This window comes from Nuphar pumila, chromosome 3 (assembly GCF_984573655.1).
Source record: "Nuphar pumila chromosome 3, dmNupPumi1.hap1.1, whole genome shotgun sequence".
Taxonomy (NCBI): Eukaryota; Viridiplantae; Streptophyta; class Magnoliopsida; order Nymphaeales; family Nymphaeaceae; genus Nuphar; species Nuphar pumila.
The window spans coordinates 133,175,825-133,234,817 of record NC_143251.1 but is presented as its reverse complement, the minus strand read 5'-3'; the positions used below and the strand labels follow the sequence as shown (position 1 = coordinate 133,234,817).

General features: G+C 38.1%; 2 protein-coding genes across 2 annotated transcripts; one reads left to right on the top strand and one right to left on the bottom strand.

The window, feature by feature from the left end:
* The first annotated feature begins 31,681 nt into the window (after positions 1–31,681).
* LOC149843910 (rhomboid-like protein 20) lies at positions 31,682–53,648 on the top strand. The gene is made up of 8 exons (XM_090000157.1): positions 31,682–31,819; positions 31,952–32,052; positions 46,425–46,565; positions 48,765–48,831; positions 49,915–50,066; positions 50,160–50,261; positions 52,036–52,164; positions 53,135–53,648. The coding sequence occupies exons 1-8, from the start codon at positions 31,795–31,797 to the stop codon at positions 53,306–53,308; spliced, it is 891 nt and encodes a 296-aa protein (XP_089856283.1). The 5' UTR covers positions 31,682–31,794; the 3' UTR covers positions 53,309–53,648.
* Positions 53,649–54,154: 506 nt separating this feature from the next.
* LOC149843909 (uncharacterized) lies at positions 54,155–58,619 on the bottom strand. Its single transcript, XM_090000156.1, has 6 exons — positions 57,867–58,619; positions 56,768–56,820; positions 56,233–56,297; positions 56,071–56,149; positions 55,115–55,414; positions 54,155–54,595 (listed from the first exon to the last, which is right to left on the bottom strand). The coding sequence occupies exons 1-6, from the start codon at positions 58,268–58,270 to the stop codon at positions 54,441–54,443; spliced, it is 1,056 nt and encodes a 351-aa protein (XP_089856282.1). The 5' UTR covers positions 58,271–58,619; the 3' UTR covers positions 54,155–54,440.
* Positions 58,620–58,993: the final 374 nt, after the last annotated feature.

Here is a 58,993-nt window from a genome sequence, read left to right as displayed (position 1 = left end):
CTGAGGGTTCTTGTACCGGAACCGTGGAATGTTGCGTAAGTTTAGTTGTGATGATTTGAAATAATTTGCTTTTTTTTCATTCACAGATAGGAGTGTTGCTAGTTGGTGCTCGTGATTCTAAGTTCGTTATTGAGAAACGAAAATGTCTTTTTAGATGATGATTGTAAAAGGACGTGCTTATCTTGGATTATTTGAGTCTCCTTGGTGATCTTCTTCTATCGTTCGGTTCTCTTACGGCTTTAAACGTGATCACCATCCTTAGTTTGAGTATATCAGTCTGCTGTAGTTAAATTAGGTTTTACCTATGATTGATCACAAATTATGTTAATACTTTGCACTTTCGTGTTCATCTATTGTATGTTGAGCACATGATTATTACGAGAGTGATGTTGATGCCTCCTGTTGAAGTGCCTGCACATTTCTCTGACAGAACTGGAGTTTACTTTTATGACCTTCAATTCTACTGATACAGACTGTAAAACCTTTTTCTGTTTCTTTGCTGCAATACTGTGACTCTCGTTTTTCTTTGTCGGCAATGATATCTGTCATGAGAACACTGGGCATTTTGAGATGGCATCATCTGCTTATACTACTGTTCATCTAAATTTAGTTCACCAGGTCCATCACTGGGTTGCATGTTACTGTTTCAATCCTCCTTGACAAATATCCTTTAATTATACAGGGGAGTGTTGATAGGTATCGTGTTTCTTCTTTTGCTTGACATGCATGCTTGCAATTATTTTGTGTTGAAGGGTATTTAAGCCTTTTATCACAAGTGGATTATATGTTTATATTTATTGATCATTTCTTCATTTAGTTGCATGCAATGAAGTGTATTGCTTTCCTTGTATGGCCACTCGTATGTTTTGCCCGCTTTGCCATTTTACAAGTGTCAAAGGGTGCGGTTGACATGAAACCTTGAAATTAATAAAATAACAGAGTTGGCTACAACTACCCATTCCCAATAAGCAAGGGGACATGATTGCTTGTTTGTTTATTAAATTTTTGTCAGTAGATAGGCAATTTACAAGATTTGAACATGCTATCCTTTGTTTCCTTTTGAATTTGGGATTTCCTATGTATCTTCTATACTTTTTGTCTTTTTGTTGTTGCTTTGGTTGTTTTTATCCCCTCCTTTTTATTTATTTATTTTGGTTTTTCAATTTTTTTTTGATTTTATTGTTAAATCACACATAATCTACATAATGATGGTGTATAACAAACACATTTAAGCATTCTGCACCGGAGGGATGGAGGGTGGCCATGATAGGTCATATGCTGACCATGATGAGTTGTTTTGGACTAGTTATAACACTGTGATTTGGGTTTCATAGGGTTGAACTGCTCCATGCTACATGGTAAACATTGTTTTTGTTCTAATATTCTCAAATTGAAGAGCTTATCTTCAAATTGTGAGGGAGTTCAGTGATCATTGTATACAATAAATAGTCAGGATAATGATGCCATACCTGGTCACTAACAATGAAACTTATTTTTGTTTTTTTTTTTGCAAAGCATCCAGTCTGCCTTAAAAACACTGTTATTTCTTCTTTGTGTATATTTCTGGTGCATAAATGGATTTCTAGACTTCTTAACCTAAGCTTTACTTTGAAGTTTAGTGCTATTGCCTTTGAGGCTGATTTTTTTATTGAACTGCCTCGTGGCCTACTCAAACTGATGCTAATAGAGCTATGTTGACAGCTATGTGGAACCTAGTATACGATTGAATGATAGCCATTATGGGGATAATAAAAATAGGCTTCAACGTCACACTTAATTTCAGGTCTGGTCCTCACATAACATTTTTTGTGTTTATGTTTAGGTGATTTTTCATTGTCATTCCTACATTCTTTTGTTTTTTATTTGGGCTAATTCCAGGTTATATTCAAGCCAGACCAAGGAAATTCTCAGGGACTTTATACTCAAATCCTCCCAACACTTGGTGAGGGTGAAAGCCATGTGCTATGCATTTTATGACCAATTTCATTACCTAATGTTGCCTGTATTGGTCCTGAATTATGGATTATATGTTTTCTTATGCATTAGTTTCTAACATACATGTCATTATATGTGGTCCAAAAAAAATCTACAAGTGACCTAACCAGGAAACTCATCTATGAGGTCATCTTCTACATTGAGGGCCCTTACAGAGCTTGGCCTCTTGCCATGGGAGACAATTGAATTGGCACACTTTTTTTTTTGAGGAAAATCTTTCAACTATTCTTGGAAGATTGTAGTTCATATAATAGGGGTCAATACACATGTTTCTTGGGAAACTTCTATTCCAAAATGTTACTCTGTTTGGTTTGAGTGAGAATGCTAATCATAATATTATCATTTACTTTTCTATCAGCAAAGAAAACGATCAAATCGAAAGGAAGTTAACATTGGAGATGTACACCCAACTTGTATTTCTTATGTTTTGGGTGATAAACTCTAAAAAAAGTGAACTTTGTTATATATATATATATATATATATATATATATATATATATATATATATATATATATATATATATATATATGTTGGCTACTAATGAAGGTACATAACTAATGAGTAGAAATCACTTTTTTCATGAAAAAATTCTCATTTTTTGTTGATCAAATGTTATGAATGTGCGATCTACATCGTTTGTTTAGTAGGAAACTTGTTTTGAATCATGTGATTATGACAAGTAACTAGGTTTTTAAAGGGGTCCAAAAATCAACTGCACACAATGTGTCAAAATTTCATAAATCAAAATTTCACATTTTTACATCAGACAAGCATGATCCAAGACTTGATCCTTAGCAAACAAACCATGTTGAACACATCTGTCTGGTTAGATTGAGTCAATACAACTTGCACCTTTGATTTATATCTCATTAGTTCCGTACCTTCATTAGTAGCCAATATTTACCCTATACATGTATATGAATGTATGTTGTACGTATGTATGCGCTACTATCTTTATTATCTTTTTTGTATTTTGCCTGGATGCTGACCTCAGGAGTTTTGACCATCTAAGATTGAAATATGGGTTTCTAAATTCTGGTTCTTATCTTGATCATTAGAGAAAATTAAACCATTCACACTGTTTGGATGAGGTTTTTTAGTCACAGTCTTTTTGACCAATTTACGTGGAAGTTCTAGGTGGCTTTGGGCTATATATATATATATATATATATATATATATATATATATATATATATATTCACAAGGAATTGCTATCATGTGAAAATAATTTCTAACAAATGCATTTCTTACACTCGTTGGCAGTTCCAGTAATGTTCCATTTTGAAAATAATGCTACGTACTGATACAAAATTTCCAGGGAACAAGCAATCCTTATGCAGTCATACAATATGACATTTAGGTTATGAATAGCATGACGAAATGGGCATAAGTTTTACACTATTCCTTACCAGCACTAGTGGGTATGTCTGTAGAACTCAGATTAGTTTCCTTCTTGAATCAGAATTTTCTGGGTTCTGCAGAACTGCTTATTCACGTGCATGTTGTTGGAAACAATTTATTCTATGATTCTATTTGTGTTTATCATTATTTATTGGGTAGCTTATAGCTTATCGTTGCCTTGCAACCATAACCTTGATCTTCTTAAAACGGAAAGCTTATCAGTTTTATTTTCTGAAAGTTTTGGTCCTTGGAGATCCAATTCTCTACCTAGGGTTTGGGGCATCATTGTCTAACTTAATTTTATTTTGGCGCACTTTCAGGAAATCTGAGATTGGTGTGGCCATTCAGAGGGTGTTAAGGTAGGGAAATAAGGACAGTGAATGAGTTTAGACCTGTTTCAGCCCATCCAAATGGTTTCTCCCCATAGGTGGGCCCGTATTTCGCGTTCATGAAGAGTTTTCAAGTGATATAGGTCTGGTGGCAGACCTGTGTGAGGTTCAGCTCATGAGTAGAGGTTTGTGTTGCTGGTTTGATCTTTTCATTCTCTCTAAAAAGTACATTTAGGAAACAGGGGATTGTTAGAGACTATTTGTTTCATTTTCCTGTTGCAATAACATGATGGTCTTTATCTTTTGTGTTATCAATATGATGATCATTTATATTCTTATGTGAGTCCCATGAATGAACAATATATTGGTTGAGAAACATTTCACATTTTGTGGTTTAACTGAGTTTATTTGGTCGTCTTTTTTATTTCATATGGAAGACCCCACTACAATTGTGTGTAATGGCATAGTTTGGTTACACAGTCAATTTTGCATGTTATGCCTCTAATTATATGTTAGGCTGAAATCTACAACTTGAATGTATATGAAATTTATGCTTAATCTAGGTTTGTTTTTTTGAATTTGTTTTCAGGCCTTGGTAAATTGGATATGTAAACACTAATTCAAACAACAGAACCACCAAAATGGTATCATTGAGATGGTGAATAAGAGCATGAGATTTTGTTGATTTTATTGTTAAATCACATATAATCTACATAATGATGGTGTATAACAAACACATTTAATCATTCTGCACCGAAGGGATGGAGGGTGGCCATGATATTGCATGCTGACCATGATGAGTTGTTTTGGACTTGGAATAACACTGTGATTTAGTATTCATAGGGCGGAACTGACACTAGTAGGTATGCCAGTAAAACTCAAATTACTTTCCTTCTTGAATCAGATTTTTCTGGGTTCTGCGGAATTGCTTATTCACGAGCATGCTATTGGAAACAATTTATTCTATCTATGTTTATCATGATTTATTGGGAAACAATTTATTCTATCTATGTTTATCATGATTTATTGGGTTGCTTATAGCTTACCCTTGCCTTATAATCTTAACCATGATGTTCTAAAAATGAAAAACTCATCAATTTCATTTTCTGCAAAATTTTGGTCATTGGAGATCAGATTCGCTACCTAGGGTTTGGGGCATCATTGTCTAACTTCATTTTATTTTGGTGCATTTTCTGAAAATCTGAGATTTGTGTGTCTACTCAGAGTGTGTTAAGGTGGGGAAATAAGGTCAGTTAATGGGTTTAGACCTGTTTAACCCATCCAAATTGTTCCCCCCAAATGGTGGGCCTGCATTTGGCGTTGATGAAGAGTTTTCAAGTGATATAGGGTTGGTGGCAGACCTGTGTGAGGTTCAGCTCGTGAGTAGAGGTTTGTGTTGCTGGCTTGATCCTTTCACTATGAGTTTTCAAGTGATATAGGGCTGGTGGCAGACCCCTGCCGCCTCGTTGCTTTCAGCAGGGGCAAGCCCCTGCCGCCTCGATGCTATCGGCAGGGGTTGGTCCCCTGCCGCCTCGTTGCTGTCGGCAGGGGCTCGACCCTGCCGCCTCGCATGCTGTCGACAGGGGCGGCCCCCTTGCCGCCTCGGTGCTGTTGGCAGGGGCTCGTTATAAGAAAACAGGTGAGATAGGTTTCTTCACGCCTCACCTGCACAGGAAACAAAAAGAAAGAGAGAAGCAAAAAAGGCTGGGGCGGCAGAACTAGCACGACCTCCAAGCCCTAATTCTTATATAAACATAAGTAAGAATACAATGGGAGGATATTACAATATTGCCATTAATGAAACATTAAGCTGCATGTTTTATTTAACGTGCGTATGGATCTGGATCCAGATCCATACACATACTATATTTTAACACCCGCCCTCAAGTTGTACGTGGTTTTGAAGCATGTACAACTTGCTCTTCAATAGCCAAAATTGGCGTCCTGTTAACCCTTTGGTAAACAAGTCTGCCACTTGATCTTCTGTTCGAACATGACGTAGTTCTATCTCCTTCATCTCGACTTTCTGCCGTATAAAATGTTGATCAATCTCAATATGCCTCGTTCTGCTATGTTGAACAGAATTACACGCAATGTTTATTGCGCTTTGATTATCACATAAAAGAAATGATCGAATAAGTGTCTCCCCAAGGTCACTCAATAAGTGTCTAATCCATGTAGCTTCTGTCGTGCCTGCAACCATTGACCTGTATTCAGCTTCTGTACTTGATCATGCCACTGCCTTTTGTTTTCTGCTGCTCCAGGACACTAAATTGTGTCCAATATATACACAATATCCAGAGACAGACCGTCTCTCATCTAGATCTCCTGCCCAATCTGCGTCTGTATAAGTGATGAGTTCATGCCCTTTATGTAGGTTATTGTTCTTGCGATAAACAAGTCAGTCTCCTATAGTTCCTTTTAAATAGCATAGAATGCGCTTCACAACTTCCATATGACCTTCCGTTGGAGCATGCATAAACTGGGATACCTGATTAACAACATAAACTATATCAGGTCTGGTAAAGGTCAAATACTGCAGCATCCCCATGAGGCTTTTATACGTTGTAGGGTTGGCACAAAGATGGCCATTTTCAGAGCTCAGCCTTTGATGTAATACACTAGGAGTGCTGACTGGTTTGCAATTCGTCATCCCAGCTCTTTCCAGAAGATCAAGAGTATATTTTTGTTGCATGAGTGTCAATGTGTCCTGTTGTCTGTCAACTTCCACACCAAGGAAGTACCTCAACTCCCCTAAATCTTTCATCTTGAAAGTTTTCATTAAAAATTGCTTCACGTCTTGCACATGGTTATCTGAACTCCTAGTGATCACAATGTCATCAACATATATAAGAAGTATAACGATGTCTGTCTTTTGATAAATAAAGAGCGAGTGATCCAGAGAGCATCTTCTAAAACCATAGCCTTGGATTTGCATAGAGAAACTTTCAAACCAAGAACGAGACGCCTGCTTCAACCCATACAGAGATTTCCTTAGTTTGCACACCCAAGCAGTAGGATCCTTCTCGGCATATCCAGGTGGTTTCTCCATATATACTTCCTCCTTTAAAGTTCCATGCAAGAATGCATTTTTAACATCCATCTGGCTAAGCCTCCATCCTCGATCGACTGCTAGGGATATGATGACACGAATTGTACCCATTTTGACTACTGGACTAAAGGTCTCATCGTAATCTTCACCATATTGTTGTGTGAACCCTCAAGCAACAAGTCACGCCTTATATCAGTCAATACTACCTTCGGGTTTATACTTTGTTTTATAAACCCATTTTGAGCCAACAACATTCTTTCCTTCCGGTCGAGGTACTATTTCCCAAGTCGGGCACTCATGAAGTGCTTCCATTTCTTCATTCATAGCTTCAGTCCAATGACGGGATTGAAGTGCTTGATTAAAACAAGTGGGTTCCTCCTGTTTTGTGAGTTGAGACATAAACAACTGGAAGTCAAGCAAAAAGGTCTCATAACTCACCCATCGTTGAATAGGATGCCTAATGTGTGATAACCTTTGAGCCAGATCATTGGCGATGCTTTCCACATTCCTCGGCCCTGTATTTTTGTTCCTCCTGGTATATATCTGTCTAGAAAAACGTTCTACTGGAGGTGGCTCAACTGGAGATGGTTCAACATGCATCTGTGAGTCATCCAACTCTCTACTCAAGCCAAAGGAAGGACAATTCGCCTGACATGATTCTCCTGTATTAGCAACAAGATTTGTGCTCATCCATGGATCATATACCTCTAATTCTCGAGGTGGCAACTCATCAGAGTCATTGATCTTAAAATTTTGTTCATCAAAAACAACATTCCTGGAGGTCCTAATACGTTTTGTAGTAGGGTCATAACATCGATAGCCTTTGTATTCATCCGCATACCCAACAAATCTGCACTTAGCGGCCTTATCCAGAAACTTATTTCGCAGTGATGAATCAATATGTACGTAACATACACAACAAAAAACACGCAACTCATCATAAGAGGGATGTTTCCCAAATAAAGTATAATAGGGAGATTTCCGATCCAGAAGTGCCATAGGAAGACGATTTATGACATGAACAGATGTGTGAAAAACTTTTGTCCAGAGACTAACAGGCACATTGCTATCATGTAACATGCTCATCGCACTCTCGACAATATGCCTGTGTTTCCTCTCCGCAACCCCATTTTGTTGAGGGGTATGAGGGCAAGAAACCTGTCGACTTATTCCTTTATCCCGAAGAAAGGCAATAAACTCGTTCGATGAATATTCTCCTCCATCATCACATTGTAAATGCACAATATCACAGGAAAAGTTGGTTTTGACCATCGAATGAAATTCCCGAAATATTTGGAAAACTTCATGCTTATGTTTCAAGAAATATATCCAAGTATAACGGGAATAAGAATCAACAAAGATAACATAGTAACGACTGCCAGAAAGAGAAGGAATAGGTGCAGGTCCCCAAACATCGGAACAAATAATCTCAAATGGCCTTGAAGCTCTTTTGTTAATGATATGAAACGGAAGAACATGACTTTTGCAGAGTTCACATGAGGAACATTATTACTTTCTAAAAATGAAGATAAACTAGACTCTGGAAGAAGACCATCAGATACAAGATTTTCAACAAAGCCCCGACTACAATGTCTCAAGCGACTGTGCCAAATGTTTGTCTTATTACAATGATATGATGAATTAAAAACTTTTAATGAAGGAAAAAACAAAGGCTCTGAAGGCGAAGACACTGAAGAATGCTTGGATGACTTCAACTGGAGAACTGGGACTGAAGACGAAGACACTGAGTGAATTTCCTTGAAGACATACATATTTCCTTGACGCTCCCCTTAGCGAACGTCTCCTTCGTTTGTAGATCCTTAACATAAACAGAAGGAGTAAATTCGACGGAAGAATTCATATCATCAACAAGTTTAGCCACAGAAACAATGTTCTTTTTAATATTAGGGGCAAGGAGGACATCAGACAAATGAAGTGAGGACTTTGACATAGGGATATGTGCACTGCCAGTATGACTAATGGAGTGATAAGTTCCATCTCCCGTAACTATACTACCTTTTTCAAAATAAGGCAATAAGTGAGATAACTTACCTGCATTATCCGTGACATAAGTGGCAACACCAGAATCAACGTACCACTCGCCTTTCTCATTTTGCTTGATCGTTATCTGTGACAATGCTGATAACAAAAGTTGTTGCACATCTGTAGATGGTGCTTTCATGTCCACAGTATAAGTTTTATTTTCAATTTTTTTTATTTTTCCTCTATTCTGTAGGTTAAACCAACAATCAGCTTTCACATGTCCTCTTTTGTTACATAAGAAACAAGTGGGCACTCTCCTCTGATTCCCTGCATTAGAGACACCCAAAATATTAGGTGTAGGTAAGATACCACATCCTCCCTGTCCAAAGCAGCCTCAGCCTCTGCCCCCTTGATGCCCTGCATTCCCTCGTCCAAAACCTATAGAAGTCTACATAGCCAAAACTGAATGAGAACGAGTTGATTCATTTCCTTCTGCCCTACCAGCCACCCATTAAACAATATCTAAAAAAAAAGGCAGTCGTGAAGACTCCTTCATCCGTGAAGAAGACTCCTTCATCCTGTTCTTTGGTTGTGTCTCTTCCTTCTTTCTTAAGACTCGTGAAGACGCCTTCAGTCATGAAGAAGACTCCTTCATCCTGTTCTTCAGCTGCGTCTTTTCCTTCTTTCTTCAACATTGTCTGTCAAGTCTTCTTTAACGTCAGCTGCATCTCCTTCTTCTTCTTCAACGTCATCATCTGACTGTATCTCCTTCTTCGATATCACTTCTTTTATCCCCAACTGCACTTACTGTGTTCTATTTAACGTGCGTTAGTATTTTTCTAAGTATATGCTGGCATCAACTTCTTCTAAAATCTTCAACTTCACCATATGACTGTATCTCCTTCTTCCATATCAATTCTTTTATCCCCAACTGCACTTACTGTGTTCTATTTAACGTGCGTTAATATTTTCCTAAGTCTATGCTGTCAATACTCCTTGATTCATACTATTTTGTTTATTTCTCGTTGCCATAGTTTAGCATTCAACATCGTAGCAGATTTTCTTATTTTGATGTTTTCCATCATTTTCAATCAGCAGTGAAATCAGAGTTTTCTGTGCAACGCCTATAGGCAGACTGTAACATATTACATTCTCGTTCTAAAAAAAAAAAGGAATTCCCTTTCAAGGTATTGGTTGCACAAGTACATATTCTTATTGCAGCTCTGCTGATTGATTAAGTGATCCCAACTTAGTTTGCTGTCTTCAATCCTTTTTGTTTGCCTATTCATTGTTGCCATTGATATGGATTCATACTCGTCATCCAGTCCCTCTGCAAGTTTCTTAAATCAGCTTGTTATAGAAAAACTTACTCATTCTAATTTTTTAACATGGAAGAGACAAATACTTCCGTTTATACGGAGTCAGGATCTCGATGAACATCTGGATGGTTCCATTCCTGCACCACCACGGCTTATTTTGCAGGAAACCAAGGCTGAAAGGGGTGATGCATTTACCAAATCTATTAAGAATCCGGAGTATACCACTTGGAGAAAACAAGATCAATCTTTGGTTGTGTATATTACGTCAACACTCTCTCAAGAAGTGTTGGCTACTCTTTCAGATGATTGCACTGCAGCAGATTTATGGAGTAAGCTCTCTCAGACATACTCTCAGATATCAGAAGCCTGAGTTATGTATTTAAAGAATGAGTTTCAAAGTTTAAAGAAAGGCTCCATGACAGTTATGGAATACATAGGCCGCTTGAAGAGTATTACTGACCAATTGGCTGTTATTGGGAGTGCTATTTCAGATAAAGACAAAGTACAAAAACTCCTTAATGGATTGGGCTCTGATTTTGACATGTTTACCACAGCTTTGATACCATATAAGAAAACAAGTGAGATAGGTTTCTTCACGCCTCACCTGAATGATTGATGGATTCTCAGAAAAAACTTGAACTTTTAGGAAAATCGATTTTTGAGATTTGTAATTACTTTTTTGAGGAAATGGATTTGAGAATCTTGAGAAAGTCAAGAAGTTCATTGGAAAATGACTTTTGAGTGGAAAATGGATTCTTAGGAAAATTAGATCTTTGAGAAAATCGATTTATGAAAACTTGAGATTTTGAAATTTGAGAATGTTAAAACATTGGTAAATCTTGATTTGAACTTGGGAAATGCTTTGAAATGTCATTTGAAAACTTAGAATTTTGAGAAAATCAAATCCTGAGAAAGACTTGGTAAATCCTTGAGAAAATTGTTTTTTTCTGAAATTAAAATTGGAAAATGAATTTGAAAACAATGCAATTTGAATAATATGAATGAATGAATATGAATTTAAAAGGGAATTTCATTGATGAATTAGAAAATCCTTTTGAAACTTTGAGCAATGCAGTGCATTTTTGAAGTTAGCCTAAGAGTGTAGGCTAAATGTGGCTAATACGAAGATCATAAATCTTGGTTTTTTTTGTATTTTGATTATAACCATAAATACGAATCTCACCGAGTTTATAAACTCCATAAGAGCTTGTGCACGTGCCATTCGTGTCAACCATAGTGAATTTGAAATAAATATGCATGAATCATACATCAAATATTGAAATTTGCAGAAATTAAACTATATGCAATGCAGTCTTGTTCTAAGCAGAAAAGTAACTCTTATTCCAAATTATTACATTGATGTTACATTGAATTGAAATAAAATAAAGAAATAAAATAACTAAGTCTTCTTTTTGAAGGTTCCTGCAAAACTAGAAAACAGTGTTAGCACAAAAATGTAGGTTTTTCTGAATTTATCCAAAAATATGAGAAATTATCGGATATTATTAAGATATAAACTCAAATTCATACCCCCTATGATATAAACATGATAAATGATGAATAAATTTCTAAAATAAACTTTAAAATTCGAAATTAGGGTCAAAATGACCAAAAGGCCCCTGATGACATTGAAATCAGGGTTTTCTGAAAGAAATTTTATAAATTTTGGAATTTTGAAAATTAAATGAAATAAATCCAATACAATATGATAAAATAGGATGATATGCATGAAAATTTATGAAATTAAAGATTGAAATTTCGAAATTTAGGTCAAAATGACCAAAATACCCTTGATAACAAGACTATGGCCTTGAAACCAGGGTTTTCTGAAATAATTTTTGCAAAAATGGAAAATAGAAAATAGAAAATGTAAATGAGATTGAAATTAACCCTAATATGATTCTATATGATTATTTACATGAATAAAACCCTAAAATGGTGAAAATATCATAAAATATCAAATTTAACTTTATTTTCGTCTGATTTTCGCTTCTGAATTTAAAGATAAACTAACATATAAAGCAAATGAACTTGGAATTGAGCCAAATTTGGAATGGACACCTAGACTAACCCTAAAAACAGAATGGAGCTCGAAAATCTAATTTTTTTGTATTTTTAAATATGAAAATTCAAATAAAAACCCTAAATTTTGTGATTTTTGCCTAAAATGTTTATTCTAAATGGGATTTAGGATGTCAAACTTCCATAAAAATTTTCTAAATTTTATGGGGTGACAGAGGACAATTAGGCAAAGATTTTTTTTTTACACTTTCTAGTTTTGACCTATGGTCCGAGCTGTAGCACTCCGGCAAGTCGGATCAGAATCCGGCGACTCTAGGATTTAGGGGAAACAGATAGGTTTCGATAGAAAATGTGGGAAAAATAACAAACAGATGGGAAAAAGGCTAAAATGTCATCAGAGTTAGGGGAATTGGGATTACCATAAATTATCCTAGGTGGTAACTCTCAGGTACTTCTGCAGAAGTTGGATGCATCCATGGGCCACAAATGCCTTTGGGGATTTACTCTCTTGGTCACTGATCGTCCCCTTAGGATCGGACTCAGTCAGCCATCCGGGTTAATAAGAAAAACACTTGACATAATGGACCCCCGGATCGGTCTCAGCTGTTTCTACGTTTTGCGTCTGTGCGTACCCACAGGCTAGTTACATATCCGAACTTAATTAATATCCTGCTCATCATAGTTGTAGATTTACATTAGTTGTTGTTTCTGCCTATTATGTGTGCCCTGTGTAGTATAGTGATAATCATGATGAATTGCTATATTTGACTTAAGTCTCTTAATTTCTAGTTACACCTGTTGTTACTGCCATTTTCCTTAATGAAATATTGCTTATCTTATGCATATCCTGCTATATTCTACATTGTTTACTTGTGCACCTTACTGGTTGGTTATGAAATTGACCCATTTCATGGGCAGGTGATGAGTAGGACTTGATAAGTGGCTGATGGCGTGGTGCAACATGACTCAAGATTTCTCTTCTTTCTGCTGGCATCTTGGCTATGAGTTTTGGAGTTTTTCTTTAGATTATTGAACTTTGAGAAAATGTTTATTTTGTAATAAACTGCAGATTTTTAATCTATTGCCTTATTTCCTCAATTCCTTTAAGTTGTTGTTCATGTGAATGATAATTTTTTCAGCTAACGTACCCAGGATTGTTGACTTGTGCTCCTTTCTAAATGTCTTCCGCTGTCGCTTTTAAAAATGAAAACTTAAAATCTTTGAAAGGTTTTTCGATAATGTTTTGGAAATCACAAGTTAAAATTTTGGGGCGTTACAATAGAGTAAAAAGTTCCAAGTAATCAACAAGGCTCATTAGATAAAAATCATACCATATTCTACATTAAAATAATCATGGACTAAAATCTCAAAAAAATCTCAACATCTAAGTATGATGCTATAATCCTTATGGAATTCAACATTGAGATATATGTGTATAAAATTAATATGAATATTGAAGTTGAGATAAGATAAATCAAGTGCTTCTCCAAAAAGTGATTGGCAGGAGCTATTAAGCAAAAGTATAAGCTGCAAATGAAACTGCCATTATTACTTTTCTGGCTTCACCAAGGGCTTTCAAAATGCATATGGTTGATTTCAAATAGTTTGTTCATGATCATGAAGTAGAAGAATATGATAAAAAGAAGTCCACTGCTTTCATCATGAGCAACAGAAATATAGAGATACTGTACTTATTTGACAAGCAAGCCACGATCCATCATTCATCAGTCCATCTTAAACTGAATTTTGAGACTATACGATATAAAAAGAATCGTGCCCTAGGCACGATTCCTGTTTAACACCCTTTAAAAACCGAACTCGGGTCCGGGTTTGAGCCCGCGACCCGCGGCTCCAAATCCAGTTTACAACTGGATCCGGGTCGCCAAGAGCTAGCGGATCCTCAGTTGGATCCTTGTGGGTCCAACCCCTTGTACCAGATTTGTTTATTTATTTATTTTTCTTGTAAATACTATTAATTATTTATTTAATTAAAAATTAATATTATAAGTATAATTTAACACCCCATTGTGGGTTATTTACGGATTCTTTTATGGATCCGATAACGGTAACGAACTCAAGGCCCAAATCCTCTAAAATTCATTGATTCTCTTTTCCGGATATCGGGTCCAAACTCTGCTACTCGGGATCCAAATCCCAATTTGGATTTGGACTGGTTATAAGAGTGGATCCAGCTAAAACTATTGACTGCATTCTTTATTTTATTATGATTATATATATATCAAAATATATATATGAGTATATGGATCTGAAAGGTAGATCCCAGACCCATCTACGCACCATCGTAAATAGTTATCCTTCGAATTATTTAATTAATTAAAATTATTGCACTTATATATACATATAAGATTATACGAGGTAAATTTATTCATGAAAATCCCTTTATGGGTCCTGGATCCAAAATTTGGATCCCAGGCCCAAATCACATAGAATCACTTAAATTTTTCTGGTATTACACCAGGGGCTTATATTTCCAAACACTATGCTCCCCTGGCTGCTTGGTAAAATACATAAGTGAACAAACAGACATACAATGAAGCCAATAACATGAATCATCATTTAAAGGTAATAATTGAAAACAAACCTGTGAGACAGTGTTGTATGATAGTTCCTTCGTAAACATTAAATGAAAGTAGTGTCAACAACATATTCCCTCAAAGTTGAAATGTATAATGTCCGAAATGAGTTGAATCTTCCTTGGCTGTAGTTCTTAGGTTCAAGAAAAAGAAGGTGAAGAAGAAAGGAAAGGTGAGGAAGATGGCGAGAAGAAAAAAGAAGGGGAAGAAGAAAAAGAAGGTGAGGAAGATGGGAAGAGGAGGGGCATCGACGATGGCCGACGTTCGGACGAAAGGTAAAGAGAAGAAGGTGAGGAGAGGGGCCAGCTGGTGAGGAAGGTGCTGCTCCGACGATGCGAGGCCACAGACAGAGAAAGGAAAAAGAGAAGAGGGAGGAGGTGGCACCGCAGACGAGGCTCACGACAATGGCACAGGGCGATGACAAAGATGGAGTGAGGGAAGAAGGAAAGAAGGAAGGAGGGAGAGATGGCGGCGGCCAACGGTGGTCGGCGATGACCCGGCTTCAGCGAAAATGCAAATGGGGAAGGAAAAGAGGCGACAACTCCAAATGATAAAAAAGGGTTAAGGTTTGTAATTGTAAGAGATAAAATATAAAGGGGCGGGGCGGGGGCGGGGGAAAGTGTCAATCCATCTCCGCATAGGGATGAATTTTAACCTTCATCCCCGTTTCATGCCCTCCATCCCCGGTCCAAACGGGGCGAGGCGGGGTGGGGCCCCGCTTTCCCCCGGTCCACTGCCATCCCTACTCCCAATTCCCTGTTGTTCTCAAGGGCACCAACTCAGCTTATATCATCCAAGGGAGTCTGGACCAGGTGCATTCCAGTAATCTAAATGTTCAGGACCCGAACCAGGTATTTCTCCTTACCCGGTTTTATTTTTTGGATCGTGTGGACCCGCAGGTAGGGTTCAACCCGCCCAACACTTTGGATATGGACTGGGTTATCCAAAAACCATGACCAATACCTGTTTCACAGATCTGTATCGATCGGGGTGGTGGTGGGGGTGGAGTGTACTCAGACAGCACGGCCCTGTGTAGGGTTCGATAATGGGACCTTAGTCCCGCAGCCCACAGAGGAGAGTGTAGTCATTTCAGAGGTTTTTGAGGATGACCCCACGTTAATGGAGGTCTTGGCAACCATTAAATTATCTCTTCCTCCTTCGTTTCGCTCTAGGATAACGAGGGAAATAATCTGAAAGCTCAGAAGGGATTGCGCTAGGTAATGGAGAGAGTTTGGTTTTAAAATTCAGTTTATAATGAAGATACTAATGTCCAACAATTGGTGTGTTGACGATGCTTTCAATGCAATTTTAAGAATTGAAGACTTTAATACATTTCAGCTATACTCAAAGAACATGCTGAATTTTGCCTCATTTTTAGATTATGGGAGTCTATCGAAATTGCCTATGCAAGAAACCAAATTTACGTGGTCCAACAAGAGAACACCACCAATGTTACACAAGCTTCATAGGTTTTTTATTTCCTCTACTTTGTTATAGTAACATCACGACATGATTAGTGCCCTATGTTGATTTGATCATGATCTCGGACCATGCACCGATTTGGATTTCATGGTTTGAACCTGGAGGGCCAAAAAAGAACTGTTTCAAAATAGAGTTATGGTGGTTTAGGGTCCCGGGTTTGTTGGGCCTAATAAGGCAATGGTGGATTGAATCACCATCAAATGGGAAGATGGGCAACTCTACGTGTTTTATCCAAGCTCTCTTATGTACAAAAAAATCCCATTGCTTGGAACAAAGCTAACAATGAGGCCAAGTTTAAGAATCTCCATGAATGGGAAGAACAACTAGATGTGTTACAAGACCAAGAATCATAGAAAAGTAATGGAGGTATGGGCTTTGGGGATGAGGAGAAGGCGAGGCGGGAAGAGTTATTAAAAAGCATAGGTGAATGGAGGGTGAGAGAGAGAGAGAGAGTACAAGATGGAAGCAACGTGCTAAGACATATTGCTTTTAATCGGAGGAACTTAATATCAATTTTTTTCATTTATGTGCATCTTCTAGACAAAGAAAGAATCACATCTTGTCATTAATTATCAATGGCCAGCAATATGATGGATTTGAGATTCTCCCCAAGGCATCCGAATACTTCAAAAACCGGTATGGTGAGGTGGAGGTTATTTCTTATGAATGGTTGGACCTCGGTTTCAAGAAATTACATAGTGTAGGTCGGAGCATATTAGAAGAAAAAATCAACTTGGAAGAACTTAAGGGTGTTTTTTGGGCACTACCTAATGGAAAACCATCAGACTTGGATGGGTTTCCAATTGAATTTTTCATATGAATTGGGATTGTGTGACAGGCAAGTTGCTTTTTATGATTTAAGAGTTCCACTCTAATGAGAAAGTGTCTGGCCTCATGAGAAGATCAGCTCTTACTCTCATTCTCAAGGAGTCACAAGCGAAAGAAATCGGTAGGTTTTGCACCATTTCATTGGTAGGAACTTACTTCAAGATCATCTCCAAATTATTGGCTTCGAGATTGAAGAAGGTTATCCATTCTCTTGTTTCTTATACTCAAAGTACATTCATCCCGAATAGGATGCTCCATATAAGACTTGTGTGTTGGCGCATGAGGCTCTTCACTCAATCAAGAGTTTGGGTAAACCCTATTTTATTTTAAAGATCGATCTAAACAAGACTTTTGACTCTGTATATTGGTGTGTTTTGATTGGTTGTCTAAAAAAATATGGCCTTTGGAGATAGATGGATTTCATGGATCGATGGTTTGTTACAAGCCACCTGGATAGTGGTTTTCTTGAATGGTGAAAGTGGGGGCCCCTTCAAGATTAAGCAGAGCCTCTAGCAAGGAGACCCTCTCTCTCCCTATCTATTTATTTTGGCTATGAAAGTGTTTTGGTCATGATTTTTTTAGTTGAAGGTGCTAATATTTTTTGTGGTCGTTGGCTCTCTATTAGTATTAGCATTTCACATTATTGTTTGTGGATGACCTTTTGTTGTTTGGTGAGGCTACGGAGGAAAATATGCGGATTTTATGGACAATTCTATGATGTTTTGGGAAGATCTCGGGGCTTCGTATAAATGGCGCAAATAATTGAGTTCTTGTTCTAAATGATGCCTTGGGTATTCTACAATCAAGGGCATCCAATATTTTTGAATGTGGTGTTGGATCCCTCTCGTTTATGTATTTGGGCATACCACTTCACTTGGGGGGGCTCTTGCGAGTTGCATTGGGGTACAATGAATGACTATATCAGGGCTATGATCCAATCTTGTACGGCTCAAGTTTTGTCAAAAAGTAGGTCGTATTCAATTGGTGAGGCATAACCTTGCTATTATGGTCAATCACTTATCATAAATTTTTGCCTTGCCAAAAAAAAAGTGGAAAAGCGGTTTGGGAATATCTTTCAAAACTTCATTTGGAATGTGGGAGGGGAAGGAAATTCAAGACCATTGGTGTGTTGGGAGGTTATGGTTCAATATGTTGATTTGGGGTGTCTCGAGATACACCACCTAGGTCGTTTTAATAGGGCACTATTAGCTAAATGGGTGTGGGATGTGCCAATGAAGGTGTCTTAGCTACCGTGTTCTTTAAAAAGTATGGGCTTCATGGTTGGCCTTGAAATTTGTCGGAATCTTATAACATGGAAGGGGGGTTTTGGGTTATGGAAGTGATGGATGATGGTTATCAAAAGATTTATGTTGCTTCTCCAAGTGTGTGGTGGAAGATGGGCGACCACTCTATTCTGGCATGACGTGTGGTTGGATAATCAGCCTCTCCTCTCAAACTTGTTTGTCCTGACCTCTATAGACTTGTTAGAAGGAAGTATTGTTGTGTCAAATAATGCTGGTTGGAGGGATTAAATGAATGGAAAATTATCTTGATAAGAGACCTGGAGGAGGGTGCACTCCAACAATGGTCTCTTCTTATGGTTGATTTGGAGAGCTTTTCTTTGTCATAGGTTGCAGATTGAGTTGGACATTAACTTCTAATAGTGTCTATTCATCTGCCTCCTTGTATAGAGCTCTTTCAGTTCCTTCTATGCAATGACTTTTGTTCCAAGCACTTTGGGGCGTTTCATTGAAATTGAGAGGGTCCTTATTAGCATGTCATGCATGGAAAAATTAGAACGTAATGCAGGCTCAAGAAATTGGGAATCTAGCTTTGTAGTAGATGTTCTTTATGTTGCCATCATAAGGAAACATGCCACCATTTGTTTTGGGAGTGTGAGTTCTTCATATTTTTGCTGCTGGAGGCTTGGGGTGATTTTGGATTCATTTGGGACAGTATTGACTTCCCTCGGCAGATTCTCATTGCTAGAAACCTTCAGGCCAAGGGTTAGAAATGGAAGTTCTTATGACAAGTGTGGATTTTGAAGGCTTGGACTTTGGTTTGGTAGGAGCGCAACAACTGCATCTTTTGCGATCAATGCAGGGGGGGCGATCATTTGCTAAATCTATTATGTTGGGAGTTTACTTATGTAGCTCACAAAAAAATGGTGGGATGATTCCATATCATAGCGGGCAATAAGCGGGTTTTCTGTTAAGATGTGGGATGAAGCAGGGGTGATGACTTTCATCTTATAATTTCTGCTTATCTCTATGGATTGTGTGAGTGTGTAGGGGGTGTGCGTGTGTGTGTGTGTGTGGAGGGGTATGGCTTCGAGGGGCTGTGCTTGTAGGGTTAATCTTTTTGCTCTACTCGGTTTCAAGATTCTTAACCAAACAAAGCTATGCTTTATGCTGGTGAGCTTCTGTCTGATTACAGGATTTTGTTGGCTTCTCTTTGTGCGCACATCATATCAATGGTTGCAGAATCTCAGTCACTCTTCTATTGATCCTATTGCTGAACTAGGGCCATCAAAATACATGCACTTAGGATCTAATATGTTTCAGATTATCAGGAGGTTCTGCTCGTACGGGGACAGGAGTATTAGAGGTTTCTCTGTTGTCGCCTATTCCCCTGTTGTCGCTTATTTTTCTATTGTTGCTTTCCTTATTGGTATGACTGCTACATACGATCTCCTAGTGCAGCGGGGGCATTTAGAGGTAGTCGGAGGTCAATAGGGGCGATCACCGCTCAAATCTCACAGGAGTTCAAAGTATCATCCTTGCCTGACTCGGTGGTTCCAGATTATGTTTATTACAACTTTTCTTTTCTGTATTTCACTTCTTTTCTTTTGCAGCAATTTATATCTCATCACTTGCTGTAACGTTGTAATGCTTTAATTCTTCCTATTCCTTAATATATTATCTTTCTTTAAAAAAAATGATTGAATAATTAAGAAAGGAACCGATAATCAACATAAAACTCCCTGGCAGTGAAGTGCGTGCTGATATTCTTTTACTAAAAATGTTTTAAAGGCTAATACACCAACAGATGACAAAATAAGAACCTAGTAAACATGATTTATGGTCTTGCTCGATAACCACTACCACTCAGGCAGGTTGCCTGAAGCAACACCCACAATAATTTTGAAGTTTTAAGCATCCAGCTCACTACACCAAAAAGTACCTATATATAGTGACGGATCTAATCCGTCACTTAAACAACAAAAAATGTGACTATAAGTTCCGTCACTAAAAGTAATAGTGATTACTTGGAGCCGTCACCAGTCCCTTGTTTGATCATCACTATAGGTCCACACGAGTGATGTCTTCATGAGTATTGATGACAGCTTCGTCGTCACAATGGTGATGGCGTAAGTCGTTTATTAGGAACTTATAATGATGGGCATAACCATCACTATAAGTCTTATATGAGCATGTTGAAATAAGTAATGATGATGACTTGAGCCGTCACTAATACCTAGTCTTTAAAAAAAAAAGAAAACAACTGGATTACCTATTTTGAGCTTTATTGATGGAATGCATCCAACATTTTGACAGTAGAAATTCTCAATAAATAACTTTGAAAAGAACATAATGATAACAATAACATCATTTTGACAATATTGAATAATGACATAACCATACACTTATTTTTAGTAAGTTACATAAAAAAACAACACCATTATGAATGCAAACATTGTGATGTCTACCATTATCATCATATCCGCCCTTTATTACTTGAAAACAATACCACCACGAGCATACCAATGTGTTTTATTCTGCCACCATCATCATAGTCACACTATACCATTGCCATTACTACGACTCCATCATTAATTTGAAAAATAAAGGTATGCATTCTGTACTTAAGATGTACTTGTGCACATGTTGGATCAATGTCAAAAGAGAGAAAATAAAAAGCATTACACCTACTTAATGCCTATATAATGAGACCAAAGGAGTTGGAAGAAACATCACTATATATGAAAATCAAAATGATTTAATATATCAACAAGTACAACAATCAATTATGTTACTATCACCATCAACATCCATGGTATACCTTAGAAAACACCAATACCACCATCACCATCCACCCATTATTCATAATCACATATATTATCATCATCTTGACTTTCATCGATAACATAATTACCATCATCATCACCAAACAAATTTATCATCATCACACATAGGAAAAAACATATACACGTGCACATAAAAGTTATATGAATAGAGAAAGATATTTTTATAATTTTTAAAAAGTGATTAAGCTAAACCCGATTAGTTTAACATCGTATGTCATAACATTTTTATTTACAGGTCCACAAATTAAATAGTCTTTAGGAAAAGTCAATCCAAATAAACATAGAAACAACTATATTTTTTCAACTAGTCGGGCTAATAAACCTATAAATATCATCAATTCTCAGCAACACCCAACCCCTCCAAACCTGCAAGAAATTATAAGCATTATAGAATGAATAACTTCGTTGTTATCAAACCAAGTTACACTTATTAGAAACTACTAATATAGTATGTTATATACCTAACAAGCATTAAGGTACTTTGTTTTTGTTAGAAAGCACTAGAATCTTATGCTCTCTCTCAACCAATTGTTCATTCGAACGCTGCAATGCTATCATATCTTTTTTTATTTGCACACATTGTTCTTCAACCATTGTAGCTTTTCTTAATGCATCGTCTTTTGGTTGTGTAGCTTGAATAGAGTTTGGTGTTTCTCCAAAACCAACTTTAAAATTGGGACCTACTCCATATGTGCATACACGTCCATGACGATCCGGTCCTACAACTTGAGCTAATATGTTATTATGCCCAACTTTATCTTCTGCACTTTCAAGCAACTAAGATGCCAATTTCCTAATTTTAGCCTACAAGTGATTCGTCTATGTCATTTTACATGTAAATATGAATGAAAATGTTAGTATGGAAAAAGGTTATAATTAATACGATATATAAAATAAATTATCTTGCTTTTGCATTTTCATGTTTCCCATATTGTCTCTCATATGAAACAATGTAAATATATGCTCAAGTAGGTTCCTTATCCCCATTTGATTTTTTATAAAATATTAGTAAAAAAATATAATATATGTCAAAAAACTATTCATACCAATTTCACTCTTACCATTTCATGGCACCAATGCGCATGACTTTTTATTCCACAAGTGTGAGGAACATCTGATTTTGCACGGTTAGATTTGTTTCTATTGCATGTAGCTTAGATTGGTCAATAAACACTTGGGATACATGTAGTGACATTTAAAAACACATATAGCAAGTTAGGACAAACAAATAATTGACAATGAAATACATATTTGGCATTAAGGAGAATTTCACCATTCCACGAGAGCTTCTCATTATTTAGGTATAACTTTATGAGGCACAAAATTGGCATCATAAGTTTCTTCGTTCTCGTCATTATTATCACCAATATTAGGTTTGAAGTATTTTTTTTTTTAAATGTGCTTCCAATGTTTCCACATAATATTCAATTTTGACATAGCCCAAGACTTTATGCATTCATTAAGATCAAACTTCGCCTAAACAAGAGCAAATATTATAATAGGCCAACATTCAATTTTATTAGTGCACAAAAAATAAAGTTTATATACCTTAATTAATGAGACTCCACATATCATCTTTATTTGTTTGTGGTATACTCTTCCAATCAGGATAGTCAAGAGGTGTTTTGCCCATTGTGTCGAAGTACTCATGTAGTTTACTAAAGTTGCTCCATCTTGTCCAAATTCATTGCATTATATTTTGAGATTTTCACAATCTTGCAACTTTACAATTTTTATACATCTCAAAAATTAAAACACAATACCCAACCATACACACACTTAAAGCAATATAACATGAAATATCATCTCATGTATAAATTCATGATCAACAATTCTAGATTGCTACAATTAATTAAAAGCGCAAATAATAAAGTTACAATAAATTTGAAATTTAATATAACTATGGGTGCCATGCCGAAAGATATATTTATGCAATTCAAAAAAATAAGTTTTAAAAACTTTCTCCCTTATACTAAAAGCTTTAGCCTAATTTGAATGAATGACGAATCTATCACATTTTATTCTATGGTTTCCAAGCAAAAAACATGGGATCCTTATTTTTGTTGGTGTCTTGGAACACCCAATTTGAGCTTAAAATCGATTTCTTGGTTAAAAGAAACATATGTCCATTAATATTTCATTGTCAGAGATTTAAGTGAATAGCACATAGAAACTTGATTTTCTTTCATTAATTAATCACTTCACGTAGATAAGGTGAGAAAGAGAAAGGCCACATTAGTGAGGGGGAGGAAGAGATAGTGAAGTGGATATAGAAAGAGAAAATTTTCAGACTTTCTCAATTATTGTTAACCATGAACTTTGACATGGATTAATCAGAAGCCATGGCTTGATTAAGAGAACCCACCAACACAATAGCAAAAGCAAGTCTTCACAGGGAAATTGTCAATGCTTGAAGAATGAATGGATGAGTTGTGGTCAGGGGAGAGATGCCACTCGAACCCAGAGATGTCAATCAAGTCGACCGTTGCCTTACTACCATATCATCCCAAAAAGGTTTTACCATAAAAAGATTTCCTATAATTTGACATGGGCACGAGATTGATTCAACATGAAATTAAATCTAGTCATTGGTTCAATCAAATAGAACAATGTTCCACATTTTTTATTTATATCGATGTACAGTTTGTTTTTATTTTAAAATTTTGGTGTATTATTGGCTATTTAATGGTACATGCTTACTCCGTTAAAATCACTTTTCAATGTTTTTTTTTCAGTCACTTTCTTTCTTTCAGAGCCATATGCACATCATGAACTAAAAAAAAAAAAGGTCAGAGGCATGTAATTTTTATTGAGACGTAGCTAGGCCAATCTAAGAGTCAGGCCTATTGGATTGAACATGATGCAAACCAATCAATGCTATTTAAGAAAAAGCAATGGAAATAAGAAAAAATCAATGCATAAATTCAAGAAAATAGCAATAATTCAATCCATCAACTCTAACTAAGAAACCCCTATAATGAGTATTTATAGGGAAACACGGTAAACCCAAAACCTATTGTGGATCCAAGATGGATCCATTACATTGAAAGATCTAAATTCAAATAAAATCAAAACAAAAATCTAAATTAGAACTAGACCCAAATGGATATCTTGGACCCTGTTTTGCTCCTGCATCATTCTCTCTAGGTTGGAGAGGACTTGCCCTCAAGTCTTGATCTTTTTTACGCGTTCTCCAATTCCACTCTACTTGTAGGAAAAGATAAACTATTACAACTTTTGAGGGATGCAGATCCACAAACACTGATGAGATCAAATCCAATGAATACCCAAGCAAGTGATAAATGATGATCCGATCAACGAGTAGTTGGTACAACGGAAAAACAAACAGATCTTCATATGGGACATGAAACAAATTATGATGATTCAATTAAAGAGAAACTTTGGATCTATTTAGAATCAATTGGACCCAAGTATAACTTAAATGGATCAAAGTAGGCTTCAATGGGTCTTGGGTCAAATGGATATGATAGGTTGTCAATAAAGGATGGTTGTAGGATTTGTTTAGGAGATAAGGTTTGGATAAGTCCAAGCGGTTTAAAAGAATGTTTGGGTAAATGTTGAATCAAACATTTGTAGATTGGAAGAGTTCTGGTTTTGATAGTATTAGGACAAAGAAATGGGGTACCAACCCAACCTGATGGATCTAGATAGTGAACATGATCCACCGAGGTAGGCATTGCCAACCCATGGACCAGAACCAGGCCCAAACTTGACGAAATAGAGGCATGAGCTTATGAATTGGCCCATGACCCAGTTTCTCGGGTGACCCATGTGGAAAATCCACAGGGACACTCCTCACCCGACCGAGTAGGGCAGAGGCCCTCTTCCATGGGTAGCCTCACACCGGAGGGTCAGGCCCACACCAGCTGGCCCCCATCCAACGACCCATCAGTGAGTTGGTGGCTCTCCACCGATGGGGCAGCCAGCGGTTGGGAGCCCTCGGTGTCCACTGAGTGGGTGGGTGACAACCCTTCCCCGCCAACAATGAGAGGGCCTACCCATTGACGAGTTGGGTTGTTGCCGGTCTCTCCCGTTCAATGGTGGGTCATTGGGAGGGGTTGTTTTTGCCAGAAACAACCCAAGAACAAGGGAGAGTGGGGTGGGCAACACCTGCCCTCTGCTGGATCGACAACGGATGTGCGAGAGAACTGTTTACGACCTGCTTCAGGAGGGGTTTGCACTCACTCGTTTTCTCAGTGTATCACAGTGAGTAAGCTCTCTCTTACTTAAATAAGAGATATTAGGTTGGAGATTTACTCCCTCCTGGGTAGCCGATAACCCAGTGTGAAAATGGGCAACCGTTTCACTATCTAAGCTTATCAAGAATGCCGGTTTCACTCATTCATTAAGGAAAGAGTGGACCCACCTCTTTCTTTAATGGGTGAGATCCTCTGTGAAACATGGTAACAATGATCAACTCCCTCCTTCTCCGACAACAAGTGGGTGGTGGGAGTTTTCTATTGGTGGGTGAACCTCTGGCATAAAGTTGGTGATGATGGACAAAAGGAGAAGGACGATGGTGGTGACCATAGACAAAAAGGGGGGCAGTGGTGCAAGAGAATGAAGAGGTGCATCCAGCCGTAACTCGTCACTCTCCAAAAGAACCTACGACAAAAGGGCATTGGACGGTGGTTGGTTCGCCTTTTGATCAGACATCACCAGTGGATGTGAACTATCCGTCTCCAACACTGCATGGTCATCCACTTAACTTAATTTGGGTATCTGTTGCGGCCTGGTGGTGTAAAAACCAAAAATTTTCGCTAATAAATTTTGTTTATATTACGAAATATGCAAAGTTGGGCCTCAGATCCACATTTTGAATCTAGGACCCATAAAGTGGTATTTATCTCCACATTCATACTAAAACTAATAATAAAAATATAAATAATAAATATTTAAAACAAATACATACATATATATATATATACGTATATATAAACTTAATACAAGGATCCACAGTTGGATCCATCCGGATCCAACTTATGGATCCATATATAAGGGGAACCCCACTCGGGGTCGATTACCGGGTCTCGGGTCCGGACCCGAGCCACGCCCTATGTAACAAACACATAAGAATAAAAGTCGGGTTGCCCGATAAATCTGAAGCAAAGAAGAAAGGGGTTAGGGTTTTGAGAGAGAACCCTAACTGAAGTCGCATGAAAGAAAGGGAGGGGGGTTTGAAGCGCAGCCGCTGGAGGAAAGGGGGGGCTCCGATTTTGCTGGGCTTTCCCCTTCAAAAAGGGGGTCCTGAGTTGGTTCTATTTCTCTCTCTCGTCTCTCCCTCTCGTTTTCGTGCACACCGGAAGGGAGTTCTATTGCCAACAAAGCTCTGGCTACCTTTTACCATCGAAGCCCTCCTCGAGCACCCCCTGTCACGGTAGTGAGTGGAGCGACACCAACCGACCCTGCCTTCGCGTCTTCAGCCTTCGATCGTCAGAAAAATCGCCGGATAAGGTACGAGTCTTCTTGGAAATGGGGTGAGGGATCGAATAGGGGTTCGATTCTGTGTGTGTGGGTTACCGTGGGTAGCAAAACAAAATTTTTGTTTTGGGGGTTTTATTTTTATTCCGGCTGAGTGGTTGCTGGAAATCCACAGTGAGGGGAGGATTTGGGGTTTAAGTGCTTGGGAAGCCCTAAACCGTGAACTTTTGACAGTAGGGTGTTTGTGCTTTTGCATAAGTATCGATTTCAAGTATGCCTTGTGTTGCTGTTCGAAATTCCTTTTGGGATTTTCGATTCTAATGTAGGATATGTGGGGATTTCGTAGCCTATCTGTTTAAATAGGTGAAGTCGTTGAGCATGACCCCTAGAGGTGGGTTTAAGTTGTGCAAAAGCGCAGAATCACGATTCTGAGTTTGGGTTGCACACACGGGAAGCCTTTGTTGGTTCCCTGTTTACCATATCAGCAAACAGTGATGGTGCACTCATATATATAGTGGTTAGTTTTGTATTTTGGCTTATACAAAAAAAAAAATTGTGATTCTGTATAAGGTCCAGACCCTATGTCATACCAACTTGCGCTTGTTTTTGGGCATGAGTTCTTTGTGTTAAATTGATCCCTATAAATCAAACTTGAGATCTACTTGTTACATTAGCTGCTATAGGATTTCTATGTAACTTGTACTTTCAGCATGTTGTTATGCTAAAATATCTATCTCTTGGAAATTCTGTATCCAAAAGTTTCTCGGTTAGGCTATTGACCAAAAAGGTTTGCATTATTGAGTTCAATGACAGAAGCCGTTGTCTGCACTCTTGAAGAAAAGTTATGAAAGAAATGTCATTTCTTGAGATTGTTGCATGCAAGCATACTCTACGACTTTCTTTTTTCAAAAATTTCATGAATTGGCCCATTGTGGATTCAAGATGAACGATAGAGCATGCTAGTTGTAGGAGTCAGTAAGTGCACTAGATGAAATGTGTCTGGGATTTTACTGCCCATTCCAGAAAAGTGGCAAGTATATCATATTGTTTCCAGAAAACGTTTTTATCTTGCAATTGTCCTCTTCATTTGTGAAGCATAGTTAGAGGGGAATCTTGGCCATACCTTAGGCTTGTGCAATACAGTATGAACGACAAGTTCCTTGTTGCTTGGTGTATGTTTCACATTTTGTTTTCATTTTATAGCACAAAGAGCTTTAATATATATATATATATACCGAATATAGGCTTAATATGAAAAACATTGAATCTGCACATTTGAACTTCGTACCACCTGTTTATGCAATTACTCAATGGTTTGTTAACTTTTAATACAAAGGAATGACCATCTGTGACCAAATCATGTATAGTGTTAGGTTCAAAATTGAGTAATCATTAGAAGTATACTTGCTAAAATGAATATCGATTAGTGTTAATTGACTACACTATTATGTTCTGAACAATTAGTGTTAATTGAATGTTCTTTTAATGTTAATAGCATGCCTCGCTAAACAGTTTGTGTCAATTGAATACATTGGTATATGCTGAACAATTAATAGAAATTATATACCCTGTGATATTCTGATTATCATACCCTATTATACTAGCGTACCCAACTATCCTCTGATTAGACCTAGTTGAGCTGTATTGCAACAGTATGACCTGCTTTCACCGTATTGATTTTTATTGCACCATTAGGAATTGCTTTCACAACTCTGATTTTCTTAAAATAGTAGGAATTAACTTCACTTGATTGTGAGTATGACTCAGTTAATGTTTCTTCTTGAACATGTATGCCTTATGGATATATGAAACTTGACATGTACTCTCACACACTCAAAGGAAACATGCATTGGTTAATAATGTATATGATATAGTTACCACACAGTGAAAATGCATATGATTGAGTAATTACATGAATATGGTTGGGTTATGTTTGCATGAGTACACATGCTTTTGGCACTATTGGCCTAGTGTTATAAATAAACACTACTTGGTTTTATTATGTGATACATCGATGGCCTAAATGAACCATCATCGGCCTGGAGAGCCGTGGGTTTGTTTTATTTTCACATATAATTTGAATGTATCACTTAAACCACATAAGTTGGTATGACACACTACTACATTGTTCTAGTTGTTCTCACGAGCTCAAGTCCCGTAAAGGTCCCCGCAAGGAAGAATGCGAGTTTTCACTTTATTTTTGCATATGGTGTTGTAAACTTAAAAAACTAACTTTAATAAAAATATAATAAGAACAGTGTAATATACGTTCTAAGATATCTCATCTGGAGTATGAGAATCTTAGAGATCCGGTCTTGGGGAGACTGTGAGGATACAAAAACTCTGTGTACTATAATTTTGTTCTCTGAACCCGATATTGAGGTTCTTTCTCCTGACTACAGTTTTAGAGAGAGTCCGCCACTTTACCCGGGAGTGGTGTGTTTGACACAACTGTTGTTTATGGTACCAAGGAAGTGACACTTGTGGGCGTGAGGTGTCCCTTGTGTTCTCGACATTAGATGTTGAGGTCTAATATTCCGATGGATGATGTTGTTTCCTGATATCGGTTGAGGGCTAAGTTGAAACCCAGTAATAAAATACAAATTGTGTGTTAAGCTACCCTGAGAACCTACTTGACCTCGGAGATTATACCCGTTTGGTGTATCCGCGTGCAACAGTAATTAAAAAGAAAAACTTAAAGTTGCATGCATTTAATAGGGAATGCATATGGAAAGCTGAAACTTAAATGAAGGATAACAAAAGGAATCATGTATTGCACATAATCATGTATTGTTATGTTTTCACTAGATCATGCATAATTGAATTATTCTCTCAATCATGATAGAATGGTGTGTGTATGTTATTTACTTCCTAGAAAGTATGCTGCAAGGTTTGGTTATTTAATTCTTGATATATGGTACTGCATTACTGTTCTCGACTGGTGTGTATATGCAATATATCACATGTATGGGTTGTTAGACACTGCAAATGGTTATATCTACACTCACTCAAATTATTACATGAAATCTTATCCACGTTCTTTGTCTCACCTGATTTTTTTAGAAGTAGTTGTACTCAGAATTTCAGTTCTGACACCCTACTTTGCTGGTTTTTTTCACAGAAAATGGCGAACAGTGAAGTTGGACAGGCATATGGGAATGGATGGAAGTCAAACTTGAGCTTGACAGTTTCAGCAGGGGACAAAGTGACTCTTTCTTTTGTTTTAGTTCTTCTTACTATTTCAGTTGTTGCTTTATCTTCAATCGAATAAAACCTTGTCTCTGAAATTTACTTCTATTCATAAATAAAGGGATTGTTCTGGTTCATATGGATGATGGGTACAAGTTCGTTTGTGGTGTTTGGGCTATCCAATGAAAATTGGAACTGTGAGGACCCCGGATCTCTGAAAAGGTTTCCACATTGATTGAAAAAAAATATTCTGCATTTTCAAATGGTATAATTTGGGGTCGTTATAGGTGGTGCTTGCATATTTTAGTTTATCTGATCATTCAAGCAACACATGAAATCTTAATGACAGAAAAAAATTAATGCATAAATTCAAGAAAATAACAATAATTTAATTCATAAACTCTAACCGAGAAACCCAATATTTATTAGGAAAACACGATAAACACTAAACTTATTTGGGATCTGAGATGAATTCATTACATTGAAAGATCCAGATATAAATAAAACCGATATAAAAACCCTAAATTAGATCTAGACCCAGATGGATATCTTGGACCCGGATTGCACTCTGCTTCAGTCCTCCATAGCATTATTGATTAATGTGCTACACACATTCTCCATTTGATTCCAGTCTTAGTGGATCAGGTTCTAGTCCTTATCCAACTCACTGACCACCATGCAAACTGATTAGAATCTGACCAACTCGGATTCTCGCAAACTCATATGGTCCAATCCATAATTTTACTTTTTACTCCCTTTGGTTTTTCTTTAGCAAGAATTAGGTTAGATGGGGCCTAGTGAATGAAATTGCTTACGGTTACTATTGAACGAAGTCAGATTCTGATTAGGAGGGCAGCTTTGTTTTGGATCCAACCATATATGAATTCAATTAGGCCAGATATGGATCAATTATAGAGGATCACGTGACATTTTCTTGACAAAATTGGACCAAATGAAAACCAACCTAAGTCAGGTCATATATGGACTCTTTAATTGTCTCTTTGGTTATTCGGGTCAGATCCTGCTTTCACCATAGGGCCACTATCTGTTTTGGATCAGGATTGAACTACAATCGGACATCATTTTTGTATATACATTATTCCACTTCTATAGCCACACCAGCCAACTAGAGCGAGGGAAGCAAATGGATTAAAAATGGCTCGGGTCAACATTGACCCAACGCTGGATCTGCAATTTGAAGAAAACATCTAAACTCGGATAAATTTCCAGACCAGATCAGATTATAGTTCAGGATTTGGTTGTGGTGAAGACCATGCGGTACTGGATCCACCGAAGCTGGTAAAATATATAATTCTCAAGTAAAGAATAGAATGGTTTGGGTTAAAACCCATTATGAACTGGATCCGAACATTTTTTTTTGCGAGATCCCAACCTGCACATTCCAAATATATTCTGAATCCGACTCAGATTCAAATATAAACTAGAAGGATTTGACAATGCGGGTCGGAGCTTCAACCAATTTGCATCCTTAACTTTGGAGCAAGGGCGCAAACTGACGGTATATTGCTAGAATTATTTCTGATCCGATTCTGAATCATGCGCAATAAATCCCAATCTGAGTCTATGTGCGAATAAGATTGTTTGAAATAGGGTCGAATCATGTCATATAATAAATATGATAACACCTGATCCAGTAAAAGAATACCATATTGGAAGTTTAAATATATAAGATTTAATTCAAACCCAGACAAAATCAGACTAAAATTATGATTTAAATCTAAAAAAGAAACTGAAAACAATCTGAATAAGCAAATCCAAAATTCAAGCCGAACACACATTTGGATCTTATGTTAAGGACCCGTATCCAGAAATGAGGTTGAGGATACGAATCTAAAAGCCGATCAAACCCGATCCATTTCACACTTTAACCTACCTAGACTAGAGTACCCAAACACGCTACTTTCGAGTCCATCACATCTCTCTCTCTCTCTCTCTCTCTCTCTCTCTCCTTTCCTTTCTTCTCTGAGGGATTTGGTGCAATTGTGAGAACAGGGACGAGGTGGTCGGTCATCTTCTTTCTGCCTACTCCTTCTCCTCTTCCTGTCAAAGATGAACAACGGTCCATCTGGGTTTCGTAAGTACACGCCGATTTCTTACCAGAGAAGAAACTTTGATTTTGGTGCCTCTCTCCCTCTTTTCTCTTTGTGGTGAGTCATCTTTTTGCATGTATTTACTGCAATTTGTTTCGTTTTGATCGATTCTGCAGAAAATGCTCCGGTTACCAGAGCTATCGTCGTCGCTTGCGCCGTCTTCCCCGTCATCGCCGGGATGCGAGGCCGTTCTGCGGCGATGGGCGTGTCCTACCAGGTGGATCGTTTTCGTTCTTGTGGTTTATCGTGTGTTTCCTGCTGCAGTTTTCTTTTTTTCTTTTTTGTTTTCCTTTAGTTTTTGCTTCTATGTATAATTGTTGATCTTGGGTTTTGACGGGTTTCGGCACAATTTGCTTAGTGTGAACTTTGTTCCGGGAATGTGGAACGCGGAGGGATTTTCATGTCCTGTTATCGTTTATACGGAAATTTTAGAATTACCCGTATTAAGATTTAGGAAGATTTTTTCTTTTTGTGTGACCCACATTAAGATTTAGGGTGATTGCTCTGAATTCTGTTTTGTTTTGTGTATCTCCAATGGTGTATCTGTAAAATTCATTAATTTTGGTTATCTGTTAGTAATTTAACAAATCATTGTACTGTTTTTTTTTTTTCATCTTTTTTACAGCGTTTATGGTGAGGTTAGAAAGTTGAGTGGGTATGGTTTTTCATTAATACACCGAGTATGGAGCAACGTTGAATTGTATAAATTGTTTGGCATCACATATATTGACTAAAGATTTATGTTGTGATTTGGATGGTTTAAGAGAAGTTGCTCCGTACGGTATTTTTTTTGTAGCCATAGTTAAAATGGGGAACATGGGAGACAAGGAAAGAATAAAAATAAGATCCAATTTGGTTTCACACATTGTGTTGCTTTTTGTCTCAATCAGTGGGGAAATCAAATATGTGGTGATGTTAATAAATAAATTCGAGTCTTTACCAGCTTCAGTTGTATTAGTTTATTTAAAGAGGTATCCGATCATCTGATTGCTTTTTGCCTCAACCGGTGGGGAAATCAAATAAGTGGTGATGTTGATAAACGAATCAGAATCATTAGGCAAAATTATCATGTCTTATTTGTAAACATGGGAGCAATGGGTTGAATGCTTGTATAATTAGATATCATCTTTCCTTTGACTACAAGATGTTATCCTAAAAAGGGTCATGCATAATGCTCAAAACCGTAGTTGGCAAACTCGTGACTTAGAGGTGGATTGCTTGACCCTTGACTTGTGAGTCGACAGGTTTACTCAGTGTCTTGGGTAAGGATGGCAGTGGACCAAGGAAAAGTGGGGATTCGTCCGAACCCGCCCCATTTGGGGCGGGGATGGAGGTCATGAAATGTGGAATGGATCGGGGATGGAGGTGAAAATTGTTGAGATTAAGAGGTTTTAAGTTTTAAGTTTATTTGATATTGTTGAGAATAGGTGGTTTTAAGTTAAGTCTTTTTATATTAGAGGCTATTTGAAATTATGTTTTCATAATGGGCTTAGATGTAATTATTCTTTTTAGCCTCTCTCTATTTAACATAGAGAGAAGCCCTAATAATAGGGTTAACGTGTTTTATCTGTGCAGCCGTCTCTCCCTCTCTCTCTCTTTCTCTCTCTTCTCTCTCTCTCTTCTCTTTCTCTCTCTCTACCTAGGGTTCGGTGCTTCTTTCTACATGGTATCAAAGCCATCGATCGTGGGAGTGTGATCGAAAAGCTTTTGTTAATAAGGTCAGCTGGTTAGATTTCTGTGTAAGATCTGATGACAGATCTGGAGATCTGTCATCAGATCTAAGGAAGCAGGATGCGTGACCCCCTGCAGTTCTGGTAGCTCCTCTTTTTTTTTGTGATTCCCTGTTGCCGAGTTGTTATCCCTGCCGTGATTTCCTGCCCTGATTTTCTGCTGTGATGCCGTGATTCCTTGCTGTGATTCCCTGCCGTGATTCTTGCTGAGTTGTATCTCTGCCGTGATGCCGTGATTTCCTGCATTGTTTTGTTGCCGAGTTCTTTTATTGTCGTGGTTTCTGTGATTATATGGCTGGGAGTAGCTGTTGTGAAGTTCTATTTTTCTGCGTGCTCAAGTTATCGCTGGTTGTGAAACTGGATGGTGAGTTCATCTCAGATTCTATTTGGTTGTTCGATTTCAGAAGATGAATATCAGCAGCCGTGATTCCCTGCTGTGTCGTGATCTTTTGGCTGGAACGTGTGTGCTGTGAAAGCAGCATGTTAATCTAATTTTTTTTTGTGGAAGCAGCAGGCGTGATCCCCTGCAGTGTGGGAAACTATTGTGTTTATGGGAATTTTGTTTGTCGAGGGATTTTGTGTTGAGTACTGCTACTGGTTGTCGTAGTGGCTGATGCGTGATGGTAACACACACTATTCCCTGTGTCGCTTGAAGCCTGTCCAGATTTTATCTCTGGTGTGGAAAACTGTGTAGTCGTGGAAAATTGATGTGTGATAGTCTGAAAACCAGACACATCGTTATCGTGTTGGATGTATGATCTTGATTTGCAACCTATAGCCATCCGTGGTTGAGGTGGAAGGTTTTGGTCAAGTTTCTTTAAAACTATTTTTAAAGTTTGGATCGGATTAGTCGAAGGTCGTGTTTCTCAGATTTCATTGGTGAAGTCAAAACTTGATACAGTCGGGTTAGTAGTTGATTGTGGGTGTGCGCGTGTGGTTCCTCCTGCATTTTGTCAATCAAGCCAGTTAGTTTATATTATGGCTCAAGTGGTTAAATCAGATGCAGATTCCTCCAATGATTATGTAACTCTTAGCAGGGTTGAATATGACGAGCTCCTTGCTTTACGATCATACACTTCGAAGTCTTCTGTTGCGGAGGTTGTGTGCTCGGCAGGTGATGGCCTATCTGGTCAAGGTGATAGGTGGATCATTGATTATGGAGCCTCTGGTCACTTGTGCAGAAATTCGAGTAATTTTTTGAGTTTAAAACCTGTGACTGGTCAAAAAGGGGTACGTCTTGCTGATGGTAGTTCTTCCCCAATTGTAGGGTAGGGAAACATGTCTATTACCCCTACTCTTCAATTGTCGCATGTTCTTCATGCTCATTCGTTTCCACAGAATTTATTATCCGTCAGTCGAATGACAAAAGATTTGAATTGTAGAGTGATTTTTTATCCTATGGGGTGCATCTTTCAGGACTTGCTGACGGGGAAAAGGATTTGTGGCAGTTATGAGGAAGGTGGTTTGTATTACCTACACCAGCCAGAAGTTTCAGCCTATTCTGCTGTTACATCATCCTCAAGCCTTCTATTGTGGTATCATCGGCTGGGTCACCATCCAGTGACAAAACTTCGTCGTGTCATTCCTCATATACCTCCCTCAGTTTCTTTTCAGTGTGAAACATGTCAATTGGGAAAACATTGTCGAAGCTCTTTCCCCTCTAGTCAGAGTCCGTCAAGTCAAGGATTGTTTGATCTTCTTCATGTCGATGTGTGGGGTTCGAGTAAGATTCCGAATAGGTCTCAGTGTCGTTATTATCTAGTTATTGTTGATGACTTCTCAAGGTTATCGTGGGTGTTCCTGTTAAAAGATCGGTCTCAAGGTCCTGTCATTCTTAAATCTTTAATTACAGAGATAAAAACTCAATTTGATGTATGTGTTAAAATTGTTCGCACTGATAATGCTCTTGAGTTCAAATCCAAAGACTTACTTCAATTCTATTCTGTTAATGGGATTCAACCTCAATTTACATGCCCCCATACCTCCCAACAAAATGGGGTGGCTGAGAGGAAACATAGACAAATACTTAATGTTGCTCGGTGCCTTATGATTCAATCCAATATGCCTGCTTCATACTGGGGCGATGCGGTTTTGACAACCGGTTTTTTTATAAATCGCATGCCGTCAAGCTCTGTAGAAGACCAGATCCCTATTCAAATTCTCCATCCAGAGGCTCCTCTCTTCCCTATCCCCCCTAAAGTTTTTGGATGTGTGTGTTTTGTGCATAAGCTGGGTCCGGATCGAGATAAACTTGCTGCGCAGTCTATTAAATGTGTTTTCCTTGGGTATCCTAAGAACCAAAAAGGATATCGTTGCTACGACCCTATATCTCATAAAGAGTATGTTAGTGCAGACGTTACCTTCTTTGAGTCTATTCCTTACTTTTCAAGTACTACTCCCAGACTACAGGAGAGCCTTGGTGATATCCTTCCTCTGCCGATTCCTCCATTTTCGTTAGAGTCGCTTCCTCCTCAGTCCTTGGTTCCAGCGTTGGGTGTGTCTCGCTTCCGAAACCCTCCCATAGTATACACTCATAGGGTACCTCCTACCTCCATGCCGCCATCAACTCCTTCTCCTCAGGTAAGTATTTCTGAGCAAACTGTTGTCCTTATATCTGATGCTGAACTTCCCATTGCTCTGCGCAAGGGAAAGAGACAGTGCACTATTTATCCCATCTCGCAATTTGTATCAGAAGCTAATCTTGGGGCATCTATGAAGAATTTTATTTCTGCTCTGTCTGCCTCCTCTGTACCGCTTCATCACAGTCAAGCTCTAGTCGACTCCAACTAGATGCAAACTATGCATGATGAGATGGATGCCCTATGGTCTCGAGGCACTTGGGACTTGGTTGATCCTCCCACAGATGCATATATTGTAGATTGCAAATGGGTATATAGCATTAAATATAACTCGGATGGGTCGATTGAGCGGTACAAAGCCCGGTTGGTTGCAAAAGGCTACACTCAGACTTATGGGGTTGACTTTTTTGAAACTTTCTCCCCAGTTGCTCGCCTTGGCACTATTCGTCTCGTTCTTTCTGTTGCTGTGCACCATGGATGGCCCCTGTTTCAGTTGGATGTCAAGAATGCCTTTTTGTATGGGGATTTGCATGAAACTGTCTACATGCAACAACCCCTAGGCTTCGAGGTTCAGGGGGAGTGTCAGAAGGTGTGCAAGTTGAAGAAGGCTATTTATGGCCTGAAGCAGAGTCCGCGGGCATGGTTTCACAAATTATTTGAGGTAATGTCGAGCTTTGGATTTGTAAGGTCAGCTTGAGATCACTCCTTGTTTATCAAGAAAGCCAGTACTGAAATTGTTGTTATGGTGGTATATGTCGATGACATCATATTAACAGGGAGCAATGCCCAAGATATTTCTGCAACAAAAGATCATCTTTAGAAGCACTTTGTTACTAAAGATCTTGGTCACCTTCGATATTTTCTGGGTATCGAGGTTGTAAGAAACAAAGATGGCTTAGTGTTGTCTCAAAGAAAGTATGTGTTGGACTTATTAAAAGAAACTGGAATGCTAGGAGCTAAGCCAGCTAATATTCCAATGGATCCCAAAACTCACATGTTCGATGAGAAGTCTGACTATGTGGATAGTGCCAGGTTTAGATCCTTGGTGGGTAAGTTGCTATATGTGACTGTTACTAGACCTGACATTTCATTAGCCGTGAGTAAAATCAGTCAGTTCATGGACAAACCTACAAAAGTTCACTGGGATGCAGCTATGATGGTTCTTCGGTATTTAAAGTCATCTCCTGGTAAAGGTCTGTTGTTTAAACGAAATTCATCTTTGGACGTTGTTGCTTACACTGACGCAGATTACGCAGGATCTGTTGAAGATAGGAAGTCAACATCTGGATTTTGTGTGTTTGTGGGAGGAAATCTTGTTACCTGGAGGAGTAAGAAACAAACCGTTGTAGCCAGGTCGAGTGCTGAATCTGAATACCGAGCAATGACCCAGACTGCAACTGAGATTATGTGGGTAAAATCAGTCTTGACCGAGCTTCAGGAGAAAGTATCCCTACCTATGTTGATGATGTGTTACAATAGGGTTGCTACTTATATTGCCAACAACCCAGTGTTTCATGAAAGGACTAAACATATTGAAGTTGACTGTCACTATGTTCGTGACTTGGTTCAAGCTGGGTATATCTGCACCGATCATGTATCTTTCGAAGATCAAGTAGCGGATGTTTTTACCAAAGCCCTGGCGAGACCAAATTTCTCAAAATGTTGTGACAAGCTGAGCATGATTGATATCTATGCTCCAGCTTGAGGGGGAGTGTTGAGATTAAGAGGTTTTAAGTTTATTTGATATTGTTGAGAATAGGTGGTTTTAAGTTAAGTCTTTTTATATTAGAGGCTATTTGAAATTATGTTTTCATAATGGGCTTAGATGTAATTATTCTTTTTAGCTTCTCTCTATTTAACATAGAGAGAAGCCCTAATAATAGGGTTAACGTGTTTTATCTGTGCAGCCGTCTCTCCCTCTCTCTCTCTCTCTTAGGGATGGAGGCAGGGATGGACTTACACTTTCCCCCTTCCTGCCTCGCCATGCCTCATCCCCGTTAGTAAAATGATTAAAATACCTTTAGTTATTTAATAAAATTACATATAACTCCTATATATATATATATATATTTCTAATACTAACAGGGATGGGATGGGATGGGATGGGATGGGATGGGATGGAACGGGAACGGGAACGGGAACGGGAACGGGAACGGGAACGGGAACGGGAACGGGAACGGGAACGGGAACGGGAACGGGGGCGGGGGCGGGGGCGGGGGCGGGGGCGGGGGAAGGGGCGGGGATGGTAAACTTGAGACGGGGTGGGGATGGTGACCTTGTTCCCTGCCACGGTCCAGTGCCATCCCTATCTTGGGCAGGTTAGGATTCTATATTTTTTAGTGTTACTAGACAAATAAGATATGAAAATAATCAAACTCAAAGCTGCATAATCTAAATTTAGCATATGATGTCAATAAACTCTATATAATTGTTAACATTTATGATCTAACAATATATAATTTTTTATAAGAATTACCTTTATATGAGCATTGTGAATTAAAACGATGAAATGCATGACACAAAAAGACATAAAGGCCATCTGGATTGGTGATCCTGAATCAATAGCCCTTTGGGGCCCGATGTGGGTCGACTTAGGCGGTTCCTGAGTCAACCCGCTGGGTTTTCCTGCTATGCTAAAAACTGCAGAAATGTAAAAAGTTTCTAGAGGATATTTCATTGGATGATGACTGTTGGATTTTGATATTCAGTCCAGCTTTAGATCATTGTACTAGTGGATTAGGAAGAAGCTTGTCTAGGATTTGGTTTGGGCCTAAGGTACGATGAGAGAGAGAGAGATAGGTAGTTTATTTCTAAAACACTAGAGATCTGAAGTTTTAGAGTCAATTTCCCCAATTAGAAGCAACGGTGCTCCCAAATAGGGATGCACAACGAGCCGAGCTAGCTTGGGCTTGACTCGTTTAAGCTCGGCTCGAGCTCGTTCGAAAAATAAATGAGACGAGCATGAACAAGGGTTTAGGCTCAGTACATGTAAACGAGTCGTGCTTGAATAGGTAGTCCAACTCAGATAGGCTCGATAAACCTGATTAAGCTCAGTTCACATAGTTATATAAAGAAATTAGATTTTATATATGTATAATATTTTTCTTTACATAAACACAAAAAGAATTGTTACCTTAGTGGGTAAGTCTTTGGACTCTTTTGAAAGTGGACTGGGTTCAAATCCCACCACTTTTCTTTCTTCTAAAAATTTCTTTTGACACAAATTTAAAAAAAACTTTGAAATTTTTTATAATCGTGTTCAACTTGAGCCGATCCGAGCTATGCTTGAGCTCGATTCGAGCCGATCCCGGGCATAGGTTGTTGAAGCTCGGCTCGAGTTTTTCTTCTCGAGCCGAGCCGAGACAACCCAAGCTCGGCTTGAACCCGGCTCGTGTGCATCCCTACTCCCAAAGAACACTCAAGATGAGAAACTCTCCAAATGAGTCTATATTCAAGCCATTGAATGAAAATACAACGAGATCACCTCTATTTATAGCCTTGGGTGAGTCTTCTCTCATAAGCTATCATTCTTAATTAGATCCAAGAACTTTACCGAAACGGTCATACCAAGCTTTTGGAGCTTGTCTAAGACCATAAAGAGTTTAATTAAGGTTAAAGAGTTTTTTTTTGTTCTATTTCAAGACCCGACGGAGGATCCATATAGAGTTCTTGACAAAGATCCTCATTTAAAAAGGCATTCTTGATATCTAATTGGTAAATAGGCCGTTGTTTGATAGATGCTAAGGATATTAGAGTTCTTACACTAGTCATCCTAGCAACCGGTGCAAATGTTTCTTCGTAATCAATTTCATATTCTTGTGCGTACCCCTTAGCAACTAACCTAACTTTATATCTTTCTAAAGACCATCACTTTTAGTTTTTACTTTATAAACCCACCTACAACCAATAGCCTTCTTATCCAAAGGGATAGTTACAAATTTCCAAGTGCTAGTTTTGTTGAGTGCTTCTAATTCTAGGTGCATAACATCTACCCAATGTGAATATTGCTTAGCTTCTTTAAAGTTTGAAGGCTCATGACGTGAATGGATCATCGTTAGACAAACTCTATAATTTGGAGAAAAAGAGTCATATGACAAATTTTTTTGAGGAGGTTTAATGTTTCTAGAGGATCGTCGAGGTATGAGTTCCTTAACTTGGTCATTTAAAGGGAGATTTTGTGAATATATGTCAAGTGCATTTTGATGTTCATTTCCCTCATGCAGGGTATACACATGGATATCATTAGGATTCTTATTGGGAGAATCATCATTTTGATGAGAATTGTCATCACAACCATTATCACAAAGAGTGTCATTAGAATCTTTAGACTCATTCCTAGGTAATAAGTCAAAGAGAAAAGAATAATCAATATCTTCCTTGAGTTTTTGAGGTTCAAATCTATTTTGTTCTTCAAAGAAAGTCACATTTCTTGTAACATAAAGTTTGTTATTTTTAACATCATAACACCTATAACCCTTTTTATTTTCACCATAACCAATAAAAGCACATTCAAGAGCTTTTGGTGAAAGATTAACTTATCCTTGAAAAAGAACAAAGCATTTACAACAAAAAATTCTTAATCTTTTGAAATTCAGAGATATTTTGAATAATTTTTTAAAGGGAGAAACATTTAAAAAAAATGAAGATGACATCTTATTTATAAGATAAATTGTAGAAAGAGCGGCTTCGACCCAAAAGTTCTTTGGAACATTTTTAGAAATAAAAAGAGTTCTAGTTGTTTCAATAAGATGCCTATGTTTTCTTTCAGCAAGACCATTTTGTTGGGGAGTTTTAAGACAAAATTTTTTATGAATAATGCTATTTTGTTTAAGGTAGTTTTGAAATTCATTTGACATGTATTCCCCTCTAGAATCAAATCTAAAAATTACTATATTATTTTGAAATTTATTTTGAATAAGGATATGAATTTTTTTAAAAATGAAAAAAACTTTGGATTTGTTTTTAATAAAGTAAGCCTAAGTGTATCTAGTGAAATCATCGATAAAGACAATGTAGTATGCATATCTTCCTTTAGACATAACGGGTGTCGGTTCCCGTACATCCGAATGCACTAATTCAAATGGTCTCTTAGAAATAAAGTTGCTATGTTGATAAAGAAGAAAATGCATTTTTCCAAGAATACAATCATTGCATGTAAATTCTTTTTCATTACAATTTGTTCAAAAAGGAAAAAGATATAACTTAGAGACACTAGGATGACCAAGTCATTTGTGCCAAATGACAACATCTTTAGATTTGACATGATTACAAAATGATTTGGATGGTAGTGACAAAAAAATTCATATAATATAGGTCTCCTCTTTTATAGCTTTGCCCAATCCGCTTCCCGAATCGGAGATCCTGCACATGACAATTGGTAGGTGAAAAAGAGACACTACATGCAAGATCGGTTATTTGAGAAACAGAGAAAAGATTTAAGTTTAAGTTTTAAAATAATTCTAATTTTCGAAACACAAAATTCTTTGTCTTTGCTTAAAAACTTTTCAAGGTTTCTCATTCCTTTAACATCTAAAGATATTCCATCGGCTGTTGAAACAAATGATTTAAAAGGGTTAAGACTTGGTTTGGATAAAAGAGATGCATTTGGAGTCATATGAAAGGAGGCACCCTAATTAAGGATCCAAGAGGACATACCGGGAGTTGATAAGACCGTGGCACCAGAGGTTGAAGGTGTGGAAGAGTTGTTTCTCATGAATTGCTGGAGAGTTTCTGTAAGTTGAGCAATGAAGTCCTTTATGTCTCCATTTCTTCTTAATTCTTCATTTAAATTGCTTGGACTATCTTCAACAGATGCCACCTTCTTTTTAAGCTTAGGACAATCAAGTTTAAGATGTCCCCATTCATTATAATGGTGACAAACAATTCTTATACTTCTACCATTGTTATTTTTTCAAAAGTGAGGAGGTGTGTATGTCCTTATGTTATTTCCCGGTTTCGATAGCGCATAGACCTCATCAATGTCTTTTTTAAGAGTCAAGTGAGTTTTTTTTGGCATAGATCGGCAAGAATTTCACTAAGAGGAGTAGACGCCCTATGAAGAAGGGATCGTCTTAGTTGTTCAAATTCGGGTCGAAGCCCATGAATGAATTGAAAAAATCTTTCTCTCTCTATTTGCTCATCTCATGGCAATAATACTTCCTTCCCATTGCGGTTCAAGGAGAGCAAACTCATCCCATAGAGGAGATAGATTGCTATAATAGTCTCTAATGCTTATATCCCTTTGCTTGACTTCTCTTACTTTTTCTTGTAAGAAAAAATGCCTAGCAAGGTATTTTTGAGTATACATACATTTCATGAAGAATCATGCTTCGTTCGCCTTCTTAAATTTGGCTAGATTAACACAAATTTTGAGCTCCACATTATTCATGAACCATGCCAATATTTTGGCATGTTTACTTTCCCAATCTTCAACTTTTGATTGATATCTTTATAGCTTTGATTTTTTTTTCATCACCCAAAGTTTTTTCTTCATTTTCTTCCTTCTTGGTGAGCTTTAATTGTGGTTTCGAAATGGTGTCACATACATATCCCCAAAGTTTCTTGCCTTTGAGATTGTTTTCCATAGCGGCCACCCACATTATATAGTTGGTCTTATTCAATTTGAATGAGAGGTCAATCTTTTCATCTTTGTCGGCCATTGCGGGAGAGTTGAAGAAGAACAAGAGCGTGAAGCTTAGACACACTCTAATATAAAAGAAAGAAGTCTCGAGAGTGTTCCAATACCTAGGGGGCTCTTATACCATGTAATGAAACACTAGTGCAAATAACATTGTCTACAAGAGATGCACAAGCATACAAACAAACAAGAAACCACTAATGAGAAAAAATACAATAAGCTACAAGGGCTCAAGTGGTAAGCACACACAATATAAGTGGGAGAGGACTCAAAACATATAAAGATTCTTTATTAAAAATGCTTCAAAAAGCATAACAAATAAGTGGGGCAAGAACCCTTTTTTATACAAATAATGGAAGCAAAGGGGCTCCCATAGAGTCGTTGGGAACGCATTTGTGACCGTTGGGAAGGATCCCAACGACTCTTATGAGGGCCCATTCAAATGCTTAATAAAAATAAAACAAAAATAATAAAAACAAGAAAAAGATCCATAATGCATGTGCGTATTTACAAGTGAAAAGACTAATTTGCCCTTAGCGGGCATTACAAAGAACATGAAGAATATATATAGTAACCATATGTTTTAACATGCTGACCCTGGAATCTATGCACCATTCACCTTGGGAGGCATGCTGGTCCATTTCTAACCCTTGTAGAGTGGCTGCTAATGCTTCATTGTTTTGCTGTTCGTGCTGCGCTTTCTGCAGACAACCCTCCTGATTCTGAATGTAATTGACATTGTAATAAATTTTCTTGGCACCGGCAGCAATTTTTTCTTGCATAATTGGCATTGCACTACATTCTGCTGTTGATTATTGTTTTGATCAGCAACACGATTGACTCCTTGCATGGCATTCTCCACATTTTGTGGACAAGGAAGGATGCCTCTTCCACCAGCCCAATTATTCTGACCTGTGTCACAACCTCGTTTTCTGTTATTATGTCAATTTCTCCCATGACCAGCAATTAGGGATGCACAACGAGCCGAGTTAGCTTGGGCTTGAATAATTTGAAAAAATAAATAAGCCGAGCTTGAACAAGGGTTCAGGCTCGGTACACATAAACGAGCTGAGCTTGAACAAGCAGTTCAGCTCGGATAGGCTCGGTAAGCCCTATTAAGCTCGCTTCACATCGTTATATAAATAAATTAGATTTTATATATGTATGTTCCTATGTCACATGGGTGCGGGTGTGGGGGTGCGGCACTTTCAAAAAACTTGGGTGTGGGGGTGCGGCAAAAATATAAAAAATTATATATATATATATAAACTCCAAAAGTTGGACATAAATGACCCTAGGTGCGTTGACTGCACCTAGGGTCAGGTTGACTGCATCGGGTGAGGGTGCGATGCGGGTGCGGCACCTAGTTGGAGAGTCCCTGTGACATAGGTATGTTCTTTTTCTTTACATGGACACAAAAAGAGGTCTTACCTTAATGGGTAGTCCATTGGACTTCTTTGAAAGTGCATGGGTTCAAATCCCATCACTATCCTTTCTTTCAAAAAGGTTTTTGATGCAAATTTTGAAAAACTTTGAAAACATTTTTTATAAAGGTGTTCAGCTCGAGCCAACCCCAGGCATAGGCTGTTCAAGCTCGACTCGAGCTGAGCTTGAACAAGCAGTTCTTCTTCTTGGGCTGACCTGAGCCAGCCCAAGCTCGGCTCAAATCCAGCTCGTGTGCATCCCTACCAGCAATTAAATTCATGTTCAACGCTTCTTGGGCGACATTTCATTGATCATTTTTCACCTTTTACACATGGTTAGCTTCAAAATGCAGGAGAGACACACACAGTTCTTCATAATATATTATTTTTTGTTGAAACTGAAGAGGACTGAAGAGAGACAACTAGCATGGTATATTTCAGCCCTAGACCTGCAAGAATTTGACGAACATGTCCGTCATTGGGTATGGGCCTTCCAATCAATGCCAACTCATAAAAAATCCTCTTCATCGTGTTCATGTATTTCATGATTGAAGAATCCCTCCTTTTTGTATTTAGAAACTCCTCCTTCAACTGCATGGCCTTGGATTCCAATGCCTGAGAGTATGACTATCGAAGCTTGTCCCGTAGTTCTTTGGCTGATAATTCATCGTCGAGACCAATAAGGATTACCCATTATCTTCGCATACAATATGTAAGGTTCCTGCAAAATGTAGACAACAAATATACAACCAACACCTTATGCTGTCTCACCCAGCTACGATATGCCGGGTTCGACGAGGTGACTGCCTTGACACCCTCTCCTTTCCCTTTCGTATCTACAAGAAACTTGGAAGGCATAGGATCAAAATTGTTTAGGTGTCCCTTCAAATCCAATCTCTCAATGAAGGGAGTGATTTGATGCTTCCAGATCAGGAAATTGGAAGTTGTCAGTTTCTTGGAGACTTGCTGAGAGAGAAAAGAAGAATTTATGTGTAAAGGAAATGACAGATTAGCAGACATGAAAGAAAAACACTAATGTAATCGGATCAGAAAGGTGAAACAGAAAGACAAATCAGCAACTGGAACAGGCGCCTTTTTTTTGGGATGACCTGTATGAAGCAGATTAAAGTGATCCCAAACGATAACAGTGCAAATGAATATCAATCAATCACCAAATAATATGTAGGCAATAAAACATATATATCATGACCTTGATAATATCATGTTTCTTCAGATCCAAGACAAATAAGGACTGCAAAACGAGAAGATATTTATTTAAAAGAAGAAACTGAAGTGAACCAGATCTGGAGAAAAAGACATTAGGAAGATAAGAAAAGAAAGAAACTCGCAGGTTTGGGGTGGCTATAGAGATCAAAATCTAGCACGAATCTTGATGCAAGGATACAGATCTGATCTTGGTAAAACTCAATCCAGATCAGATCTGGCCAGAAATACTGTAGATTTGTATCAGTAGCGACAGACTGCAATCAGATCTGTACCTAATCAGATTCAACCCAGGTCAGATCTTATCAGAGACACAATGAGTAGTAGACACAGCGACCCAACAAGAGATAAAAGAACGGGATAGAACAGGAGAAGAAAGAAGAAGAAGGATAATAAAAGAAAGGAGAGGAGGAAAGATCAAAAGCTTGGATCTAATGAAGACTTACCTGGACAGATGCTCTGATACCATAAAAGCTTTATGCCATCCACCAAGACCTGTATATTGTGTGAGAAAGTAAGAGGAAGAGACACAAGAGGGTGCAGCCAAAAACCCACAATTTTCACTAGTGGATTTTACTCTCATTAATCAACATATAAGCAATACTTTAGGGTATGAGAAAGTACAGCTTTACCCTTAATACAGAAGGTTAATGACATGACTATACAAATACAACATCAGACAATTTTACCCTTATACAAATAGATGATATTTCTAACAGTTTTGTCTTGTGAAAGCTTTTATTTACCTTTGATTTTATATCCGTATGTAAATTGGTGTTGAATAGTTCTCTGTAGACACTGCTAAACTGCACCTTGCTGGAGTAGTATGCTAAACTGTGTATCAAGCTCTTAGATAGTGAGCCGACAATCTATAACATCCTATTTTTCTATTTTTTTTTAGTGGCACATTGTTGATGTTTCCTTATGTTATGCATGATGATGATAAGGTAAAAAGCAAAATTATAAGGTTTTACCTGATGATTCCATTTGTGCAGGATGTTTTCAGGAAATTTCACCTTGGGAGGCTAATATCTTCTTCATTTGCTTTCTCATCTACTCCAGAATTGATGTTTGGCCTTTATCTGCTCTATTATTTCAGAGTATTTGAGAGGCAAATTGGCTCCAATAAATATTCTGTAAGCTGCAACTTGTCTACTTCTTTTGCATATGCAACTATTTTTTCTCATTAGAATGTTTAGAACCAGTCCATGAAGGAGGTTCCTTTGCTTGAACAGATCATCATTAAGTCCAAAAGTTCTGTTTATAGCTCCCATTATTTTTTTTTCATTTCCAAAAAATAGCAGTGAACATGAAAAAGGCTGGTTGATATTTGCCTATCCAGCACCATAACCTCTTGTCTTGCTTCAATTTTCTTTTTCACTTTATCGTGTTTGATCACATTCCTTTTGCTCAAAATTTCCATTCATTTGTCCCTTTTGTTTGGCCATATGCAAAACTGCTGTTCAGTTGTTTCACATTTTCATGCTTTTTTCATCTTCTCCATCATTTTAGAGCATGGATGTAATGCATTAATGTTACATACTGATCATTTGATTCCTTAAGATGATTATTATGATGATGACTATCCCTTACAAGTATAGAAAAGGTTGTCCATGATATAAACTGGGAAAAATATGATTATTATGGCAATCAGATTCTAGCTACTGGATGTGGATTCACATGATCTCAAAAGTTAATCGTGCTTAGATGAATTAAAAACTATATGTGACCTGTTAGCAATTCCTCGTGTTGACAGCAACAGGATGGCACTGGGAGAAGATTATGACAACCAGATTGATGATTTTTCACATGAACTCAAAAATTAAGCATGCTTAAATGAAAGAAAGAATGTGATATCTGACCTCTTAACGATTCCTCATCTTGACAACAATAGGATGGCGTTCTCTTTTAAGTTTGAGCACATGCTAAAAAGAGTAGTAATATCCTGAAGATTTTCTTATGTGTTAGAATAATTTAACATACAAAAAAATAAAATAAAAATGATTTTCTTGTGTGTTAGAATAATTTAACATACAAAGAAAAAATAAATATTTCAGTTTTTATGTTTCCCTCTCTACGAGAACTGCTGTTTAGTTTGAGATATGTCCTCACCATACTCAAAGTGCAGGTCCTAAAATCGCAATAATAGCACACTGCAAATGGCCCTGGGGCTATGTCATATGGATACAGTCACAGGTACGCAGATACAGCTATTTTTATCAAGTTTCTAACATGACTAATGTATAAGGGGATATGAAATGAGAGACAACCTGGAGTATCTGTGCGATGTAGCCCTGGGGGGTCTTTGTTTCTGCCCCCACCACTACATGCAAAAGATGGACAAAACCTTGATCACTGTATTCTTCTGTTAGGGGATGCAGAGCCCTCTTAGTTATTATGGTTTGGAACCTGAGCACTAATTCATATCCATTCCTCCACAATTCCTAACTGAATGGTAGTCATATCCCATAATCCACGTTGGTATCCAAGTAACCAAGCAAAAAAAGCTACTGTTAAAATATTTATGTACATAAAGAATATAATTATGTCAATGTGACATGGGTACGCCCATCTAGGCCAGGTACCAGTGTCAACACAGGGGTACAGGACCCAACTTAGACCCGATGCCTAAGCTCCTTTTTTCTTAGGCTAAACCTCTTTTCTAACATCCTCTGTTAGGCATGCTTTTGGTATCTTGCCTTGTTGATTTCTCAAGCATTTTCTTTTAAATTTTTTTTGTTATTTGTGTTAGGTACTTTGTTTTTCATAATTTTGAGTCGATTTATTTATTTTTACTTTCTTTAAATATCTTTAATTTGACACTTTTGGTTTTTCAGAATATGTATGATCAATTACTTTAACTTATATTCATTTTTTCTTTAATTACTATTTATTTTATTTTTTCATTTAATTTTTTTAATGTAGTCTCTGGTGGTGTTTGAAACTAGTAGTTCCCTAGGCTATGTCACATGGATAAGTCTAAAAGGATACTGGAGTCTGGACACATTACTTTCATGCAATTTTCCATTATGACAAGTATATACAAGGACACAACACAGAAGTATGCTGGAAAATCTGTGACATAGTCCCTAGGAGACTTGAGCAATATGACCATTCATCACCTATGCTTGCATATTGCTTCTTGTAACATAGTTGGAATTACGTACTAGGGTGTTAGATGCCATCATCTACAGGAATATCAGGCACAAATCCAGCACTTCATTTTTTAAAACACAGGAAAACATGAATGGATTATTCTTGTATGACATTTTTATTATTCCTCATTTTGTTGCTTCAGGTAAGTTCTTGTCTACTAACCTGGTTTAGTTATGCAGGTTTTCATCTTATTCTCTTTGATAGTCGCGACCTTCTTTGAGATTATTTCCCTTGGACTGCTTAAAGGTATATCTTTTCTCTACCGTTGGATATATTTCTATTTAATATAAATTATATGTAACAGAGTTTATCCTTTTTCCTTACTGTACACATCTTTCTATACTGTTTGGAGGGGAATGCACATAAGAACCACTGATACCTCTGACAAGCTTGTGTCATAGAGTAACCCATGGAAAGCCTGGAGTAATCTTGCCTTACTGTATTCTTTATAACAAAATAACATTGTTGTTGCCATTTATGGACTTCGTTTTCTTGAGCCCATACATTTGTTGATTATCAGTTGTGTACAGCTTCACTGATGTTTTCGGAAAGGTCATCAGATTGCTTGTGAATTTGAGAAATAAATAATCTAACATGCCATTCCCGTATTGTAACATTATCAGGGCAGGTCCTTATTACATCTTTAAACCTATGTCACAGGGATTCGGCTAGCAGGGTGCCGCACCCGCGTCGATGCGAGTGCGGTCAACCCGACCCTGTGTGCGGTCAATGCACCCAGGGTCATTTTGGTCCAATTTTCGGTCTTAAAAAAATTTGCCAAGAAATTTTTTTTTGCCCTATATGTCACAGGGATTCTCCAACTAGGTGCTGCACCCGCACCCAATGCGGTCAACCTGACCCTGGGTGCAGTCAACACACCCAGGGTCATTTATGTCCAACTTTTGGACTTTATATATATATATATATATATATATATATATATATATATATATATATATATATATATATATATATATATATATAATTTTTTTTATATTTTTGCCGCACCCCCGCACCCGAGTTTTTTGAAAGTGCCGCACCTGCACCCGCACCCGCGTGACATAGCTTTAAACATGCCATTCCCGTATTGTGCTTGGTAGATGACTGTTTTTTTATGTGATTAGACTGTTGTTTTTAAGTAAAAAATTAAAAATAAAGCATAATTATATTACAATAAAAAAACCATGAAATAATGTGAATGTCATGTAGGTGTTAATTAGAAAACTTGGGTCAGTTTTGGCTTTTAGAAACACGTAGTACTAAAACTTATTTTGTTTCACCAAACCATCAGGTTTGGAAATTCTGACCTTTTATTCTAAGGTTCTGCAGATCCAACTTTTGGTGCAGTAGCATCTGGACCCTATGGTCTGGTATTCTCTTCCTTTGTACCCTTTTACTCTGACATTCCTGTTTCAACACGGTTCCGCATATTTGGGTTTCCCTTTTCAGACAAATCATTTATTTATCTAGCAGGCATTCAGGTAAGGTGGAATCAACGTGGTTTGACGGTTTACATTTTCACATAGGTGACCTTTTACTTTCTGGTAAGCTGATGCAATCTTGGGTTTTTGCAGCTCATACTATCTTCATGGAAAAGATCCCTTTTACCTGGAATTTGTGGCATTCTTGCTGGTTTACTATATCGCCTAAATTTTTTCTATATCCGCAGGATAAAGGTCATTAATTCTGATCCTCATCAAGTTGTTGCAATATTTACATGTGCTTCACGAGACTTCTTATGTCTTCTAATCAAATTTGCAGAATGTGGATTTCATCAAACATGCCATGGTTACTTCCATAGATTTGCTCCTTTAGTGTCTCTTAGGGGGGGGGGTCGTTTGCATGTCATGGAAGGAGGTCCACAGTAAATGAATCAGACCTCCTCCCCAGTGGGAAACCTTTCCGCTAGGGGTCTATCGTTGATTTTGGGGCTCCTTTTCTGCGAGGAAAAGGAGACCCACATTTGCGTTGTTGCGGTGGGCCTTGTGGAAACACATCAAAAGTTGTGCGTTTCCGCAGGGCCCACAGTGGCAAAACAAATATTGGGTTCCTTTTCCGCGAGGAAAGGGAGCCCAAAATCAACGCTGGACCCCCTGTTTTCAGTGGAAGGAGAGTCTGCAGAAGAGGTGCCGCAGCACCCTCTTCCGTGACAAGCAAACACCCCCTTAATGTTAATTTCTTTGGATCTCTTCAAATAAAAAAACTTTTGATATAGTTTTGGGTGAGTGGAGCATTCACACACACATGCGGAAATACAGAGACATTATATATTTTCTGTTGTTCTACACTGTTTTTCTTAAGATAATTCCGTTAACATGCTTTGGTTTTTTGGGATGTCATAATAATTAGATGGTCTCCTCTTGGTCATGTTACTTTGCTAGATTGAGTTCTAATCTCCTACTGTTAAACAATGTTGATAGCTGTTTCAAACTGCTGCGTTTTTTGTAATACAGAATTTATAAGATGTGGTATGTGGCATCAAATTCATTGTACTAAAGTTGTTGAAACTGGAAAGTCTTTAACTTTGCATGTTGTTGCGGTCTTATTGAAACAAAATTTATATGTGATCTGTGAGCGACTTACCAAATGAGGATTTAACTTCTGCTAATCAGAATCCATTGCAACTGAATAGGAAAACTCATATCCTCCCTCTCTTGCATACCCTTATGTGTATATATTCTTTGGGTATTTTAACCATTCTTTCGTTTCTCTCTACTAAATGTTTTACAAGGCCATAGGCAGAAGCATTTTTTGGCATTGCCTTAAATCATATTAATTAAGGATGAACATATAAAAGATAAGAACACTGAAAACTCTTAATGAGCTTATTAGGAACTTACAATATCCTATTTCACTTATGACCACGGTTGTGACAAAATAGAAAAAAAAAATCAAAGTATCAAAGTTTTCAAGGGAAAGAAAATCAATGGTAATCAGGTAATCCAGGTCCATTTCATATTGTCAAACTTCAGTGATCTCCCAACTCCAGGTCACTGGGTGTATGCAACCATGATCAAGCTTGAACCAGGCAAACCAAGAATCCCTGAATTGGGCATGTGAAACAACAAAATTCTTCTCTCAGTGATTGGCTCAACTGACTCAAGTCACTCAACCAATTCAACTTGTCTCAACTTAGGTTCTAGTCACTAGTGCAATCCTCTGATAAGCTGAAGGAATGTAGTTGAAGTTCAGTAGGACTGGGCCAGCCATAACCATAAGCCATCTTGTGCCTGAGTTGCCTCTGTTTTCAGCTTAGGCCATGCTTTCAAATTTATGATCAAGGAATATTTAAGTAATGTAGAATGTTTAAAATTGTATATTGGAATGCGGTCTTTTGAGTGATAAGAGTTTGCAGTTCTCATTTTCTGTCATAGAAGAAATGGTGATACATGCTGGAATCTTCTTCATGTTATATCCTGATTTTTGATGTTTTAAACTTTTATTTTGCAGTTCCCTGATGCTGTGGCATCATTGTTTTCACGCTTATCATGGTCCTCCAACACAGGAGGGTCATCATCTACAGTTTCCCGTGGGAGCATTTCAGGAAATGCTACTCCTAATGTGGGTCGTCGTGTGGAGGCAAGTCTCTTTCTAAATTGATTTGCTTGATTTATTCATTAATGCTTGGTGTATGAGAGAGAGAGTGTGTGTATTATGGCTAAATTTATAACAAGCTCTAGACCATTGCTAATTTACTATTCAAACCATAATGAATTATGTATTATGGTCATTAGCTATCAGTCTATCATCTGTAAGCTCTAATGTGACGAAATCGACCTATCTGGCAACAACATCCTCGCAAGGATGTTTTTGAAGTCTGTCCATTTTTAATGCAGTCACCCCTCCCAACTCCACCCTGATATCTGTCTCCCCTCCCAAAGCCACGATACCAAGCGACAGAAATGATGGGGATTCCATGAATCCCCTGTCACCGCTCCCAACAACAGCTCCCAAACAGGGCCTAAATCTTTTAGATGGAGTATGTCTGGCTTATTTTGTTGTATGTTGGGTAGTTGCTGATCAGTGTCAACAAGTCTTTTTGTCATTCTTTTCAGCATGGTTAACCTTGTTTGCCCTGGGAAAAAACTTAGTAAATATTAATGTTCTGTTATACCAAGACTTCTTGACAAGTTCATGGTTGTCCCTTGTATTTATGACTGTAAAGGGTTTAGATAGGGGATGATCGTGACCTGATTGGGCTTATAATGAGTATTAATATCCAAACCATCTAGATTGCATGTACCTTGATTGATGTCTTTGTCCAGAGCTGGTCTTACGTGCTATTTGTAATACAGGGCATAATTATATCTAGATATATACTTGGTTTGGATGGGATCAGATCATATGACCTGATCCACATTGAACGTGATCATGGTCGCTCTGATTACCACCTGATTGAGTGGTGATTGTGTGTGTCAACCAACCCATTGTAAAATCTGAATTTATTGGTTGGTACCATCAAGAAATTTTTGAATGAACTTATATATAAAGGAGAACATCGCCTACAAACAGACATGCATTGCTTAATTCTGTTATTTTATAATTACAGGGTAATTATCCACGGCCTCCATTTGCTTCCATGATAGAGCCAGCAGAGGATTCCATTGCAACCTTGGTATCAATGGGTTTCGACAGGAATGCAGCAAGACAAGCACTTGTGCAGGCCAGGAATGACTTGAATGTTGCAACAAACATGCTGCTCGAGGCACAATTACATTCGTAAAATTGATTCCCCTGACCCAAGTTGAGACAGAGCAGGGTAGTTGAAGATTTTGGTTACCTGAAGGTTCCATAGGCTATTTATTGTGGAGGACCCAAGCGCTACGGCCTTGAAAATGATCTAGAATATGTTCTCTCTCAAAAATTCATACTGAAACCAGTGGCTGGGTATGGTCATGTTTTTAGTATGAGAGCGACCAGCCTGTAACATTGTGTATTATAAGATACTGGCTTCATCTAACTAGAGAAGAAATCGAGTTACGGGCATTTGATGGGATTGAATCATTCAGACTAGATTTTCACTGGTTTGATGAGAAATTGAAGAAATCAAGTTTCAAGTAAAATTCTCTCTCTCTCTCTGCCCTGTGCATGGACAAAATTGCATGTGTATACCTAGCTTCCATGGGAATTGTGGACAGCACTCAGATTTGGGGCTATGATTTTAAGTCAATACTTTGGACATGTCCTGATTTAGGCTGCTATAAGTCACTCTTTTGGGTTACTCTAGGAAACCCTTTTCAGATTCGTTGAGAATTTGTTCACTGACAAGGATGCCAGATCTGAACCCTAAGCTGTTACAACTCAAATCTGAATAGAATCAGAAGGCCTGGCTCGCCAATAAAGTTTGACCAAGTTAGTCATGCAGGAAGTTTTTAAGATACAAACCATGATAATGTAAAAGATGCTATCCAAGTCTTTTAAGAGCAGTTGCATTACCAGAAAAAAACCCTCTTTTAAGAGCACAAGAGTAAAGAAAATCAAAGCCGCGTATATCAAGAACTATTTTGAAGTCAAAACATGGTTTAAAATCTGAAAACTTGTACTTTCACAATCTTACAAATATACATGAAAAGGCTAGGTTTAGACCAAACTTTCTTCCAGATATATAAAAGAGCTAAACTCAGAAGGGACCTTCCTTATTTCATAAGCAGAATGCCAAGAAAATACATCGTGACTCTGATAGAGCGAGCTAATATGAAAGACTTATAGTTGGACCCTGAGTTTTCATAGTGAATGGAAGCATGTACAAGTAATGTTCTGCACCAATGACATAGTTGATAGAGGATATGAAGCCCTTCTGATGGTTGGTTTTCACATATTTTTTCAAGTATAAATTACAGCTGAAAATTGACCAATTATACACTGCTAACTTCGATCCTACTCTTATGAAGCTGGAAAGCTGGGGTGATCCAGCTCCCACAGCTGCACTGGATGCCTGACCAATTAAAATAACCCAAACGTGATTCGCAGTGGATGCATGACAGCCTTCCCTCCATTCCACCATCTTCAGCTGATCAACAAGAAAGCAGAGTTTGAAGTCAGGAAATCGAGTATGTATATTCTCTTTCCAAGACACTGATGGACTTTGGCAAAAGTTGGAAAAAAGAAAAAGTAATCAAACATTTTGGAAGAGTTTTTGACATAAGAAGTTCACAGTCAGGAGATCCAAGTCTGAGTCCAACTGAATCACGACTTCAACCAAACCAAGATTATATGATCAGTCAAATTTTATGCCTAGTTTGGAGTTGCATCAATTATTCTTCAGCAGTACTCGAAAGTATTGTTCACAGATCTGTTACTAAAAACTAAAATTTAGAGTATCAGGATTTGAATGATTAAGTTGAGGACGGTTCGAAATTAAGCCAAGCAACTTGCTTCAAGTCTCCAGACCTGTCAACAAGTTGGTCAAATCAGACTGAATGTCTTCACTATATAAATCCTAGTCAAGATTGGGCCAACCTGGTCATTCTACACTAAAACATGACCTCTACAGAATTGTATCAGGTGGAAAGTTATTAAAAAATCATACCGGTTGTCATCCATCTAAGAGGCTCAATAAATATAGAAGAGCACTCAATCTCATCAGACGGGATAAATGGGTGACCACTTCTATGCTTTGCCCAATCAAAGCATGTCTCCCCTTCACCTGGTGTATGGCTGATGACGTTCTCTAGAATGGCTACAATTCTCCGGCACGTCTTGCAACGGAAGGCTGTCTTTGTCTTATTACCCACGGTATCATCAGCCTGAGAACTCACTTCATCTGGTAAGCCAGGATCCACACCAAATCTGGAACCATCAATCTTCTTACCCCTCCTATATTCTTCACCTGGAATCATATCCACCATGAGAACTGAAAAAGTAAAGCATAACCTCTATACAGATCATGCTACACCATTTTACCTAAAAGAAACGTCACAGTGCCAAAACCATTTAGTCCTATTATTTGCAAGCAGAAAAATATTTTTGAAACATTTCCACGGCGTAATTCCTTGTGCATGCATAGTTGGAAGACTGCATATTGGACATCAATTATTCATCTATGGCATTCTATGGTTAAATGATATTTCAGAAAGCAGCTGCAATAATAGTACAGCTCTTTTTTATAATTAATGTCAATTTTTATTTTACTTTAATTAATCCTGCCTGCATACTTTTAGTAGTTAAATTTGAACCACACAATTTGATATAGCAATAGTTTACCTAGCATTGGCTTCTACAGGTGAGATAACAACTGCATTCCCAAATCTTAACAAGATAACTTGGTGGGTCAAGAATGAGCTCCAGGACTAGAAAACTGATTTAAATGGCCATCCCAACATAGATGGAGAACTTGATAAACCCACCTTTAAAGATGTGCAAACTTGTCTGATCATGAGAGAAAATTCATTATAGCGCATCTTGTGCAGACATCATGCAGAAACTAAAAAGCCAAATCATTTCTATAGACTCACTACCCTACAAATAGTGAAACAAATATCTCACCCAACGCCTTCAAGAGGAAGCGTTTGTATATAGGGTTGCCAGGATCCACCTTGAATCCCATATTCTCAAATAACTTCAACTGCACCAATTAAAAATTTCAATGCTTATGTTACTAGTCAAACAGGAGTTTACATTATTTATCACTAATTACCATGCATTCACCTGTTCCAGAAAGCCATCATTCGGGAAAACAAATTCACAACTCTGACGCAAAGATTCTAAAGCATCTGCAAATCCATTAATCATCAACTAACATGAGTACTTGAAAATGAATTGAAAAATCTTATAAGATCTTTAAGTGTCACAACATGAACTGAGAAAAATAAGCCAAATTCCTGAACTTAAAAGCCTAACAGGACAAGCCAATCACATATTAAATTCACTAAAATAGTCCCACTTTACTGAAAAAAGGCCCATGGAGTGTCAGATTACAATAAAAAAGTCCATGGAGTGAAATTACAGACTTCCTGAACTCCACGACACGTTAATTTTCATATGGCTAGAGAAATTGATTATAAAGAGTTTGAAAGCCAAACCGCCATCCCTTTATTAGTTGAAAATTTCAAGTTTCTCAAAGATACTGAGCTGAAACAATAATCGGTAACAAAGACAGCACAACAAAGAACACATGAAGCAAGGAAAAAGATGCCAAACATTAGCCACATATATCTCATTTAGGAACATGAATTATCCCGACCTTCTTGAGATCTCTGTTCACTTCTCATCAGATATGCTGTCATGACAGCTGCACTGCAATGCCACAGGAAAAGCTAGGAGTAAAACCTTTATTATGACATGATATGAAAGGCAAAACTGTTGGGATAGTACGTTGTTGACAAAGATAATAACCCTGTAAATACTAGCCAAATGATTTGATCATCTACAAGAAATGAAATGTGATCATGCATGATGTCTAAAATTCAAGTGATAGGAATTGTTTCAGGATTTAGTCAGGAGGTAGCTCTAGGATAATCCAAACAAACAAGTACTATTAGCACTTACAGGGTTATTGCATTTCCATGGTCAATAGAATTTCACCCATTTAAAAAAGGACGATGGAAACTATAACAGACTACTGAATCTAGAATTATAATACTTTAATGCTAATAACCAAATACATCCTTATTGAGAAGTACCCCATCTGATAAGGATTATGACAATAATTATGTGGGTTTATTTCAACGCAAAATCTATAATGGCTATTGGGTATGAACCATAGTGATACAAACGGAAAAATATAGGCCGCCAAAAACTCAAAAAAATAGGATTTTTTTGGAAATCTCGTGTTTTTTGGCAAAATATCTGCAATAAAAAATAAAATAAAATATAAAAAATATAAACAAAACAATTTAAAAATAAAAAACATGGTTTTTTTATGATAAATAGTCGATAAAAACATAAATATCACGTATTTATGCTTCTGATGAAAAAATCACGAGAAATTACCGTGTTTAACTTTCAGGTAATTTCTCGCAATATTTTCACGAGATGCTCGCGAGATTTGTCACAATGACTATTAACCAAGCGAATTATAAACTAAAAGCTACAAACTAAACTCAAAAGAAACTTGATTTTTCATAAAATTCTACTTGGCTTGTTCCAACTTGCAGAATTCAGCGATGCAGATTGTAAACTAGAGAAGAACAAAACAACAACTAAAAATAAATATGCTTATGCTGATGGTGATATATGCATCTAGTAGTTCGATTGTAGTTTTACAATCGGAGACTCGACTTGAGGACGTAGGGAAACAAAAGACATTGGCAAGAACCAGATGGTGGGGTCATGATTCCTACCTCCGGGAGACGCCGGCGAAGCAATGCACCAGGATCGTGCCCTCGGCGCGGCTCCTCTCGATGAAGTCCAAGCACACCTCCAGATACCCCAGCAAGTTCTCGCTCTCCGTGTCCCTCAAGGCCACCGCCATCCTCACCAGCTTTAGTTCCTCCCCGGCCATCTCCACCACGCCCAGAAGCCTCCCCTGCTCCCCCGGCTTCAACCCGCCGGCCGCTGCGAAGATCTTCCGGACCTCCCTCGCCGGAATATCGAGACCCGGCCGCCACTCGGAGAAGAAGGAGACGGAGACCGAGCTGAGGAGCGAGAGGAGGTGAGTGACCTCCGGCGCCCCGCGGCCGAGGAGGACCTCCGCGGCGTCGTTGATGTCGCCGATGAGAAGTCGGTCCCTCACAGGGAAAGGCATCGAGATCGCAGGAAAAGGTGAAAATCTCCGCCCTATTTCCCGATTTCCGGCGAGATTCACTCGCCACAACTACAAGCAGCCGTTACCGCCGGCCGGAGAAGAGACCGCTCCTCGCCTCCGCCTCCTCCGATACTATTTATTGGGTACGGCCCGGTGGCCCCCGCACGTGCGACCAGCCGCTAGGGCCATCACAACGGCGTAGATCGAACGTGCGCGGGTCGGCGGAGCTTCGTGCGCTGTGCCTATCCTTCTGACGTGGTGATTCGTTTTGTGGGTCCGAAAGTGAGCTGGAAGGCGTGGCATTATTCTATGTCCACGTGGGGGCCACCAGTGTGGTCCTTCGTGACCACGAAGGGAAATGATTTGTCGTTGGGAGGCGGTCCGCATCGCCACCTCGGACGAGTGGAGCGTTAACGTGGCACAGGAGTGGACAAGGGCGTGGACCTGAAAACAATGGTTCTGAAATGCCCTTTGATTGTTTTTGAAAGATGAATGTGTCTTTTAACCTTAAACTTTATTTTTTAATCTTTATCATAAGCTAATCAATCCTTAATTCATTAGGCACCAACATATGGTATAATCATCATGGGCCCCACACCTCTTAGCTAAGCCATTCATCTCAAAGGAAATCAACGGTCCATATAAGATGTGGGGGTGGGGCTCTTATTCACATGGAAAGCCATGCTTTACAACGCTTATCTGCTCTTTCAGTAATACTGTGGA

Bases quoted from the DNA above. Each gene is read 5' to 3' on its own strand.
- LOC149843909 (XM_090000156.1), bottom strand. From the start codon at position 58,270: ATGCCTTTCCCTGTGAGGGACCGACTTCTCATCGGCGACATCAACGAC. The intron at 56,298-56,767 runs GTCGGGATAATT...ATGGATTTGCAG, and splicing joins TGAACAGAGATCTCAAGAAG to ATGCTTTAGAATCTTTGCGT. The intron at 55,415-56,070 runs GTGAGATATTTG...ATATGATTCCAG, and splicing joins CTTCCTCTTGAAGGCGTTGG to GTGAAGAATATAGGAGGGGT.
- LOC149843910 (XM_090000157.1), top strand. From the start codon at position 31,795: ATGAACAACGGTCCATCTGGGTTTC. The intron at 31,820-31,951 runs GTAAGTACACGC...TCGATTCTGCAG, and splicing joins CAACGGTCCATCTGGGTTTC to AAAATGCTCCGGTTACCAGA. The intron at 50,067-50,159 runs GTAAGGTGGAAT...GGGTTTTTGCAG, and splicing joins TTTATCTAGCAGGCATTCAG to CTCATACTATCTTCATGGAA.